This window comes from Sorex fumeus, unplaced genomic scaffold (assembly GCF_029834395.1).
Source record: "Sorex fumeus unplaced genomic scaffold, SorFum_2.1 ptg000061l, whole genome shotgun sequence".
NCBI classification, from domain to species: Eukaryota; Metazoa; Chordata; class Mammalia; order Eulipotyphla; family Soricidae; genus Sorex; species Sorex fumeus.
Window position 1 is genome coordinate 52,338,166 of NW_026606118.1, and position 64,387 is coordinate 52,402,552.

Consider the following 64,387-nt stretch of genomic DNA (forward strand, 5'->3'; position numbering starts at 1 on the left):
GACTTACACATTTTTGTGCTTGGGTTTCAATTATACAATGATCAAACACCCATCCCTCCACCAGTGCCCATTTCCCACCACCACGGATCCCAGTATCCCTCCCACCCTCCATCCCCCCCATCCCACCCTGTCTCTGTGGCAGGGCATTCCCCTCTGTTCTTTCTCTCTCCTTTTGGGTGTTGTGGTTTGCAAAAGAAACATTGAGTGGCAATCATGTTTGGTCTATAGTCTACTTTCAGCAGGGAGCATCCTGGTTTTAAGTAGAGATGATTCAAAAGTCTCCTTAGAGAAAAGAATTTAAGGTAATATAGATAATATTCCTGTAACAAGGGAATATCAGATCCCGAAGTAAGAATTGTATAATTTCTAATGCAAGGTCCGTGTCTTATTAACACAGGCATTATCAAAACTTATTTATTTTTCTGATCTTCAACTTGGCATTCTATAATTCTAGGGATCTAGATATCTGTTTCCTCCAGTCCTATTGTTCTCGTTGACAAAGGATTCAAGCGACCCAAATACAGATACATGCTAATTTCTATTTCTTTTGTAGAGAAAAAATAATACTTCCTTTTATCTTCCACCTTCCAACTCCAGAAACTTAATTGAATTCAGTAAAACAATTCTTATATTAACCATTTTCAATATCTAGAGTTTTGTTTTGATGGTTACATGAAAAAGTGTTATTGACATCACTAAAAAACATAGCCTTTTTCTTTATATCTGGTTCATCAGTGTAAGCTTATAGCAACTATCACAAAAGCTGTATTTTTAAGAGCATTTGGCATACAGAAACTTAGTTTTAAAGGATACTCCTTAAATATTCTACACACTATGTATAAATACAATGAGAAATACGGCAAAAAAGTGAGCATAAATAAAATGAAAATACAGTTGGTAAATAAATCATAAAGAAACCGATACATTAAGACGACAGCAGAGATATAAAGAATACATAGGCAAAGTTTCCAAAGAAGAAAGCCAAGGCACTCTCCTCTCTGGAAAGAAAGATGGCGGCCACATGGGAGCCTTGTGGACAGCAGGTATGAGCCGGGGGTCAGGGGTGACAAAAACCTCATGGGAAAGGGGGTGTTCCGGCCCGTCCTTCACGCCCTACCGAGGTCACCAGTTGCCCCCCACGAGCGGCTCTCCGGCATAGCCACGACTCCAGAGCACAGAAACCAATCTCTTAATTAACTGACTTTTAGTAGAAATACTTTCAGGGTTAATAAGTAAAATAGCAGAAATCCAAAACCACACGGCCGCTATCGCTATCGCGGCCGCGCGGCAACATTTAATTCTTGAACCCAGCTGTGGAAAGCAAATCATCTCACAACACTTTTTCAGCATGTCTGATTTGGGGGGGTTAAAATCTAAATAATAATGGTGCATCTTTTATCGAAGGGCTGGAGCGATAGCACAGCAGTAGGGCGTTTGCCTTGCACACAACCAACATGGCCGACCCGAGTTTGATTCCTCCGCCCCTCTCGGAGAGCCCGGCAAGCTACCGAGAGTATCTCACCCACACGGCAGAGCCTGGCAAGCCGCCCGTGATATATTCGATATGCCAAACACAGTAACAACAAAAAATCTCCAATGGAGACGTTACTGGGCCCGCTTGAGCAAATCGATGAACAATGGGAGGGCCTTTACCTTACCTTTACCTTTTATCGAAACAACGAACCTAGTCAAAATAGATAGAGTGTTAACTAGAACTCATCTGCCTCACAGGAATTGGGAGGGGTGGGAGGTGGGGTTCTATTGAGGTTCGTGGTAAAAAATAAGTATTGGTAAAGGGAAATGTGTTTGATATTTGCATGACTGAGACCTAAACCTGAAAGCTCTGTAACTTTTCCCACAGTGATTCAATGAATAAATAAATTATAAAAAAAAATAAAATAAAAAAGAAAGCTAAGGCAATGGAACTGAACAAATAATACAAAACAATCATCTGTCTTTAAAAAAAAAGACAACTTGGAATTTGGGATTTTTGTTGTGGTGGGTGGTTTTGGTCTTGGAGTCCTGTACAATTACTACAGAGCAATGTTCTTTTTGTATAGACACAGGAAGACAGTTAATGCTATGCTTGTGTAACTTATTTGTTAATTGACTCCGAGTAATATTCACTCCTGGGCATTTGTTTTCTAGAAACCTCAGTTCTAAGCCTCAGTTGCCCTAAATTCCTACCACCCCAAAAGCAGGATCCCGACAAGAAACTAGCTGGACACAAGGCCAGCAGTGAACTACCCTGGCATTGAAATGAGCCCGACCAAGAGCCATAATACTTAACTATAAATTAAGAGCACGGTCATGGGCAAATTTTGTCATGACCCAAATAGTAACAACTGAGTGCAGACCCTTCCAGGGTTAGGAAAGACTAATCTGGCCCGAGCACTGTAGTCTGAGATCTATAGTGAGATGTCCCCAGGAGAGCCACCCAAAAAGCTTAATGTATCTCTTACTATGCCCATACAAAAAGACGATATTAAGAAGTAGAATTAAGATGAATGTTTAAATGGCTATTGGACTAAGGAAAGGAGAAACATACCCCTGGGTGGTATATTACCTCTGAGCAGATCCCCTGGCTGTAGGAGATTGGAAGGAAGGGCTTTTATATGTTGATTGTGCTATGAGATCTGGGTGTAGCTGCTATCTGAAATGCTTGGAGGTTGGGTGAGACCAAGGCTACGAGATGAAGTGCGGAGAGATTCCCATGGGGAACAGGAGGAGACAGGAATGAGGGGCAGTGTGAGACTGGAACGGGTGCTTAGTGAGACTAGAACAACACGTGGGGAGAACAGAATAAACAGCAACCGATCACCAACCAGCCTGGCAGCCCTGTTCCCTCCTTCATGTGTCTGTTGGCGGTGGCAGCAGACCCAGGTGAGGGAAATGGCTCATGGCCACTGAATGCACGTGGCAAGGGAGAAACACGCTGCCGTGATCACTTATTTATTTTGTGATTACACAGAGTCCCATTCAAGTCTACTTCCAGCATGGTCGTTGGAGGTCATTCTGTGTGGTACTCTGGAGATTATGCAGTGCCTTGATGAAACCTGGATTATCCATATGTACACTCCACCCCTGTAACCTGCTCTAGAGATTGTACAGGGGTTAAGGCATTTTCCTTGCATTTGACCAACTCAGGTTGATCCTGGCATCACATATGATCCTCCAAGCACTGCTAGAAGTGATCCCTGAGATCTGTGAGTATAGAGCACTGCTGGGTGTGCTACAAAAGTGAGCGAATAGAGAGAGAGCTGGTAGGATGTTTGTCTTACATATAACTGGCTTAGTTTCCATCCTCTGTACCCCATATAGTCCCCGTGCTTTGCCAGGAATGACCCCTGAGTGCAGAGCCTGGATTAAGCTTTGAGCACCTCCAGATATGACTCAAAAAATCACGGTCATGGTCCTCCCATTGTTCATCAATTTGCTTGAGCAGGCTCAGTAATGTCTCCATTGTGAGACTTGTTGTTTCTGTGTTTGGCATATTGAATACATCAAGGGTAGCTTGCCAGGCTGTGCTGTGTGGGCGAGATACTCTCGGTGGCTTGCCGGGCTCTCCAAGAGGGGCCGGGGAGGGGAGAAAGGACGCTTGTGATATTGAGGTTGTTGGTGAAGTTGTTTCCTTTAGAGCAAAGTCCAGCCGGCCCCTTCCCTCACACCATACAGAAAGGGGAGCTTCAGGCTGTGCATGACACAGCCAATGAACTCATGGGTGTATGACACAGGAAAATATGTGCATGGCGAAGGAAGGATTTCTGAAAATACAAAGCAGAAATCATAAAGCCAATAATAAAGGTGCACTTGACAAATTAGAGACTTCCTCCGAAGATGCCAGAGACAAAGGTAACTTTCATCTGCCGTATCTGTAACTAAGAGGAATTAATAATTGACATGCAGTTCCTGCAAACCAGCAAAAAAAGGGGGAAAAAAAAGAAAAAGGACAGGACACTAATTAGAAAAAATGGGAAAGAATATGAATCGGCCATTCCGAGAGGAGATATCTGAGTGGCTAATAAGAATATAAGGAGACACGGCTTCATTAGTCACCCGGAGGAAAAAAAGAAAAAAAAGAAAAAAGATTGCAATGAAAGCGGAAAGATAAGAGAAGGAACCTCATTACCACCTTGGGGAAGATTAATGGGTGATGCGGGGGGCTGGGGCTTCTGAAGCAGGTCCCCGAGGTCTGGGCCCCCCAGGACCCCTGGTCCTCTGCAGGAGGTGTATCTGACACAGGGAGAGACGGTCACGGAGGGCTGGGAGTGGGCATTGGGTGTGGGGACGGTGAGGGCAGGGGCAATGAGCGAGGTTCAAGCAGCAACAGGGACTGGATCCAGGGCAAACATCATGATGGGGGGTAGGGGAGTGGGCTGGAGACGGACCCCCTTTCTCTAAACAGAAAGGCAGGTTTATGGTAGCGAGTGGCCAAGAACTCCCAGCCTTACCCTGGCAGCACACAGCCCATTTGGGACCCCGGTGACACTGCAAAAGGGCTGAACTCAAAAAATAAAAATAAAAAATGTTTATCTTTTGCTTTGTGCCACTAAAGACGAACAACATTTAAAACCCTTTATTTATTTATTTTTGCTTCTTTGTTTTGGGTCCACACTTGGGACGTAAGCCTCTTGCACAGTTGCACATAGAACATCATTCATCTTTAACCAACATAAATGTTTCAAAAATAGAGAAAAATTGTAAATCATGCCTCAAGCAAAACAGACCCTAAAAGACTCACAACAGTTTTTCGATGAAAGACAGCAATTCGATTTGCTCGAGCGGGCCCAGTAACGTCTCCATCATGAGACTTATTGTTACTGTGTTTGGCATATCGATACGTCTCGGGTAGCTTGCCAGGCTCTGCCGAGCGGGCGAGATACTCTCGGTAGCTTGCCGGGCTCTCCGATAAGGGCGGAGGAATTGAACTCGGGGCGGAGGAATCGAACTCGGGTTGTCCATGTTGGCAGCTTATAAGGCAAATGCCTTACCGCTGGAAGATAGCAATTATCTGAATAATACTAGTAATATGTGAAGCCTTCAGGGTCAGGTGAATGAGACCAGTTGTAGTTACTGGTTTTGGCATATCGAATACACAGCGGATAGCTTGCCAGGCTCTTCCGTGCGGGCAGAATACTCTCGGTAGCTTGCCAGTCTTTCCGAGAGGGATAGAGGCTTTTGGGGTGACCGCTAATCACCCTTGTAGGTGTTACCATATTTGAACCTTATCAAATATGGTACAACACTTCCAGAAGATGGGTATTTAGTGTCTTATGATGTGTCGCGCGGCCGCAAGCGGCCGCGCGGGTCCAGACAGCATTCTGGAGTGTGGCGACGGCTGGGTAGTGGAAGTAGTGTCGAGAATGGAAGTCTGCCAGTGGGGTATTTATCTGGGTAGGGTGGGTCTCCTGTGCACAATTCGATCCCTGGGTGGTTGATGGAAGCAGACAGGGCAGGGTAGGGTGGGGCTCCTGATTAGAATCCCTTTGTCACCTGTGGTGGTGGGAGCAAGCAGAGAAGCTCTGTCCCTGGGTCCGCCGAGCCTGGAGTCCAAGGTCTCAGAGAGTTCCGCTTATCTTGTTCTGTGGGTCTTCAGTCGTGCGTGGGTCTCGGCCGGAGCTGCCACGCGGGTCCGGAAAGCGTCCTGGAGTGTGGCGATGGCTGGGTAGTGGAAGTAGTGCGAGCAAGCCGGGTTCCGCAAAGGATTCAGCACCATTGATCATATCCACACGATAACCAAGCTCATTGAGGTTTCTCGAGAGTTCAAGATGCCGCTCTGTTTAACATTCATTGATTTAAAGAAGGCCTTTGATTCTGTTGAGACGGAAGCGGTCATTGAAGCCCTAGCCAATCAGGGCATTCAAGCCCAATACATCAGGATCCTCCGTGAGCTGTATTGCGGATTCACTACCAGGATCTCACCATTCTACAAAGAAGTGATCATTGATGTCAAGAGAGGGGTGCGGCAGGGTGATACCATTTCACCGAAACTCTTCAGTGCCACCCTCGAGAACATCATGCGACGACTGGAATGGGAAGGAATGGGAGTGAAGATAGATGGTCGGCAACTACACCACCTCCACTTTGCTGATGACATTGTTTTAATAACACCAAACATCAGCCAAGCGGCACAAATGCTGGCCGACTTTGACCGTGAGTGTGGAAAGGTAGGACTACAACTGAATCTTACGAAGACAATGTTTATGAGAAACAGCCTTGTTCCTGACGCCCCATTCGCTCTCAATGGAACGACCATCTCCGAATGCAACAGCTATGTGTACCTAGGTCGAGAGGTCAACATGACAAATGACCTGGCACCCGAGCTGCGCAGGAGGAAGAGAGCGGCTTGGAACGCCTTCAAGAACATCGAAGAAATAGCTAAGTGGATGAAGAAGCTCCAGCTCCGGGCACATCTCTTTGATTCCACTGTTCTTCCTGCATTAATATATGCCTCAGAGACCTGGGCCCTAGGCAAACAAGATGAGAACGCTATTCAGGTCTCCCAAAGAAGAATAGAAAGAGCTATGCTAGGAATATCACGTTTCACTCAAATGAGAGAACGAATCCGGAGTTCTGACATCAAGGATCAGGGATGCTGTCTCATATGCCAAGGTGTCGAAAATCAGATGGGCTGGTCACGTAATGAGATTTAAAGACGACCGTTGGACTAGAGCTGTTACTGATTGGATTCCACGGGATGTCAAGAGACCGCGTGGCTGCCCACCTACCAGATGGTCAGACTTCTTCCTGAAGATCATGATCGGTTTGAGGCCCTTCATGTTCCCGGAGCGAACAGATGCCATTGGGCTACACTAGCACGCGACAGGGACAAATGGAGACGTTACTGGCGCCCGCTCGAGCAAATCGACGACTAACGGGAAGTTAAGTGATTAAGTGATTAAGACTAGTAATATGGACTAATTAACTCAAAGACAAATCATAGTGAATAGAGAGATAGAAGAGCTCAAAAGTAACCTTTGCTTTGAGGGCAGTTGCGAATACACTCAGATTTGAATTTTCATTTTTGTGAACAATCAGGTCACCCCTGGTGCCTGTGTAATCCCATCAACGGCCAAGACCCAGAGACTATAAAACCCAGCTCCTGGAAGAGAACAGCACGGAGTCTCTTGCCCCCGCGCCTGGCTGTCCTTGCCAGGGCCCCTTGGAGGTGGGTGCATTGGGTTTCCCTCCCCACCCCAAGAAGAGCTTCGGCAGGCAAAGACTTCCTGAACCAGCCACAACCATGCTGAGACCACTCTCCACTCGCATGAAGGTACCGGCAGAGAAACAAAGGCATGCGGGTCCCAGGGCTGAGATCTCCAAGTCTGCTCAGATCGGTGCTGAGCATCCTCCACCCAGATCCTCCATCTTCCAGTAGGCAGGGGTCACACCCACCAACTGGCCCCCTGGTGTCGTGTAATTCCATCAATGGCCAATACTCAGAGACTATAAAACCCAGCTCCTGGAAGCAAATGCAGCCACGCGACACCTTATTATCTCATTCTTACTTTGGACAACCTGGCAGGCTACCAAGTATAACCTGCCCACACGGCAGAGTCTGGCAAACACCCCATGGCATACCCAATATGCCAAAACCCAGTAACAAATATGGGTCTCATTCTCCTAACCCTGAAAGAGCTTTGAATGTGGCACTTTTTAAAATCTCAGGGCTAGGGCGAAGGAGACATTGCTGGTGCATGCTCAAGGCAATCGACAAACAACAGGATGATTGTGATCGTGATCAGGTCAGAGGGATCAGAAATCAAGACCAAGGATCCTCTATGCCCTGGAGCACATTGACAAACCTCAGTGGTAGCACCCTCACTTTTCTACTGCCACCCCACTCTCCAGCCCTGGTGACTGGCTCCCATACAAGAGGGAAGGCTTAATTGACATCTATTTTCACATATATTTGCATCTGGAACATAAGATGACTTTAGAGTCTTGGACCAACTTAGAGTATTCTTCCTCCCTGGGCTGGAGTGATAGCAGAGCAGGCAGAGCATTTGCCTTGCATGTGGCCAATCCCGATTCAATTCCTCCATCCCTCTCAGAGAGCCTTGCAAGCTACTCACAGTATCACCCCACCCCGCCGGGCAGATCCTGGCAAGCTACTTGTGCTGTATTCAATATGCCAAAAAACAGTAACAACAAGTCTCATAAGGAGACATTACTGGTGCCCGCTCGAGCAAATCGATGAATAACTGGAGGACAGTGCTACAGTACTACCCTTATCCTCATTGCCTCCACAAACTTCTAGCTAAATGGACTAATAAATCACATTTTTTCAAGGCAAAGCGAGGAAGGGGAGACCATGATGATGTTAACAGAAATTTCTGGAGAATGTTACACTATTCTTGGTGGATTTCAAACTCAATACATGACAAATATTCCAAAAGAAGGATGGAGGAAGCACGTCCACCAGAGAAAGTAACAGACCAAGCACAGAAATGCAGTGTCTTTAAAGACTGGAATCAGAAAAAGACTGAAATAACTGTAGTATTTGTTGGCAAAGGCTCTCCTCTACCTATCTGCTAAAGTTTAGACCCTCTTCTAGATTTTAGTAAGGCTCCTTTGATTTCTATTTGACTAGACCTCAATTATTTTTGAGATCTAATTTTTATTTATTTACTTATTTATTTATTTTGAATACCCATCCTTCCACCAGTGACCATTTCCCACCACCACAGATCCCAGTATCCCCCCACACACACCTCCATCCCCCCCATCCCACCCTGCCTCTGTGGCAGGGCATTCCGCTCTGTTCTTTCTTTCCTTTTGGGTGATGTGGTTTGCAAAAGAGTTAAGCCTGATTTTCAGGGAGAAACGTTGGATGATTTACTTTCCATTGATCACTTTGTATATAAGGAGATGTTGCGTGGCCGCGTAAGTGGCCGTGTGGTTTGGAGTAAATGTCCTGGTTCCCGCATGCCCGAGCTATGCTTGTAGAGGCTCATGGTCACCGGGGTTCCATCTGGAGAAGGCACGATGCAGCACCTACCCCATATGGGACTTCCCGGTGATATTGACGCTGTTTGGACCTGGAGCCTTCTCCGATAGTAGACCTCAATTTTATCCCATTTTAGTTTGACTTCAGTCTTCATTAGCCCAGTTAGAGGAAGAATTCTGCTAATTCAGTTAAATGAATAATCTCTGCTCCTTTGGTAGCTAAAATATGTCATCTCCCAAACACAAGGGGAAGGGTACAAAGGGGAAGGTAGTACAAAGGGGAAGGTACGTGGCCTGCTATTGTCCCCCAAGCTTAGCCAAAAGTGATCCATAAGCATAGAGTTAGGAGCAGGGTCTGAGCAGAGCTGAGTGCAACCAAAAAAGTGTTTATACATGAAAAGTTTAAAAAAGTGTCTGGAGAAGGAAAAATATAAAAAGTATCAGTGACTGTGAAAAACAGAGAAATAAACTGCAGGTATAAGTACAATGTTCTAGGATCCTTTTCCATTTCATAAGCATGATAATCAGGTGATGACACTTCTATGTGACATGCACCTCCCTTTAATCTTAGAACTTGGCACAAAACCTATCTGACATGAAAAAAAAAATACAATGATGAAAATCAGTGTCATCATAGCCATTTGATTTAGATCCTCTACATACCTGGAATATGTGTGTATGAATTGGAATGGTCAATAAATCAATGTCAAAATTAATTTCAGCATGATTACATTATTTTAAGCAAATTAATAAAACAGTTATCTTTGCTTCTTTTTTAATTTAGTTTGCAACTCCATTTTATTTCCTTTGTTTTTTTTTTTAATCTGTTCTTAAGTCTGGTATCAGCAGTTAAAACTTATTATTGCTTTGATAATCAAAAGCTTCTAGTCTTCATTAAAATACTGTAAAAGGGAGCATAAAATACATACTGTTGCTTCTTATAAAATTCTTATTCTCAATAATGACAATAGTCATAGGGAGGAAAGAGGAATGATAGTGACAGCATGTTATTTTTCCACTTAGTAATTGCTTGCTTCAAAGAGCTTTTCGATAAAAGGATTTCTCAAATTATAGTTTGCTCAAGAATTATAAAGTTAATTCTTATTGTTGTCTTTCATTTATTTTAATTGATCAAAACTTGTTTTACCAAAACCTTTCACGCATCAACACACTCCATGGAAAAGAAGAGGATACAGAATTAGATAAAGGAAGGTAACATATACTGAGAAAACATGAATCAGAAAGCCATACTATATGTATTTCAAATACTTTTTTACGTGACTAATCATATGATACACTTAAAATGTATGGGCTTGTGGTGGGAAATGGGCACTGGTGGAGGGATGGGTATTTGATCATTGTATAATTGAAACCCAAGCACAAAAATTTGTAAGTCTACAACTGTACCTCATGGTGTCTCACTAATAAAAATTAAAAATTAAAAAAATAAAATGAAAAGAAATTCAAAAAATGTATGGGCTATTTTATATACATAAAATGTGAATTAAAATGTATACAAAGTTACAAATTAGCAGTTCCATTTAAAAGGGACTTTTATAAACCAGAGAAAGTGCAGCAATTAAGGCAGTTGCCTTACTTGTTTTTGATCCCAGATTGGAACCAGCACTGCATACGGTCCCCTATGCCCTGTCTGGAGTGATTTCTAGGACTGCTAAGTGCATCCCCAAACCAAAAGTGAATAAAGTTTTTAAATGAAGCATTAAATTACAATAAATTTAATTTCATCAACCTCAATAAAGATAAGAAAATTGAACCTGATACTCACACTTCCAGTTAGTAATGGAATAAGGATTAAAATCCTAGTCTGTCTGACTACGTAAGATCACATAAGAATTATGATATGATTTTGTTTTAAATTTGCTCCTTCATGTTTGACGACATATTGAATACTCTTGGTAGCTTGCCAGGCTCTCTGAGAGGGGCGAAGGAATCGAACCTGGCTTGGCTGGGCTGGCTGCGGCATATTGTTTAGGTGTACCATAGTTTCTTTATCCTGTTGTCTATATTTGGACACTTGGGTTGTTTCCAGATCCTTGCTATTGTGAATAGTGCTGCAATGAACATTCTTTTCTGTTTTCTTGATTTGAGTTCCCAAGTGGATATTGAACCAATAGAAGTGGGTTTGACACCTAGTGGAAAAATATTTATCTCTCAAATCTTCAATTCTGCAATCAGAGGATCCAAAGACACAGAAATTTTGTTTGCTTACCTTTCTCTCTTTAACAATAATAATTTCCTACCCAGGTATGTGGGCCCCATGAACAAGACCTCCAAACCCATTCAGATAGAGATTAGGCCTCCTCCCCCCAGCTCCCCAGTTTTCGAGGAGCTTGGAAGTTACACCCACAAACTGCCCTGGCACCATGTAATCTCATCTAGGGCCAAGATCCAGAGTCTATAAACGAAAGCTCCTGGAAGAGTGTAATGCAGAATGTCCTGACCCAGCACCAGGCTGTCTTCATCGGGTCACCTTGGAGGGGGGGGTTGGGTTGAGTTTCCCTCCCCACCCCAAGCAGAACCCCAGTAGCTGAGAATCTCCAGAACCCAACCGCTGCCATGCTCAAGGCCACCCTCCACACACTCAGACGAGCCTCACCCAATGGGAATGAGCAGAAAAACACAAGCATGTGGGCCCTGTGACTGAGACCTCCAAGCCCGCTTGGATTGGGACAGGGCCTGTTCCCCCAAGCTCCTCAGTTTCCCAGTAGCTTGGCAGTCACACCCACGAACTGCCCCTGTCGCTATGTAATCTCATCAAGATCCAGAGACTACAAACTAAAGCTCCCAAAAGACAGTGAAACATAATTTCCTGGAGCGTGTGGCTGCAAATGCATGACCTCTTATACTCTAGCCCACTTTCGTACCAAAAGTAGCACACATTTGTTTGGTTTTAACATACTTGGATGTATTCCCTTATATACAGGCTTAAATGGCTCCAAAATGAAATACAACAACCTTCACACACTTCCCTCTTATTGTGGTGGGAATGGGGTTTGAATATTACCTGCAATTAACTATTGTTAGCTACTCTATGGAAATAAAATATATAAAAATTACAAAAAAAAGAAAACAATAATTTCCAGATATGTGCCCTGGAGACCAGAGATTAGGGAGGAGAAAGTTTTGGTCCACAAATGGTAACTTTGATTTATTTGTTTGTTTATTTATTTTTCAGAGGGAGCACATACAATGATGATCAGGACTTATTTCCAGCTCTTTGCTCAAAGATCACTCCTAGTGGGACTCCAGGGAATTGAACCCAGGTCAGACACATGAAAGGCAAATTCCCTACCTGCTTTACAAATGACTATTTAAAAGGTTAAAGATGCTATGGACTATATAGACAATTGTCATTCTACCATTAAAGATGAATATATATATATAAATATATATATATATATCACTGTCACTGTTACTGTCACTGTCCTCCCATTGTTCATCAGTTTGCTCTAGTGGGCCCAGTATTGTCTCCATTGTGACACTAGTTACTGTATTTGCATATTGAATACGTCACAGGTAGCTTTCCTGGCTTTGTTGTGCGAGAGATACTCTTGGTACCTTGCCGGGCTCTCTGAGAGTGGTGGAGGAATCAAGCCTGGGTCAACTGGGTCGGCCACATGCAAGGCAAAACTAATTAAATTCTAGAGGATAAGCAATTGTTGGGAGCTGAATTTTTGTCTCTTCTAACTTTTTATGTTGAAGCCCTAACACCAGAATGGCATATATTTGGAGATGTAGTATATCTGAAAACAGAAATGTTACAGAAGTTAAAAAAAAAGTCACTAGAGTTGACCTAATCTATTATGACTCATTTCTGGGACAAAAAATACAGAGAGAAGGACATGTAAAGATACTAGAAGATAATGACCTTCTACAAAACTAGGGGAGAGATCTTTAGAAGATGTCACCCTGCTGACATCTCAATCTTTGACTTCTATCCTCTGTAATTCTAAGAAAATAAATCTCTGTTGTTTAAACTGCCCTGACTATGGTACCTCATATAGTAACTCTAGGAAATCAGTACAGTATTTCTGCGCCAACAAGATACTGTCAAAAATACATTTAAAAATCACTTCACATACACATATATACAGATTAAAGCTAAGGAATTTTTCAGAAAAACTTTTTTATATAACTTTTATTTTATTTCTTTAAATTTTTAAAGTTTATTTCATTTTTATAAAGCTGTTCACAATAATTTGTTACATATAATCTTCCAACACCAATTCCGCCATCATTACACCAACCTACCACCATATTTTGAATGTTTCCACCCCAATACCCAAACCCTGCCCCCCAAACAGGACCTTAATAATTTTTATATTAGTTATTATGAATAATACACTAAAAATGATCCAAAAGAGTTTTCTTAGAGGAAGGTGTGTATTTGACCCTGCAGCCTATAAGCCCATGTAAGAGATATTATTAATAAGCTGTTAAAGTTGACCCTTGTGTGCTTTATATATGTATATATATGCATATCGGCTGGAGCGATAGCACAGAGGGTAGGGCGTTTGCCTTGCAAGCGGCCAACTTGGCCAACCCGAGTTCGATTCTTCTGCCCCTCTCAGAGAGTCCAGCAAGCTACTGAGAGTATCTCGCCCGCACGGCAAAGCCTAGCAAGCTACCCATGACATATTCAATATGACAAACATAGTAACAACAAGTCTCACGATGGAGACATTTCTGGGCCCGCTCAAGCAAATCGATGAACAATGGGAGGACTATGATATATGCATATAGAAATATATAGCACTGTAGCACTGTCCTCCCATTTTTCATTGATTTGCTCCAGAGGACACCAGTAACATCTCACAACAAATTGTGAAAATTATTACTGTTTTTAGCACATCGAATATGCTGCTGGAATCTTGCCAGGCTTTGGTGTGCAGACGAGATACTCTGGGTAGTTTGCTGGGCTCTCCGAGAGGGGTGGAGGAATCTAACCTAGGTCTGCTGAGTGCAAGACAAACACCCTACCCTCTGTGCTAAAATATCATATTGTTACCTTGAGATTGGTTGCCTTCTCCTTTATACCCCATCAAATGTGGTGTGCTACTCTTGGTACATCAGTGGTGCAGAGTATGGGATATCTAGTATGGATGCTCTGTGAATTCTTAAAATTTTATTTTATTTTATTCTTTTTTTATTAAATCACCATGGGGGATGGAGCAATAGCACAGCGAGTAGGAAGTTTGCCTTGCATGTGGCCGACCCAGTCGACCCGAGTTCAATTCCTCTGCCCCTCTCAGAGAGCCCTGCAAGCTACTGAGAGTACCTCTCCCATACAGCAAAGCCTGGCAAGCTACTTGTGGCGTATTCGACATGCCAAACACAGTAACAAGTCTCACAATGTTACTGGGCCCGCCCGAGTAAATAGATGAACAACGGGAGGACCGTAACAGTGACAGTTAAAGTGAAATCACTAAGAGATACAATAACAAAGCTTTCTTGTCTGAGTTTTACTCATAAAATGATTGGGCACCTATACCTCCACCAGTGTATATTTTTCACTACTATTGTTCCCAGTATCCACACCCTCATCCCACCCCTTCTTCTGCCTCTATAGCAGATAATTTCTCTCTTACTCTCTCTCTACTTTTTGGCATTACGGTTTACAATAAAGATACTGAGAGGCCATCATGTTTGATCCTTTATCTGCCTTCAGCACACATCTCCCATCCAAAGCAATCCCTCCAACAATCATTGGCTTGGTGATTCCCTTCTCTATTCCAGCTACCTTTTCCCTCGGGTCATGAAACAGACTTCCAACCATGGAGTAATATTCCTGGCCCTTGTCTCTACTGTCATCAGGTATTAGTCTCATACTATGTCATTTTAATAAATGAGTGCAGTTATTCTACGTCTGTCCCTCTTTCTGATCATTTCACTTAGAATGATACTCTCGATGTTGGTCCATATGTATGCACTAATAAGCAAATTTCAATATTTAATCTTTCCTAACAGCTGCATAGTATTCCATTGTGTTTATGTACCAAAGTTTCTTTAAACAGTTGTCTGTTCTCGGTCACTCATATTGTTTCCAGATTATGGCTATTGTGAACAATTCTGCAATGAACATACAGGTGCAGATGTCATTTCTACTGTGCTTTAATTGCACCCTTGGGATATATTCCCAGAAGTGGTATTGCTGGGTCATATGGAAGATCAATTTCTAGCTTTGAAGCAATGTCCATATAGTTTTCCAGAAAGACTGGACCATTTGGCATCCCCCCAACATTGAAAGAGAGTCCCTTTCTCCCCACATCTGTGCCAGCACTGAGTGCCCTTGTTCTTTTTGGTGTGTGCCAGTCTCTATGGTGTGAGATGATATCTCATTCTTGTTTTGATTTGCATCTCCATGATTATTAGTGATGTAGGGCATTTTTTCATGTGCCTTTTGGCCATTTGTATTTCTTTTTTTTTTTAGGAAGTTTCAGTTTGGTTCATTTCTTCTCCCCATTTTTGGATGGAGTTGAAGGTTTTTATCTTGTACAATTCTACTAATGTCTTGTATATCCTGGATATTAACCCCTTACCTGATGGATATTGGGTAAATAATTTTTCCCATCCCATGGGCTCTCTCTGTACTTTGGTCACTGTTTCTATTGAGGTACAGGAGCTTCTTTGTTTAATGCAGTCCCATTTGTTTATGTTTGTTTACATTGCTTGGTCAGTGGTGTTTTATCCTTAAGGATGGCTTTAGTTTCAATGTCATGGAAGGTTCTGCCTACTTTTTCCTGCATGTACCTTATGGATTGGGGTCTGATATTGAGGTCTTTATTCAATTTTGTACCTGGTGTTAGAAAGAGATCTGAGTTCATTTTTCCCCCCACAGGAAGCTGTCCAGTTTTCCAAGCACCACTTATTGAAGAGGCTTTCCTTGTTCTGCTTCACATTTCCTGCTACTTTATCAAAGATTATGTGATTGTATATTTGAGCATCTGTGACAGAATATTCAACTATGTTCCATTGGTCTACAGGTCAATTTCTATTCCAATACCATGTTGTTCAATCACTACTTCTTTGTAGTACAGTTTGATGTTGGGGAATGTGATGTCACTGATTGTCTTTTTCCCAAGGATTGGTTTGTGGGCATTTATTGTTCCACATGAATTTCAGGAGTGTTTTGTCTATTTCTTTGAAGAATGTCATGGGTATCCTTATAGGGACCACATTAAATTTGTATAGTACTTTGGGGAGTATTACCATTATGACAATGTTAATCCTCCCTGATCTGCAGGGGAATGTGTCTTCATTTCTTAGTATCCTCTTTTTATTTCTTGAAGTCATGTTTTGTAATTTTCTTTGTAAAAGATCCCTCACCTCTTTAGTTAAACTGATACTGAGGTATTTGATTTTATGCGGCACTATTGTGAACAGAATTTTTTTTCAGTATCTCTTTATTCTCTTTCACTATTTGTATATAGGAAAGCCATGTACTTTTGGCTGTTGATTTTGTAAACTGCCACTTTACTATACAAGCCTATTGTTTCTAGGAGCTTTCTTGTAGAGTCTTTAGGATTTTCTAAGTATCATATCATGTCATTTGCAAATAGTGATAACTTGACCTCTTCCTTTCCTATCTGGATGCCATTGCTATCTTTTTATTGCCTAAATGCTATGGCAAGAACTTCCACAACAATATTGACTAGGAGTAATGAGAGTGGGCAACCTTGTCTTGTCTACAGATCTTAGAGGGAAAGCTTTTGGTTTCTTCCCATTGAGAATAATTCTTGCTGTGAGCTTGTGGTAGAAGGCTTTACTATAATGAGGGAAGTTCCTTCAATTCTCATTTTGCTGATAGTTTTCATTGTAAATGTCTGCTGGATCTTGTCAAATGCTTTTTCTGCATCTATTGCTATGATCATATGGTTTTACCTTTTCTTTTATTGATATAATAGATTATGTTGATTGATTTGTGAATGTTAAAATATCTTTGCATCCCCAGGATAAATTCTACTTGATATTGCGTAATTTGTGTAGCAATTTGGTTTTAATAGAAGTATGTTGTGCAGAGATATGTTAACTAGCAAGAGATGGTAAAACACCCGATTTTAGCAATAGAATAAAACAGTTAACACCTCCAGGTTTAAGAAAACAGCAAGATAATGTTATTTGTGACTGAATCCCAGTGAGAACAGTGAGCATGGTTGTTCTGCCCAGATTTATCAGTGGGAAGTCTGGCCGTATGTGGAGAAGTACAGGCAAGATAATACAGAATGCTGGAGAGGCAACACAGAGAAATACACAAAATGCTCTAAGTTTCCAATCCTGTTTTTGTAACCATGGGCTGTTGCCAAAACAACCAAAAGCCAGAGCATAAGGGAATACCAAGTCAGAGAGTAAGAGCAAAGCAGATAACAGTTTTGAAAGAGAACTACAGAACAAAGAGTATTGCATCTAAGTCATCCTAAAATAATCATGGAAGGGTAGAAGAGTGAGATCAAATGAGTGGAGCTCATCCCTTGCATGTGAAAGGGCCTGAGTTCTATCCCTGGCACCTCATGCCCCTGAGCACCCCTGGGTGTAGTCCTGGAAAGCCTTCCGGGCTAGTTGATATGACTCTGATGGTCCCTGAGCCCTGCCAGGGTGGCCTCTGCTAAGCCTCAGTCCTGGTAGAACTGAACAGCATCACTTCATCCACTCAAGCCTCAAACCATTCAGTCAGGTTGACTAAGTAGAGCAGGAAGTGGCCTTCTTGAGCTTTTTTGGGTTGCCTGCCATCCCCAACACAAAAGGAAATATAAAATGAATAAAATATTCATGAAGATTTACTGTGAACCAGCCATTGTTTCTAGCCCAGTGGATCGACCAGAAAATCAAATAGACACACGCAGACATTTCCAAGAGCTTGTTTTTCTGAAGGGGAGTGGAGGGAAGTAAAAGCGAACTTATATAAAATGTTTATCAAGTGCAAGGCACTATTTTTTGTTTCTTTCTTTGTTTGGGGGACTCACCGGCAATGCACAGGTCTTATTCCTGATTCTGTACTCAGGAATCACTCCTGTCAGCCTTGGGAGATCATATAGGATGGCCTGAATTGAACTTGGGTCGGGCACATGCAAAGCAAGAACTCTACCCACAACACTGTTGCTCTGGTCCTATGAGATATTGTTTTAAATACTGTCTGTATCATGCATAACTGCATAACATACAAATGTAAACCACTCTTTAATGACAGAACATTATAGATTAAACACCATTTTTCTTCTTTCTTTTTTTTCCCTGCTATTACTAGCAATACAAAATACTGTTTTCCAGCTCATAAAGTAAATCTGGAAAAGATAGATAAATATTTTTTTTAGTTATAATTTTTTTTAATTTTTAGTGAAACACCATGAGGTACAGTTGTAGATTTACAATTTTTTGTGCTTGGGTTTCGATTATACAATGATCAAATACCCATCCCTCCACCAGTGCCCATTTTCCACCATCATGGATAATATCTCTCCCACCCCCATCCCTCCCATCCCACCCTGCCTCTGTGGCAGGGCAATCCCCTGTGTTCTCTCTCTCCTTTTGGGTGTTGTGGTCTGAAAAAGAGGCTTTGAGTGGCAAACATGTTCAGTCCATAGTCTACTTTCCACATGCATCTCCCCTCCTGGGAGGATCCTCCAAACACCCTTTATTTGGTGCTCCCTTCTCAATCTGAGCTGCCCTTTCCCCTAGAATGCCCGGCTGGCCTCTACGGTATGGAGTAATCCTCCTGGTGTTGATCTCAGCTATTCTTGGGTATTAATCTCATATTTTGTTTCTTTATATTCCCCAGATAAATGCGATCTTTCTATGTCTAGATAGATAAACATTTTTTACTTTTATAAGTATATATTGTTTTGTTTTGGGGCTTACAACCAATGGTGCTGAGGGCTTACTCCTGTCTCTGGTCTTAGAGATCACTTCTGGCAGTGGTCAGGGGGACTATAAGCGATATGCCAGGGATAGAACCCGGGTTGGCCATGAGCAAAGTAAGCACCTTACCCTTTGTACTATAGCTCTGGGACCAATTTTTGAACAATATGCTCAGCCAAGTAATCTCCACAGAATTGCATCAATTCTTATATCCAACTAATGAAAAATTCCAGCTTCTCCAGTCCTTTGCAAAAATCTATTATCTTATTTTCCACTCCGTATTTCAGGCAGGCAATGGCGCACTATCATTTTCATATACTTTCTCCTAATTACCTGTGAGATTAAGCATATTCTTTGATATTTATTAGTAATTATTAGCAATTTCTGCTTGTGAGTTGGTTGTCACAGAATTTGTTCATTTTTATTAGATAGTTTGCTTTTTAAAATTGTTGCTATTTTTCAAGTATGCTAAATTTAGTCATCTTTTATATGCTGTCATTTTTCTTTTCATAGGTTTTCTATCTTCTAAAGGCAAATAATTAACAGCCTTTTTTAATTTATTTTTTTTATTGAATCACTGTAAGTTACAGTTACAAAGCTTTCTTGTTTGAGTTTCAATCACACAGTGATCGGACATTCATGCCTCCACAAGTGCACATTTTCCACCACCAATGTCCCCAGTATCCCTGGCCCCCTGACCTCATCCTTTCCCTCTCCCTGCCTCTATGACAGACAATTTCCTTCTTATTCTCAATATGCAATACCAGTCCTTTTACCTTACAACACCCAGCATTTTACATAACATGCTTAGCATGCATTGGGTCACATTTCTCAATCATTTTTTAAGGCTTTTGGATTTACATCATATTTAGGGTCCTTTTGCTATTCCAGAGAAATAAAGGTCTTCTCTTTTTTCACCTCTAGCAATTATGTGAATACCAAAAAAGAGATATTTATATGGAACTTATATGGAACTTCTTTTTTATATGATAAGTTGTAGAGGTATTACGTTAAATTCCCCTGTATAAGAAGTCAACTATTCACAATCACAATCACAAATCACAAATCATCCTGTTAATCGTCGATTGCCTCGAGCAGGCCCCAGTAACGTCTCCTTCATCCTAGCCCTGAGATTATATTCAAGGCCCTTTAGGAGAATGAGACCCATCATTGTTACTGGTATTTGGCATATTGGGTACGCCACGGGGAGTTTGCCAGACTCTGCCGTGTGGGCAGGCTACATTCGGTAGCCTGCCAGCTTGTCAAAGTAGGAATGAGATGTCATAATAATATGTCGCGCGGCCGCATTCGGGAGCTGGTTTTTATAGTCTCTGAGTCTTGGCCGCTGACGGGATTACACAGCGCCAGGGGGCCATTTGGTGGGTGTGACCCCCGTCTACTGGAATTTGGAGGATCTGGGTGGAGGATGCTCGACTCCAATCCGAGTAGGCTTGGAGATCTCGGCCCCGGAACCCACGTGGCTTTGTCCCTCTGCCGGTACCTTCAAGTGTGCGGAGAGTGGTCTCAGCATGGTGGTGGCTGGTCCTGGAGGTCTTCGGCTGCCGGGGCCCTGGTCGGGGGAGGGGGGGGGAAGGAAAGCTCAACCCACTCCCCTCCAACAGGCCCCAGCGAGGAATAGCCAGGCGCTGGGGCAGGAGACTGCAATGTTCTCCTCCGGGAGCTGGTTTTTATAGTCTCTGAGTCTTGGCCGCTGATGGGATTACACAGCGCCAGGGGGCCAGTTGGTGGGTGTGACCCCCGCCTACTGGAAGAAGTCAACTATTCACACTACTTACTAATTATCAAGTATTTCCTCCCCAATTATTAATATATTATTAATAACTAATAATATATTAGTTATCAATATAAACTTCTTAGTAAGGTTATATTAGTCTTTCAATACAGCTAAGGGTTTAGTTTGATGATTAAAATTCTCTTTATGTGTGACAAATTTTATTACATAAAAACATTGGGTTATTTTTAGATTATTTTCCTGATAGTTGGATTGATGGTATAGTGACTTTGTAGTAGGTGAAAAAGCAGCGTTTTTTATTTGAAAAGTTTAACATAAATTATCAAAATTTATTTAAGGACCCAATAGTATGTCTTACTCAAACTCGGAATCAAAGTAGACATTTAAAGAATGCTTCTTTAAGTATATATATATGTATATATATGTATATGTATATATGTGTATATATACATATGTACTTGATTTATTTAATAATTGATTATTTTTAAGTAATTTTTTATTTCTGTAAAACATAATTTCATTTATATTTTCTATTAAATTTGTGTAGTTATGTACTTACTTTTTTTGTTTTTACCCAGCATATTTTTTAATTTTTTTATTATATTTTTTATTATATTATATTAAAAATATTATATTATATATTATATTATAAATAATATTATATTATAAATAATAATATAAATTATAAGTAATATTATAATATAAATTATAATACATATTATATTATATTATATATATTTATATATTATAGATATAATTTATATTATATATAATGTAAATTATAAATAATATATATTATAATAATATATAATATATAATATATAATTTATATTATATAATATAAAGTATAAATAATATTATATTATAAATAATAAATATTATATTATATATATTTTATTATATCTTTTTGCTTAATATAAACTTACTAGTATATTATGCTTTTTCCTTGTAAATCAGACTGTTATAATTTTAATATATGATTTATACTTTAAACTTACTTTTATGGTAAGTTTAAACTACATCTTTCAACTTACTTTTTGACTTTTAAAATTTTTCTCTTTAAGAAACCTTAATTTACCATTGTTTAAAGCATCTCTCTATGTTCATCATGGAATTGCTTTCTAAGATCTCAAATTAAAGGCTTAAAATATTTATATCTATTTTCTAAGTAAATTCAGTTAAGGCTATAATTATTTTCTTCCTTCATCTCTCTCCATTTATCTGTTTTCTTTCCTCTCCATCTCTTATTTTTATTTTATTTTGAGGACCACAACTTGCAATGCTCTAGAACTACTCTCGTCTTAGTGCTCAGGGATCACTCCCAGTGGTTCCAGGAGATCATGTGATACCAGGTATTGAATGCTGCACATGTGTGCCAGCTTTCTAAGCCATATTCTCACCAACAATTGTTTCTTCTAGAACCACGTAGAGAAAACAGAGAGTGATGAAATTTAATGTCATTCAAATACTTTGCATCTTTACTTATAACAGAAGACATTAAAATGAAAGTTTGGGCTGGTATTCAAGAACACAGGCAGCTACATTTATAGTGAGGTAACAAACCTCACAGGCAAAATTTTAGAGTTTCTTCACCAACTCTAAGTTATTACAGAGTGGAATTTGGAGAAAAAAGTTAGAGACTTTCTCCAGTTGTTCTCTACAATGAGACTCAATCCCTTTCTCTCTCTCAAGAAAGAAGTTCACAATAATGGAGAATATAAAAATGAAAGTTGAGGGTCTGTGTTGAATTCGCATTGTAAAAAGTATATAAGTTGATTTTCCATATAATACATTAATATCAAGAAGCTGAACATGATATTATAATACACCAACCACCAGAAAGCTTTACCTCAAGAGCTTAGGATCTGGGTCTTTGTAAATTTTAGTAAGCTATCAGTAGATGATTGTTTAGATCACAGCTGAGGAAATGCTTTTTTAAATTAGTGTTAAAAATAGTTTTCAACAAGAGAAACATAATGCATTTAAAAAAAATCACATATTGAAAATGCCATTTAGAGACAGGAGAGATAGTACAGTGGTTAAATCATTTCCTTTGCATGTAATAAGCAGTAGGTTGATCTCCTTTACTGTATATGATCCTCCAAGCACCACCAAGAGTGTTCCTTGAGTGTAAACCCAGAAGCAAGCCCTGAGCAATGCTGGTTGGGACTCCCAAACAAAAAACAAAACACAATGCCATTCAATGTAAACCAATGAAGAGTGAATTCTCTTAGAGAAATTAGGTTGTATTATGGATTTTGCTACAGTCACTGCCACTGTCACTGTCCTCCCTTTGTTCATTGATTTGCTCGAGCGGGCCCAGTAATGTCTCCATTTTGAAACTTGTTGTTACTGTGTTTGGTATATCGAATACTTCATGGGTAGCTTGCCAGGCTTTGCTGTGTGGATGAGATACTCTAGGTAGCATGCCGGGCTCTCTGAGAGGAGGCTGGAGCAGTAGGGCATTTGCCTTGAGTGCAGCTGGCCCGGCCAAGCCGGGTTCAATTCCTCTGCCTCTCTTGGAGAGCCCAGCATGTTATCAAGAGTATCTCGCCCTCATGGGCCTACTGGGCCTGCTCGAGCAAATCATTGAACAAGGGGAGGACAGTGCTACAGTGCTACATACATATAATATATTCACATAATATGAATGATATATTCATATAATATAAATAATATATATCATTATTTTTGGGTGGGGAAGAGGCACACACAGCAGTGCTCAGGTATAATTCCTGACTCTGCTCAGTGAATTGCAACCCCTGATGATTGCTGGGGTAACACATGTGCTGCTGGAGATTCAAACCAAGATTAGCAGAAACCAAGGCAAGCTTCTTACCTCTTGCACTATCTCTTGAAAGATATGTACTAAAGATATGTATTACAATCATCTACTGATAGCTTACTAAAATTTACATCATATATGGCCTTGAAATATATTTCTGAGGAATGAACTCTTCCATAAAATGTTTTTTTAAATAGTTAACAGCAAATCTGAGCAACCTCAGAACTTCAGCAGAAGAAATAATCTTGGGGAACAACAGGCCCGTATTCTGCCTTGGAGAAGACTGGATCTCAGAGATAACATAGGCATTAGCAGCGGATGTACATGATAGCTCAGGGATTACATGTCCAGCACCTTGTTTCATTTCATCATTATTTTTCCTTTGTTGTGAATATGTGAATTGTAAGGAGGGACAAAGCTAAAATGATTTGTGAATCATATTATGTGAATATGTTATATCTATGTAGCACTTTAGCACTGTCCTCCCCTTGTTCAACGATTTGCTCGAGCAGGCCCAGTAACTTCTCCATAGTGAGATTTGTTGTTACTGTGTTTGGCATATTGAATACGTCACAGATAGCGTGCCAGGCTTAGCCAAGCTACCGAGATACTCTTGGTAGCTTGCTGGGTTCTCCAAGAGAGGCGGAGGAATCGAACCTGGCTTGGCCGGGCCAACTGTGCTCAAGGCAAATGACCCACCGCTCAATGATTTACTGTGAAATTGTCGATAAATGATGAACATGTTTACTATTCATTTTTCACATCTCAATACTAATGGTTTTCCTTTTCAGCTCACTTGACTTTCAGATAAATCCATGTCATAGCTCTTCTGTGGAATTAGTGGCTTAGAACTAAGGCAAAGAGTAAGTAAAGTAAAAGTAAAAGGCCCTCCCATTGATCATTGATTTGCTCGAGCGGGCCCAGTAACGTCTCCATTGGAGACTTTGTTGTTACTGTGTTTGGCATATCGAATACGTCACGGGGAGCTTGCCAGGCCCTGCTGTGTGGGCGAGATACTCTCGGTAGCTTGCCGGGCTCTCCGAGAAGGGCGGAGGAATCGAACTCAGGTCGGCCACGTTGGCTGCGTGCAAGGCAAACGCCGTACCGCTGTGCTATAACTCCAGCAAGAGGAAAAAAAGCAAAGTTGGGTCACCTCTATGAATCAGAAAGCAGAGTCATGATACCAAATTCCAGAAGAGTTCAGAGACATTTCTTAGGTGTCCAGAAGGCCTGTTTCTGTTGGAATCCCCTTAGAAAATGTGCTTTCTACTATTGATGGCTAGAAACAGACATCCCTTTAAGGGACAAATGACAGCAGATAAGAACCACCAATCTAAAATCCTGCGGTTTGGAAAAATCTCTCCATGTGCCACAATCAAAGATTCTGTGGCTTGGAAAGACCTCTCCAAGTACTCATTAAGAATCTGGCTCAAGTCATCATCGGCTATGCCAACTTCATTACTGCCAGGAAGGAAGCTTCTTACACGAAGATAAATAAGCTTCTCTGTCATACTAATTCCAGACAAAAATAGCTGTAATGCTATTTAATATGAGTCAGATTTCTATGAGTTAAAAAAACTTGTTTCATTTGAAGAAATCGATATCTAGACATTTAAGTCATCAAACAGAACATAAGACGCAATATGGCTTTAATTGAGCATATCCAATGGTTCTATTTTATGGTGTGACGTTTCATTTTACTTCCCTAGGTTTAGTTTTATCTTTCAGTTGACAACAATCCTTCTTCCTGTTATTTGAATTTTTTTTTACCTACAGTACCTCAAATAGAATCAGGATACTCTAGATTTCACAAAACCCAGAAAAAATTTGTATGGAAAGGATCACTTGATTTGAGCAAGCACCAGATGGTAAATATGTGTCATTTGACCAAGGGAAATATCAAAATCATGGAATTCTAGTTAACTTCCTGCTATCCACATACCCTGTGTTTATTTCACCTTTTCCCCTTTGAAGCTAAAGTTTCTCCCTGTGTTTGTAACTTCATAACTTGTGGGATTGATTTTTTTCTGTAACTATTTTACAGGGCTGGAGCGATAGCACAGCAGGTAGGGCATTTGCCTTGTACATGCTGACCCAGGTTCTATTTCCTCCATCCCTCTCAGAGAGCCCTGCAAGCTACCAAGAGCATCCTGCCTGCAGGGCAGAGCCTGGCAAGCTCCTCATGGAGTATTTGATATGCAAAAAACAGTAACAACAAAGTCTCACAATGGAGATGCTACTGGTGCCCACTGGAGCAAATTGATAAACAATGGGAGGACAGTAGTACAGTGCTATTTTACAGAAGGGCACCATAACTTAATGATTGTCTTTAGTACTTATCCCCATCCTCCATGCTTTTCCTAATATCTAAATAAGTCAGTGGTATTGGTGTGGTTCTGACTTGGCAGCCTTATATGTGGTACTTAATGAAATAAAGATCCAAAGTCATCAGAATGAGGGGACTAATTCATACAAATGAGTTGGAGAAAAATGAGAGGAAGGTGGGTCAGAGTACTTGGGGAGGAAGATAAAGACACTGGTGATAGGTATGGCGCTAGAATTATGTCCACAGGAAACTATTATTAATAGTATTGTAAATCAAAAATAAATAAATGGAACAAAAGTTTTTGAAAGAGTGAATCAAGACCATGTTTTCTGAGGCCATAAGTTTTGACTGTCTGGTGTGCCTGGAAAATTTTAAAATTTAATTTTAAAATTAATTTAAATTTTAAAATTTAAAAGCTTCTAATCAAGAAATAAAACAACTAGTACAACTCCATATCTTCTCACCATTGCCTTCTCCTGAAATGCATAGAAAGAATACATGTAGCTTCTTTCTGCTTTGAGACTTAACCAAACTCACCCTATTTCACACATAGATGAAGAAAATAAATTATTTTTTTAAATGCACATCATTACTTAAAATTAGGGAAATCCAAATCAAGACAACAATGACATACCATCTCACACCTGTGAGAATGGCACATATCAAACCTACTGAGAACAATTTGTGTTGGTGGGGATGTGCTTTACTTGATTGAATACAAACATTTTCTATTTACCATATCCTGCATTATTGCCAGATACCTAGTGCTCCTTTTATTTAGGGGATTATAGAAGGAATTGTATTTGACTTTGCACAAACTATAGCAAGAACATTTTTTCATCAGAGAGAAGGTTTTTTTCATGTTTGGAATCCAATTAAACACTTTTAAAAAATTTTATTAGTAAAACACCATGAGGTACAGTTGTAGACTTACAAATTTTTGTGCTTGGGTTTCAGTTACACAATGATCAAGTACCCATCCCTCCACCAGTGCCCATTTTCCACCACCACGGGTCCCAGCATCCCTCCCACCCCCCATCTCCCCCCATCCATCCCACCCTGCCTCTGTGGCAGGGCATTCCCTTTTGTTTTCTCTATCCTTTTGGGTGCTGTGGTTTGCAAAAGAGGCATTGGGTGGCAATCATTTTGGTCTATAGTCTACTTTCAGCATGCTTCTCCCATCCTGGGAGGATCCTCCCAACACCCTTCTGGTGCTTCCTTCTCTGTCTGAGCTGCCCTTTCCCCTAGCATATGCGGCTGGCCTCCAAGCCATGGAGCAAACCTCCTGGTACTAATCTCAACCACTCTTGGGTGTTAGTCTCCTATTTTGTTACTTTATGTTCCCCAGATGAATGCAATCTTTCTATGTCTATCCCTCTCTTTCTGACTCGTTTCACTTAAAATGATACTTAGGGATGTGGAGTCTTGTGGGTATGAATGTTGGGACATTGGTGGAAAGAAGATGAATCTCTGGGTGTGGTATTAGACCCTGAATACACAAAACTCTACTGTTAACAGTATTACAAATACCGTGGTGTCTCAAGACCAGGGCAGGACTGGTGTTGTAGTACAGCCAGTAGGGCACTTGCATTGCATGCTGTCAACCCTAGTTCAGTCGCTGGCATCACATATCGTCTCTCAGGCCCAGCCATAAGATTCTGAGCACAGAGCTAGGAGTAGGCCCTGAGCACCACTGGGTGTGCTTCAGACCAATAAGTAAATAAAATAAAACTTGGAAGGTGACAGTCTGATACCTCAAATCAATAAGTCATGGTCACGGTCACGATCCTCCCCGTTGTTCATCGATTTGCTCGAGTGGGCCCAGTAACGTCTCCATCATGAGACCTGTTTTCACTGTTTTTGGCATATTGAGTACATCATGGGTAGCTTGCCAGGCTCTGCCGTGCGGGAGAGATACTCTCGGTATCTTGCCGGGCTCTCTGAGAGGGGCGGAGGAATCGAACTTGGGTCAGCCATGTTGGTCGCTTGTAAAGCAAACGCCCTACCGCTGTGCTATCATTCAATAAGTAGATATAATTATTTAGGTCATTAAGTAAAACACATAACCATTCACATTAAAATAAATAGCTTGAATTTCATTTAAAAGAGCAATTCAAATTAAACATGCCTTCCATATTTATGATTTATTATTTTTTTCTCCAGCCAACCTAGACTGTGCTGCGTCCCTCTGCCATGCTTATGATTTATTCCTATTACTATTCCTAACCACCTTCCTGGTTAGATAAAATTCTCTTAGAGAGAATCCATGTCCTGGTTGCCTTTGTGTATTCTAACATACTTGACCAAAGTAAATAGCTATTGAAAAATCGAATTCAATCATTTTAAGAACTCAACGTGAACTTTGACCCAGAGACTATAAAACCCAGCTCTCAGAAGAGAACAGCACAGAGTCTCCTGCCCCCATGCCTGGCTGTCCTTGCCGAGACCCCTTGGTGGCCCGACCATGGCTCTGGCAGCCGAAGACCTCCAGAATCAGCCACCACCATGCTGAGACCACTCTCCACATGCATGAAGGTACCGGCAGAGGGACAAAGGCATGCGTGTCCCGGGGCTGAGATCTCCAAGCCTACTTGGATCGGGACTGAACATCCTCCACCCAGATCCTCCATCTTCCAGCAGGCAGGGGTCACACCCACCAACTGGCCCCCTGGCGCCGTGTAATCCCATCAACGGCCAAGACCCAGAGACTATAAAATCCAGCTCCTGGAAGCAAATGCGGCCACGTGACACCTTATTATCTCATTCTTACTTTGGACAACCTGGCAGGCTAGCGAATGTAACCTGCCACCATGACAGAGTCTGGCAAACTCTCCATGGCATACCCAATATGCCAAAACCCAGTAACAAGGATGGGTCTCATTCTCCTAACCCTGAAAGAGCCTTGAATATGGCACTTTTTAAAAAATCTCAGGGCTAGGACGAAGGAGATGTTACTGGGGCCTGCTCGAGGCAATCGACGAACAACAGGATGGTTGTGATCGTGATTGTGAATATGAACTTTATAGAAGTGAGTGAAATTCCATTTTGAAATACTTCTTCCTTCCTTTTTACTAATGATTTATTAATTACAAAGAAGTGTGAATGATATTTGGAGGTGTCTAGATTTGAGTTTGAATTTTAAGTCTATTATTTATTTATGATTAATCTTCTTGAGTATCAATTGCCTAGATTTTCAAATATGATGACACTTCTTTCATGTATTTTTTTTTTTGAAGAATGTCTTGGAGTCACAGTCAGCTGTGTTCCACACTTACTCCTGGCTCTGTGTTCAGGGATCAGTTCTAGCATTGCTTAGGGTGTGGTGTCAGTGACTAGACTGGGATTAGCAGTGTTCAAGGCTCCCGTACTGTCTCTTGGCCACTCATTCATATTTGGAAGCAGGGGACAGCCTTTGGGCCACATCCAGCTGTCCTCAGGGATTATTCCTGGCTCTGTATTCATGGGTCACTTCCCGTAGACTCTGGGGAACATATGGAGTGCTGGGTATCAAACCTAGGTCAGCAGCATGCAAGGAAATCATTGTACCTTCTATACTAATGCTATCTCTCAGCCCGTCTTTCATGATTATTATGGATTAAATGATATTAAATGATAAAAATTAATTGCTTCAACCTAAAACCCCTATTCAGTGGGTAGCATATTGTACTCATGAAAAGTTTTGGAATCAGCTCTTATAACAGATTTAATTAAAGAATCATACAGCCCACATAACCTTCCTAATTATATATCTGTTGATTTTCAAATTTACACAGGCATGGAATATTTTGTGTAAGCAAAGTCTTTCTAGATGGTCAAAACTAAACTTAAGTTTCCTAGAAAGTTCTGGTAAAGTCAAGGTAAGATAGTCGAGTCCTGTTTATTTATTCCCTTTCCAAATTAATAATTAATAAAGAACAATAAAGAAATTCACCGATCTTCTAGGGTTCTTCAAATTTATTTTTTAATACAATGAAAGGTCCAGACACATCATTTAACAGATGGAAAGCTGAGTCAGAAACGTTATATTATACCTCCCAGGTCACACAGCTCATTAATTTCAAAACTGTGGCAAAACCCATGTTCTGATTTCCAGTGTGGTGATGTCCTCATTCTCCATGTGTTCAATATGAAAGGATAATTGGTTTCATATAGGACTTTCAGTCCCCAAATGTCCAGACAACAACAAAACAATACCTAATTTTCATTGGGGATTAATTGCATATCAAGTACTATGCTATATATATCCATCTCTACTCATCCCATTGGATTGTTTTCCTTTTCTTTTAATGAAATCACCATGAGATACACAGTTACAAAGATATTCATTTTTAAATTTTATTCACACAATGTTCCAACACCCATCCCTCCACCAATGTACATTTCCCACCACAAATATCACCAGTTACCCAGTTACTCTCTCAACACACCCCAACAAGAACTTTTCTTCTTCTTCTTGTCTCTCCTTCCCTCCCTCAGTCTCTGTCTCTCTCTGTCTCTGTCTCTCTCTGTCTCTGTCTCTGTCTCTCTCTTCCCTTTTGGGCATTAGGGTTTGCAATACAAATACTGAGAGGTTATCATCTTTGTTCCTGTACCTACTTTCAGCAGGAAGTTCTTATCCAGATTGATCATTTCCAATCATCTTTATCTTAGTGGTCCCTTCTCTATCCCAATTGTGTTCTTTGCCAGCACTTGAAATTGTAGAGTCTCTATCTTGTCTAACTGTTACAACAACTTTGTGATTTAAGCATTGTTATTATTCTTATTTTAAAATGGGAAAAATTAAGTCAGATAATTGGTTTAAAATTACCCAGCTACCCTTGAGTCTCAACATTCAAATGCATGTTGAACTAACACTGCATTAGGATATCAAGAAATAAGACACATTAGCAGTCTTTGAAAAATGAAAAGCTTAACATACTCCATTCAGAGACAAATTTTTCACTTCATACATTCTAAAAGAACATGTTATTGTTTGTTTTATAAGTCATTTTCTTAATTACAAGTCACTAATAACCATTACTTTTTAAACTGTCCTTGCATTTCTAAAGCTCATTTGAATTTTATGACTTTTTCCCAAAAGGAAGCCTACTTTAGTCAACACTATTATAAGAAAATAGTATTTGACTTATAGTAGTATGCTAATACTGAACTGAAATTAAGTAACAAAGATACAATTAGATGTGATGAATTAATATAAATTTTTGTTTTAAAATATATTTTGTTTGGGGGGACATACCTGGCCGTGCTCAGGGGTTATTCCTGGCAATAAGTAGGTGAACAAAAAGTGGTGCCAGGGACTTGAACCAGCATCAGTAGTGTACAAGGCATGCACCTTAACTCCTTTACTATCTTTCTAGCCTCTGTAAGACATTTTAGTAGGATATACATTTTTTGACATTTTGGTTGTACTATTGTATCAATTTTTGTTCATATAACTCCAAAAGTATAAATAGAATTTAATGAATGTTATTATAATTATGGGCTGGAGCGATAGCACAGCGAGTAGGGCATTTGCCTTGCATGTGGCCTACCCGGCTGACCCGAGTTTGATTCCTCTGCCTCTCTCAGAGAGCCCAGCAAGCTACTGAGAGTATCTTGCCTGCACGGCAAAGCCTGGCAAGCTACCCATGATGTATTTGATATGCCAAATACAGTAACAACAAGTCTCACATTGGAAACGTTACTGGGTCCACTCGAGCAAATCGATAAACAATAAAAGGACAGTGCTACAGAGTAATTATAATTATAATCATATGTTATAAATCAGTCTGTTATAAATAAATATTTAATAAATTATAACTGTAAATAAAATATTTAATAAATTAATATATTATATTGAACATTTATAAATTATTTGTGTGTTGTTATTAAACATTTATAAATTATCTTAGTGTATTTATTAATTCTTGCCTCTTATTATGCTATATTTGCATAATTTTATATTTGTCTTATTTCATACTTATAATTTTATTCCTTGTGTTAAAATATCAGGATATCAAAAGTGACCCATTTCTATATTGCTCCAAATATAATTTCCTCAGAGTCATTACTCAACATCCTCCCACGTTTGCCCTCTTCTTCAAGAGAAATTAACCTCAGTCATTTCCTAACCACTATGTCACATTATAAATACTTGATTTTGCCCATATTTTTTCAATATTAAATCTTCCTATGCATTTTTCCACTGAACTGCTTCTTCATCAAAAACAATTGAAATACTTATCCACCCTCAAATTATAAATTTCTTCCTCTTTTATGCTTATATTAAATTTTAATTTATAGCATGATTATGAAATTTTAACTAATAATTGACTGCATGTGCATCTTTATCAATTTGTCTTTGTACCTATAAGTTAAATAAAGAAAATATCTGATTCTAAAGAGAAAGGAATATATCCTATTCATATTTTTTCCTATTCAATTTTTATCTCTATTACTTACACTATGGGCTGGAGGTATAGCACAGCAGTAGGGTTTGCCTTGTGCGCAGTTGGCCTGATCAAGCCAGGTTCGATTCCTCAGCCCCTCTCGGAGAGCCCGGCAAGCTACTGAGAGTATCCCATCTTCACGGCAAAGCCTGGCAAGCTACCCGTGGCATATTTGATATGCCAAACACAGTACCAACAAGTCTCACAATGGAGACATTACTGGGCCCACTCGAGCAAATCAATGAACAACGAGAGGACAGTGCTACAGTGCTATTTTACATTATACCAACCTTCCTATTCTAAATATATCTAAATAATGTTGCCTTTTCTAAGTATGTCAAGTGTGAAGTTTGGTATGGACATTTCATTTTCATTTTTGAAGTGTTATGGTTAAGTTTCAAATCATAGAGTAAATCCAAACAGTAGCTTTTATCAGAGAATGGGCATGTTGACAACTGGTCTAGGTACTTAATTTAAATAAAAGTAATCACAATGGAAGCAATAGAGCAGTGGATAGACACTTTCCTTACACATGACTGACCCGAGTTTAATCTCAGCATTCCATATGGTCCCCTGAAGCACTACCAGGAGTTCTGCACCCTGAGCACAGCTGGTTGTAGCTCTCTCCCCAGAATAATAATCACTATCAGGTAAGTTCACCTATTCCACCAGGAGAATAGATATGTCATGTTATATAGGCAAATATTCTTACATAGTATTAAAAAAAAAGACATTCTGCGTATAAATAGTTTTTCTGTCACTTATATTGTCTTTCTTTCAAGCTGATTAATTTGAGTTATAATTGGCATACATTTAAATTTATATGTATGAATATGGAATTTATAAAATTGTCTTCTTTACCCTATAAAAACTATGCAACAAGATAGTGAACATATATATATGTATATATAAAACCCCATGAATTTCCCTCCTGCATCTTTCTAATGCCATTTTTTCCTTATAATCTAATTATATCTTTATATAGTTTTGAATAAATTGCATCATACAGAGCTAGAAATAGAGCATAGAGGTTAAAGCACTTATCTTGAATGTGCCATCCGCAGTTCGATACTTAACACCACAAATGGTCTCTTGATACCACCAACAGAGATTCTAAGCACAAAGCCAGAAGTATGCCCTGAGCATGCCCTGAGCATAACCAGGTGTGGCCTCCAGACATGAATAGAGAAATAAATAAATGCATAAATAAGTAAAATTATTCAAGGTTCACTCATGAAGGATGAGGAATTGGTTTATTTTACTATGTATTTTAGAAATACTAGTAGGGTTATGGATAATGCTAATAATCCCTGAAGTTACTATTTTCTTTAACCCGCTATGAGTTTAAGAACATGATATCACATTTATCTTTTACCTTAAGATATTACCATCATCCACTCAGTTATCATATTATCCTAACTTTTCTTCACTTTCTTAGGCTAGCAGTCACAAGTCTTCCTTTTTGTTTCCTTCAGACATATAAATATCTAGATTCTATTATATCTCATGGGGGCAGAGGAAGATATTAAGAAGTTTGCCAAAAAATTTAGAGAGAAAAGTCATCTTATGATTTTATCAAATCCATCAATCATCTGATATTCTGTCAATGTTGTTCTTACTTTACTGCATTATGTAGTACTCAGTGGACCCTTTGCAGACTTTCTTGTCATCCAAGTGATCTTAATATTTCTTCATTTCTCTGCAATATCACCTTGTACTCCATATCTTTCTTTTGTCTATCAACCCCAAAGAAAAATCTTCCCCAAGTCTTCCAAATATGTTATTTCAACAGACATTTCTCATTAATACTAATAATGATTCATTATCTTGATTTTTTTCTTGATTTTTACATAAATTAGTTCATTGGCTACATCATTAAACTGGTACTTACTCCTGGAACTTGCCTGTATTTGCCTTTGTTTCTACAGGAAAGAAAGAACATGTTTCCAATAAAATATATTCAAAATGCTGTACCCCATTCACTTCATTATTGACAACCATTATTTCCCAAGTCATATTTTTAATCCCCCCACCATCTTTCCAGGACCATCTGTCTTGAATTCATTAAAGCTTTCTATGTGATCCCATAATGCTTCCTTTGTACTACACTGGACATTTATTCCATTAACTTTGTGGTAGGGTTATTTATGAAAAGATATCTTCCTGTGAATTCTCAAATGGCAGCTTTGAATCTTTGGAAGTGCCTTGCACCCAAGGGAAAAAATTATTTTATTGGTGGATTTTGGCATTCTTTTTTCTCTAAACGGTTCCATTGTAATCTTTGAACAACCCCTCTTCAGAGACCAGTAATCTCTTTTTTCTAATTTTTAAAATTGCATTATTATTATTATTGAGTCATCATGAGATACATAGTTACAAAGCTGCTCATTATTGGATTTCGGTCATCAATGATCCAACAACCATTCCTTCACCAGTGTAAATTTTCCACCACCAATGACACAATTTTCCCTCCCTCCCGCCACCCTCTCTCCCTCTCCCCCAGCCTGTCTCCATGGCACTGTGTCAGGCACTTCCCCCTCCCCGAATCACCTATCTCTATCTCTTTCCTTTGGGGCATTATGGTTTGCAATACAGATATTGAAAAGTTATCATTTTTGTTCCTTTAACCTACTTTCAGTTCTTATCCAAAATGATGATTTCCAATTATCTTTGTCATAATCAGACCAGTAGATCTCTTCACTGTTGATTTCCTTTTAAATAACAAGTTGAATAATATGTGGAAATTTTAAAAGAGGGACATTAAGTAATAGGAATAAGAGATGTTCACTCTATTTAAGATTAAAAATTGGTGGAGAAGTTGTTAGACTTGACAGAGATTTTAGTCACTTTCTCTTCCATCCATAGCTTCAATTCGAGTGATTAAAAATAATACTCTCGAACCAGCCATCACCATGCTGAGACCACTCTCCACACGCATGAAGGTACCGGCAGAGGAACAAAGGCATGCGGATCCCGGGGCTGAGATCTCCAACCCTGCTCAGATTGGGACTGAGCATCCTCCACCCAGATCCTCCATATTCCAGTAGGCAGGGGTCACACCCACCAACTGGCCCCCTGGCACTGTGTAATCCCATAAACAGCCAAGACCCAGAGACTATAAAACCCAGCTCCTGAAAGCACGCGGCTGCATTTGTGGCAGTGTGACATCTTATTATCTCATTCTTACTTTGGACAACCTGGCAATCTAGCGAATGTAACCTGCCCCCATGACAGAGTCTGGCAAACTCCCCATGGCATACCCAATATGCCAAATACCAATAAAAATGATGGGTCTCATTCTCCTAACCCTGAAAGAGCCTTTAATATGGCACTTTTAAAAAAATCTCAGGGCTAGGATGGAGATGTTACTGGGGCCTGCTCGAGGCAATCTATGAACAAGAGGATGGTCGTGATGGTGAAAAATAACATTGTGAACCTGCGATATAGACAGCAAGCAGCAGGTAGCCAATCTCCATTGGATCCCTGGTACCCCATCATTCCATCATTCAAAAGTGATCCCTGAGTGCAATGCCAGAAGTAAGCCCTAAGCAGCAATGGTTATTAAATAAATAAATAAATAAATAAAAAGACAGTTTGTCTGTTCAAAAATAACAGTAGAAGATTGTTTCTTCTAGTGCATGACTTTACGATAATATCACTCACTTTTATTTGTATACCTTATTATTAACCCATCTTTTCATATTCCTCTAGGCCTTAGGATTTCTTTAAAAATTAAAAATTTCCTTCCAAGGATAATAAATCACTTCATCACTTGATATCCCATTACTCATCAATTTGCTCAAGTGGGTGCCAGTAACGTCTCTATTTATTCTTGTCACGTGCTAGCCGTAGCCCAAAGGCGTCTGCTCACTACAGAAACACGAAAAGCCTAAAACTGATCATTCAGGGTCTTGACGAAGAACTCTGACCATCTCGTAGGTGTGCAGCCACGCGATCTTTTTTTTTTTTTTTTATTAGTGAAGCACCATGAGGTACAGTTGTAGATTTACAAATCTTTGTGCTTGGGTTTCGGTCATACAATGATCAAATACCCATCCCTCCACCAGTGCCCATTTCCCCCCACGCCCCCTCCCACCCTGCCTCTGTGGCAGGGCATTCCCCTTTGTTCTCTCTCTACTTTTGGGTGTTGTGGTCTGCAAAAGAGGCATTGAGTGGCAATCATGTTCAGTCCATAGTCTACTTTCAATATGCATTTCCCCTCCTGGGAGGATCCCCCAAACACCCTTTTTTTGGTGCTCCCTTCTCTATCTGAACTGCCCTTTCCCCTAGAATAGCCGGCTGGCCTCTAAGCTATGGAGTAACCCTCCTGGTGTTGATCTCAGCTATTCTTAGGTATTGATATCATATTTTGTTGCTTTATATCCCCCAGATGAATGCAATCTTTCTATGTCTATCCCTCTCTTTCTGACTCATTTCGCTTAGCATGATACTTTCCATATTGTACCACTTGTATGTAAATTTCATGACTTCATCTTTTCTAACAGCTACATAGTACTCCATTGTGTAGATGTACCAAAGTTTCTTTAACCAGTCATCTGTTCTTGGGCACTCAGGTTTCTTCCAGTTTCTGGCTATTGTAAAGAGTGCTGCAATGAACAAACAAGTGCAGATGTCACTTCAACTACACATTTTTGCCTCTCTGGGATATATTCCCAGGAGTGGTATAGCTGGGTCAAATGGGAGCTCAATTTCTAATTTTTTGAGAAACGTCCATACTGTTTTCCAAAAGGGCTGAACTAGTCGGCATTCCCACCAACAGTGAAGGAGTGTCCCTTTCTCGCCACATCCGCGCCAGCATCGGTTGCTTTTGTTCTTTTGAATGTGGGCCAGTCTCTGAGGTGTGAGATGGTATCTCATTGTGGTTTTGATCTGCATCTCCCTGATGATTAATGATGTAGAGCATTTTCTCATGTGCTTTTTTGCCATTCGGAATTCTTCTTTGAGAAAGTTTCTGTTCATTTCATTGCCCCATTTTTGGATGGGGTTGGATGTTTTCTTCCTGTGGAGTTCCACCAGTACTTTGTATATACTTGATATCAACCCCTTGTCAGATGTGTATTCGGTGAATATCCTTTCCCATTCTGTAGACTGTCTTTGTATTTTGGTCACTGTTTCTTTGGAGGTGCAGAAGCTTCTTAATTTAAGATAGTCCTATTTATCTATCTCTGTTTTTACTTGCTCGGCCAGTGGCGTGGCATCTTTGAAAGTACCATTAGCCTCAATGTCATGGAGGGTTTTGCCAACTTTGTCTTCGATGTACCTTATGGTGTCTGGTCTGATGTTGAGGTCTTTAATCCATTTTGATCTTATTTTTTACATGGTGTTAGGCAGAGTTCTGAGCCCATTTTTTTGCATGTAGCCATCATCAGAGAAGCGGAGGTGGTGTAGTTGACAACCGTCTATCTTCACTCTCATTCCTTCCCATTCCAGTCATCGTTTGACATTCTCAAGAGTGGCACTGAAAAGTTTTGGTGAAATAGTATCACCCTGCCAAACCCCTCTCTTGACATGGATGATCACTTTGTAGAATGGTGAGATGCTGGTAGTGAATCCGCAATACAGCTCACGGAAGATCCTGATGTATTGAGTTTGAATACTCTGTTTGGCTAGGGCTTCAATGACCACTTCCATCTCGACAGAATCAAAGGCCTTCTTTAAATCAATGAACGTTAGACAGAGCATCATCTTGAATTCCCGAGAAACCTCAATGAGCTTGGTTATCATGTGGATATGATAGATTATGCTGAATCCTTTTCAGAACCTGGCTTACTCACATGGTTGTCCTTCATCTAGTGTTCTGCCAATCCTATCCAGGATGACTCGAGTGAACAGCTTGTAGACGACAGACAACAAGCAGACAGGGCGATAGTTGCCAATGTTGTGGATGTCTTCCTTTTTGTACAGTAGTTTTTCATTGGGATAGAACCTTGCATTCAGACAGGTAGTGTGTGAAGAGCTGAGCCAGTGTATTGATGAGTACTGACGTGTTCTTCAGGTGTTCAGGTCTGACCTTGTCTGGGCCAGGTGCTGTTCGCTTCTTTACCTAAGAAATGGCATGTCGGATGTCAGAAGGGAGAACATTGGGAACAACATATCCATCCTGTGGAATTTGGTATGTGGGTAGGTGGATGTGGCTATCAAAGAGATCCAACTAGAAGTCATGGATAATCTTCTCCATTGCCCTTCTGGAAGATGTGATAGATCCATCAGGATGTCGGAGGGCAGCTATCTTGGTCTTGTAGTTGGCGAAGGACAGGTGGACATTGCGAATGCTTTTCCTGGCTTCTGTGTATCCACCAGCACTGCTGCTCTTCTCTCTTTGAGGTCTTCTTTTATCGCTTCTTTGCACTGCTTTGCAAGCTTGGACATTCGCTTGTGGTTGTCTGAGGCTTGCGCCAAGCCACATTGGCAAATGAGCTCAAGAGCTTTTGAAGATAGGCATCTCTCTCTAGGAAGGAAGGAAGGAAGGAAGGAAGGAAGGAAGGAAGGAAGGAAGGGATAATTTTTTTTTTGCTGTATGAATTTATTTATTTATTTTAAATTTTGTTGAATCACCATTGAGATAGTTACAAGCTTTCACGTTTGGGTTACACTCACACAATGATCAAACACCCATCCCTCCACCAGTGCATATTTCCCACCACCAATATCCCCTGTATACCCCCCTTTCATACCCTCCCCTGCCTCCGTGGAAGACAACATTCTCCATACTCTATCTCTACTTTGGGGCTTTATGGTTTTCAATACAGTCACTGAGAGGTCATCATATTTGGTCTTTTATCTACTTCTGCACACATCTCCCAACCTGACCGGTTCCTCAAGTCATCATTTCCTTTTTTTTTCCTTAAATTTTTATTAGTGAAACACCATGAGGTACAGTTGTAGGCTTACAAATTTTTGTGTTTGGGTTTCAGTTATACAATGATCAAATACCCATCCCTCCACAAGTGCCCATTCTCCACCACCACCAGTCCCAGCATCCCTCCCACTCCCCTTCCCCCATCCCACCCTACCTCTGTCGCACGGCATTCCCTTTTGTTACCTCTTTCCTTTTGAGTGCTGTGGTTTGCAAAAGAGACATTTAGTGGCAATCTTGTTTGGTCTATAGTCTATTCTCATTTCGCGTTTCCCATCCTGAGAGGAACCTCCCAACACCCTTTATTTGGTGCTCCCTTCTCTATCTGAGCTACCTTTTCCCCTAACATGGGCAACTGTCCTCAAAGTCATGGAGTAATCCTCCTGGTACTTATCTCAGCTATTCTTGGGTGTTAGTCTCCTATTTTGTTACTTTATGTTCCCCAGATGAATGCAATCTTTCTATGTCTATCCCTCACTTTCTGACTCATTTCGCTTAGCATGATACTTTCCATGTAGTACCACTTGTATGTAAATTTCATGACTTCAGCCTTTATTACAGCTACATAGTATTCTATTGTGTAAATGTAGCAAAGCTTCTTCAACCAGTCATCTGTTCTTGGGCACTCAGGTTTTTTCCAGACTCTAGCTATTGTAAACAGTGCCGCAATGAACAGACAACTGCAAGCCATCATTTTCTTAGTGATCCTTTCTCTATTCCAGCTACCTTTTCCAGACCTGAAGGCAGCGCCCATCTCATCTTAATTCCAGGTCAGAACAGCTGCCGGCTCGCGACCCTGGGACCTCCACCTTTCCCTGCAGGACCCCAGGTGTCCCCCTAGATGCCTGAAGAGAAGCAGTTTTGAGCGTCTGCCCTGCCCTCTTCACTCCTGACCTGACGGCGGCGCCCATCTCATCTTAATTCCAGGTCAGAACAGCTGCCAGCTCGCGACCCTGGGACCTCCATCTTTCCCTGCAGGACCCCAGGTGTCCCCCAAGATGCCTGAAGAGAAGCAGTTTTGAGCGTCTGCCCTGCCCTCTTCACTCCTGACCTGACGGCGGCGCCCATCTCATCCCAAACCCAGGGTTCTGTAGAGGCGTGGCCTCCTCAAAGTGGGCGTGGCCTCAAAAGTGGGCGTGGCTTAATTTCTGGCGGGCCAACGCTTACGCGGCCGCAGGTTGTTATCCCACACTAAGGAACCTAGTCCCCAAGGAATCTAGTAACCCAACCTACTCAGCAATATGAAGAAACAAAGAAAATCTCCAACACAAGGGGAGAACAACGAAAACAATCTAGAACATTCTGTCAATACAGCTCACCTAAGGGACCTCTCTGACATAGAATTCAGGTACGAAGTCATCAAGATGTTCAATCAACTCAATGAAACAGTCAGACAGACAGCCAGTAACACCACAGAAAAAATCGACAAATTACGAGAAGAAATGAGAGCAGAAATGTCACGATTAAAAGATTCCATAGATGAAATGAGAAATTCAGTTTCTTCTCTTAAAAATAGAATGACCACAGCTGAAGAGAGAATCAGTGACCTGGAAGATCAGCTGCAACAAGCCAACACGCAACAACAAACAGTGGCAAGGGACCTCAAAATGGCTCTACAGAGAATCAGAGTCCTAGCAGATGATTCCAAGAGGAACAATATTAGAATCATGGGACTACCTGAACCTAAGGGAAACAATCCCAATGAAAAAAACACCGTCAAACAAATCATTGCTGAAAACTTCCCAGAGCTGCACAATGCAGCCATTCAGGTTCAAGGAGCCCGAAGGGTGCCAGCTAAAAGAGACCCCAACAAAAACACTCCAAGACATATCATACTTAGAATGATCGATACTGCCGATAGAGACACAATACTGCAAGCAGCAAGAGCAAAGAAGGAAATCACATACAAAGGAGCATCCCTTAGATTCACAGCAGACCTATCAGAGGAAACCCTACAAGCCCGAAGGCAGTGGCGAGATATAGTCAAAAAACTCACGGAAATGAATGCTTCCCCAAGAATACTCTACCCGGCTAAACTCTCCCTCAAAATCGAAGGAATAGTACACTATTTTATAGATAAACAGAAGCTCAGGAACTACATAGACTCAAAACCAAACCTAAAGCAAGGCCTAAAGGGGCTACTATAAGAAAAGACAAACCCTACAACCACAACACACCCGCACAGAAACATGACACAAAACCCCATAACCATTCTCTCTCTCAATGTCAACGGTCTAAATTCACCAGTTAAGAGACACAGAGTGGCAAAATGGATACAGAGACAGAACCCAACATTCTGCTGCCTACAAGAAACTCACCTCAACAGCCAGAGCAAACACAGACTCAAAGTCAAAGGATGGAAAACAATCCTGCAAGCACACAACTCCCTCAAAAAAGCTGGGGTGACCATACTAGTATCCGACAACATTAATTTCACCTTGAAAAAGATTAGAAGGGACAGTGAAGGCTATTTTCTCTTCATCAAGGGATACGTACAACAGGAAGAAATCACACTCTTAAACGTATACGCACCTAATGAGGGAACAGCTAAATATTTAAAACAACTGCTAACAGATTTTAAGGAGGACATCACTACCAACACAATAGTACTTGGAGACTTCAACATCGCCTTATCACCTCTGGATAGATCAACACGAACAAAACCCAGCAAGGAATTATTGGCTTTGAAATAAGTAATAGAAGAGAAAGGGCTTATGGACTTATACAGGGCTTTACACCCCAAAAAGAAGGAATACACATTCTTCTCCAGCGCGCACAGAACATTTTCCAAAATAGACCATGTGCTAGGACACAAAACATACGTCAACAGAATCAAGAAGATAGAAATAGTATCAGCCAGCTACCTTTTCCCCTTTGCTCACAATTTTTTTAATTAGACTTTGAGTCACAATTCCATGTCCCCAACTCTAAATAGGAATAATTTAATAATTTAATGATAATTTATTTATTATCCTTCCTTAAGGATAATAAATAAAAATTTAAATTAAATTTTTACAAAAATTTTAAAATGTATTCACCCATCTTTAATTTCTTCTCTCTCTTTCCTTCCTTCCTTTCATTTTCCTTCCTTTTTTCCTTCCTTCCCTCCTTCCTTCCTTCCTTCCTTCCTCCCTTCCTTCCTTTCTTCCTTCCTTCCTTCCTCATCCTTTTTTATTTTAAAGAACTGCAAAGACAGCTCACTTCTTCAGTTCCAATGATTTCTTTTTTTTTTTTCAACTGGGAAATGAATGGATTTGATGTGGCTTATCTTTGCAGTTCCTTTTATCTTCAAGTCTCCATGAAACTGTGACTCTCTAAAATGTGCCTTGCAGGAATTCCGCAAGAGTTAATGTTTCTGAAATAATTTAAGGCTCAAGGATGAAAGATTTTATGCTAGTGCCAAAAAACGATTTTATTAAATGGAGCATGAAGGGAAATATTGTGCCTGGAGACAACTGTTGTCGGCCTCCCCAGCACTGCTTGTGTCCCATATTATCCCAGAAAGGGGAACAAGAAATTTACTAATGGTGTCAGTGATCACGTTGAGTGAAGAGCACAAGGAAGACAAAATTTAAAGCATGATATAGCAACGTGTCCATATAAACACTAATGCTTATTATTGTTCTGATTTGCTTGTTTTGGTTTGAGAGTCACATCTGGTGGTGCTCAGGAGTTCTCCCTGGCTCTGTGCTCAGGAGAAAACCCTGGTGGTGCTGCTAAGGGGACCAAATGTGGTTCAGGTGCTGAACCAGGCATGCTTGAGTGGCACATGAAAGGTAAGCTGTACCTTCTCTCCCCAACTCCACTCATGTAAAGATCTTGCATGGATGACCTGTTAAGGCTCCTTCATGTGCCAGGAAACAAGAAATAGTGGTCACTCTGAATCTTGCCAAGCATGTCCCAAGTGACTTCCCCATTGTGCTTAATTTTTTTTTCTTGACTTCTTCTCTCATGCCAACCAAAGAAACCCATTGCGTGACTTCACTTCCATAACATAAAAGACTAGAGCGAGTACCAAATCACTGAGCTAGAATTTAAGACAACTTAAACTTCTTAGTTGAATTGTTCTAAGTACTTTCTATTAAGTTTATATCAAATAAATTAAACCTCAGAACAATCAGTGAACATTGAATTCATAAATGATGCATACTTAACATAAGACTGAATAGTAGGCTATCCTGTCATATGTAATCAAGTCTTTCACTAAAGCTTATTTTCTTCTAAATTAATTCTAGATGTAATGGACTGAAGTAATGGACCCATGTACTGTAATTCCTGAGATGTAATGGACCCATCAGTTTCATGTTGACAAGAGATATCAGTTTTTGTTTGTTTTTTGGCCCACAACTGGCAGTTCTCAAGAATTGCTCTTTGCTCTGAACACAGGGATCACTCATGACAGTGCTCAGGAGGCAATGTGGGATGTTGAAGATGGAATCTGAGTCAGCCACATGAAAGGAAATTACCTTTCCTGCCGTACTAGTAATCTGGCCCTAGAGACTGCAATAATTTAATTCAAAAGGCTTAGTAAGTGAGGATCAAAGAGAGAGAGTACAGGGTTAAGGTGCATCCCTGGTCCCAACCTGGGTACCACATAACTCCCAGAGCACCACTAGATATGACCCTGCGGCCCTTGAGTACCACCAGAATAAACAAAATAATTCTTACCATAGCCTAGGGCCCAAGTAGGTAAATGAATGTACATGATAGTATCTGTATTGCAAACCATAATGCCCAAGAGGAGAGAGAGAGAGACAGAGACAGACAGGGAGAAACAGAGACAGAGACACAGTGGCAGACACAGAGACACACAAAACAACAATGAGATATCACCTTACACCACAGAGATTGGCTCTCATCAAAAAGTGTAAGAACAACCAGTGCTGGTGCGGATGCAGGGAGAAAGGGACTCACCTATATTGTTAATGGGAACGCCAATTTGTTCAGTTTTTTTGTGAAAACAACACGGACATTCCTCAAAAAACTAGAAGTTAAGCTTCCATTTGAACCAGAAATATCACTTCGGGGAATATTTCCTGGGGGCCCAAAAACACACAGCAGAAATATCATCTGCACTTCAATGTTCGTTGCAGCACTATTCACAATAGCCAGAATTTGAAAACAACCTGAGTGCCCCAAATCCGAAGACTGTATAAAGAAACTATCGTACACCTACACAAGGAATCCTATGCAGCTGTTAGAAAGGATGAAGTCATGAAATTTTCTTATGAATGGATTGACATGGAGAGTATCATTTTGAGTAAAATGTGTCAGAAGGAGGACAGGTATAGAATGACTATATTCATCTGCACAACATTGTGTGTGTGTGTGTGTGTGTGTGTGTGTGTGTGTGTGTAGTATTATTCTAATATCCAAGGTGAGGGTAAACAGGAGCCAGGACATCAGGTCAATTATTTGAAGCTTGCCACAAGAGTGTGTGTAGGGTGAAGGGAACAAGTAAAGGGATGGACCTGATAACCTTTCATTATCTGTGTTGCAAACCCAAAATGAAAAAGAAAGAAGAAAAGAAGAAAGAAGGAAGAAGGAAGAAGGAGGAAGGAGGAAGGAGGAAGGAGGAGGAGGAAGAAGAAGAAGAAGAAGAAGAAGAAGAAGAAGAAGAAGAAGAAGAAGAAGAAGAAGAAGAAGAAGAAAAAGAAGAAGAAGAAGAAGAAGAAGAAGAAGAAGAAGAAGAAGAAGAAGAAGAAGAAGAAGAAGAAGAAGAAGAAGAAGAAGAAGAAGAAGAAGAAGAAGAAGAAGAAGAAGAAGATGATGAAGAGAATTTTGGGGTGGTGGAAGAAAAACTGGGACTATTGGGAAAAGTACACTGGTGAAGGAACAGGTGTTGAAACATTGTATGACTGAAATCCAATCATGAACAACTTGTAATGTGTGTTTAACTGTGATTCAATTAAAAAAAATAAAATAATAAAAAATAAAAAAATACAGGCTGAGCTGAACACGCTGATGTTACTTTACTTCTGTAAAAATCGAAGCAATCAAGCAATCAAGTCAAAACTAAAATGGCTCAGTTGATGAATACTGCACACAACTTTTTTACAGCTATTTGAGTACTTATGAATCCCCTCAAACTATCAATGCTCGTTCTGAATTACACTACATTGTCTACACTATCAAATTGCTCAGTCTTCTACTCAGAGAGATGGCAACAAACAAGCATTCTGCAGCTGTTGGCAGCCTGATTTTCTTATGGGATAATTCTTTTTTGCTCTAATAAAGCCTTCCTTCCTTCCTTCCTTCCTTCCTTCCTTCCTTCCTTCCTTCCTTCCTTCTTTCTTCTTTTATTAATGTTGACAAATCACAGGTATTTGAATCAAGTAGATCTCAGTTTTAATTCTGTTACAGATCATTAGTAAGAGAATGATTTCTATGACCTTACTGCAAAAAGTCACCGGAAATCCATCCTGGAAGAAGCTACTGAGAGGATTAGAAACATAAATGAAGTCGTTAATAAAGTGCCCAGCAAACCAGCTAATTTCTATGATGAAGCTATGTTTTCATAAGCTTTCCTGAGAATGTTTTTTCCCTCCAGTTAAAGATCCAATGATCATGTAAAAAAATACTTGTTAATTTTTCAATACTGACACAAAAGACAGTATGTGGGTAGTGACTATTTGAAGTACGTGTATTTCTGAGTGCAAATTGTTTGTACTGAAATTTGGAATTTTAACTTAGTTTAAACAATTACTTGTTTAATATTTAAATAGACAATAATGTTTTTAGAATTGGTTTAATCCTGAATATTTCTAAAGTAAATCAAAGGTTAATATACAAGGAAGTATTTAAGTGAACTAAAAAGTGGACTGACATAGCTCTAAAAAACAAAAAAAAATGATTAAACAGTCAAAGATACATCAAAATGTCTCTTCCATGAGTTCTTTATCAAAGAACAGAAATGGGTAATATTAAAGAAAGAATAACTTGAAACAAAGTGAAGGTAAAAAATTGTGTGATTAATACATAAATGAACAACTGAGAAATTATAATTAACACAGGAAGCACAAATGGAAAGCACATGAGTCATAAATTGCCATTTATGAAACTGGGAATAAGATTTTCTAATGCGGCTGATAAATGTCTTGAATTCTATTATGATAGAAAGGGTTTTTCTCATTCTGCCAAAGGAGGTGTCTACTCTATTTAAAAAGCTGATGAAAAGAATTCAAAGAGCAAATGAGATCACTTCAACAATGGGAATTAGGATAGTGTCAAAACAACATATGCTCATTCTTCTAAGAACAAACTCCAAGTATATGTTATAGGAATATGATTATTAGTCGTCCTTACAGTGACTATATAATTAAATACATCCATATTTCATAGCCTGTCATTAAAGTCTGTTGAAACATTAAGTTCTATGAGGATGTAGTTGCTAACTGTGGTTTTTCTTTATCTTACATAGACAGAATGTGGAACCCTTTTCCCTTCTTCCTTTCATTGTTGTTGCAGTGCTACGGGTGTCACAAAAATGGGGTGCCTGGCCTCACAATAGAAGTGCTGGAGCTGACACACAGTGAGTTGGTATTGTGCTGGGGAACGAACTTGTGTTCTCATGTCTGTAAGGCAGTAGATGTATTGTATCTTTTCAGGCCCTGCTTGGTGTATAGCTGTTCCACAATTTAATTCATGTCTATAACTTCCCAGAGTTTGATATTATGGAAAGTAATGTAAAAATAATATTTTGAGAATCTTTAAAACAATTTTTCTTACAGACTATGTACATATTCTATCAGTATTGTTATAAGTAATAACTATGCACATATTATATCATTATCTTTACTTATAACAATAATGATAGAATATGTACATAGAATAGTTGGGCAATTTTTACCTAATATTTTGCCTTGCTACCACTAATTTAACATCATTATAGCATCAGTAAAAATTAGAAAATTTTCAATCAGCTAATCAGTGGCTGAATAAATAGCAGTACTCCTACATAAAAAAAATTAGAAAATAACTGAATGAGAGCTGTCCACATTTCCTTGAACCATATTTGGGGCAAAAATGTTAAGGGAGGGAAAATGGCAAATGCTCTGTGAAATATATACATCTCACTGAAGCAAATCTAAGGAACATTATAGTAGTGATAGCACAGCTGGTAGAGCTTGCATGCGGCTGATCCGGGTTCAATTCCTCCGCCCCTTTCGGAGAGCCCGGCAATCTACTGAGAGTATCTTGCCCACACTTAGAGCATGGCAAGCTCCATGTGACGTATTCGACATATTCAAACACAGTAACAAGTATCAGAATGTTACTGGGCCTGCTCAAGCAAATTGATGAACAAGGAGAAGACAGTGACAGTGACAATAACAGTAATATCCACTAATACCCTTACAAAAAAAAAAATGTTGCGCTTCACTGATATATAACAGCTTTCAAAAATAAGTCAGTTTCCACAACTCACTTACACTTTTACACTATCACACAGACCTACAGACCTAAGAGTGATACTTCAAATATTTCTTTTTTTTAAATATATATATATATATATATATATATAGTGGTCATCTTTAACACAATGTTTTACAAAGAGGCCAAAGAGTCATGTGTTCATTATGAAGAAAGTATAAAATATGCATTTAAAACGAAGAAAGGAAGTATAAAATATACGTCACTGACCCATTTTAAAACTTGAAATTTAACAAAATATCTTTTTTTTTTCAGGATTGGATAGAAAGTAGAAGAGTTAATAGAAAGCATATAATATGCATGTGGTACCTCTGATTTGATTTCTGGCACCAATTCATCACCCAAGCAGCCCCAGGAGTTGCCTTGCCCTCCCCACAAAATATATATACATGTATACATATTTTTTCTTAAACATGATGTTTTCTGAGCACTAAAAGAATCAAATGAATCAGTACTGACAAGAAAAAACAGGCCTTCAAAAGGAGGTTCACCAAAATATTATCAATGGTGACTTCTTAAAAATACAGAGTATTATTTTGTATTTTATCAGGTTAACTGAACACTGAATGCTTTCCTATAAAATTTCTTGCAATAAATAAAAAGAAATCTTTGACTTTGAATTTAATCTTGATAATGTTGTTAAAGAGGACCGCTGGACTAGAGCTGTTACCAACTGGATTCCACGGGATGTCAAAAGACCGCGTGGCCGCCCACCTACCAGATGGTCAGACTTCTACATCAAGATCATGAACAATCGGTTTGAGGCTCTTCATGTTCCCAGAGTGAACAGATGCCATTGGGCTACACTAGCACGTGACAGGGACAAATGGAGACGTTACTGGAGCCCGCTCGAGCAAATCGACAACTAACGGGAAGTTAAGTGATTAAGTGAATGTTGTAACCATATGTTCATTCAAAAAATATTTGAATTTTGAAATAAATATAAGAAGCTAAAATCAACTTATTGAGGCCAAATGGTTATTATGTATTATCGAATAGCACTATAATGTAACCAATAAGTAGTTTCCACATCATTATGTTCTGTTTATTATGCACTTTATCTGAGAATTTACTTAACAGTTCGCCATATAATGCTTTTACTGAGAATAGAGATTCATAAACACCCTAATTAATCCCTGATAATGCTCACACACTAATAATTGATATCAAGAGGAAATGTTAGGTTAGTTACAAGCTAATTCTTTTTTGATAGCTATGACTTTTATTTGTCTTATCACCCATCTCTTTAGAAACAGACTTTGAAATATTCTAGATTTGAATCCAGGTTATGCCACCTAGTGGTTATGAGAACTTCAAAAGCTTTTTTCTTGGAGTGATAATTCATCTAGAACTCTGGTAACTACAATTTCCTTACTAGAATTTTTGTGAGAATTTAAGAAGACAGTGTATACCAAGATTCTAGCTCTTTTTTCCTTTTTCTTTTCTTTCTGATTTGTTTGTTTGGGGCCACACCTAGTGGTACTCAGGGCTTACTCCTGGCTCTGGGCTAAGGGATTACACTGGCAGACTTAGGGGGGCCAAATTAGGTGTGTGTGGGAGGGGTGGTCAGAGATTGAACCTTTTTGGTTGAACCATGTGCAAGGCAAGAGCCTTACCAGCTGTTCTATGACTCTTGCCTTACGGGCTGTTCTATCACTCATGGCCCAAAGTTCCTAGCTTTGATAAAGGTGTAATACTTATTCATAAGTATGACTGACTTCATGGCTGAGTTTGTCATTTCATCATTTAAAAGTATCAGGGAATTGGTTTTATTATATGTTAAAGGAGCTGAAAACAATTTGAGACAGCAGATATTGGGAATTGTAAAGTTACTGAAGAGGAGAGGCACACTGCAGGAAGATCCCAAGGAACTGCCTCCAAATCCGATTCAGCAATTCTTCTACACCATGGTTAGTCCTGTCCTGAAATAATGCTGCATCACATCATCATCGACATAGATACAGGCAGGCCTAAAGCAGAGTGGGTGTCTGCGTAGGTTGGTAGGTGATGAGAGTGAGCCTAATAGCAGTCTCGATGCCTTCTATTTCAGTAGACAGCTCGATCTCTGCTTAAATTCCACTTTATATCAACAGCTCTTTTCATTTATGATGTAACCTGGAAGATAAAGAAAGGATAGAGTCAAAGCAGAAATAAAGACCAAAGTAGCAAATATGCTGGGACAGATTTTGTGATTTGAGCAAGTAAAGATAAAGCAGTTATCATAAAATGTCATGGTGGGAATGTTTCATATTTTTGCTGTATGTACATTGTTTTTCTCCATAAGTATTTCCACTTTCTTATCAGATGCTTTAGATCTCCCTCAAAGTAAGAAAAACTAGTTGGGGGGAGTCCAAATGTCACTTTGTGTTACGTTACTATAGTTTCCCCCAACTCGTGGTAAACACAAAAATTCTTAACTCATGCATATGCAGACTTGCTCTGAGAAGTCAGTGTTCTTCATCCTTCCTCTTCATAATCTCCATTATTCCCAATGAATTACTACTGAAGTATATTATAGAAAGCAGAAGCAAAGAATATTAGTGGCTCAACAATTGTTTTAAAAGACACTCCTTCAAGATGAAGTCGTAAAATTTGCTTATAAGTGGATAGTCATGGAGAGTATTATGCTAAGTGAAATGAGTCAGAAAGAGAGGGACAGACATAGAAGGACTGCACTCATCTGTGGAGTATCAAACAACATAACATGAGGCTGACACCAAAGGATAGTAGATTCACGGGACAGGAAGATTGCTCCATAGCTGGAAGCCTGCTTCATGAGCAAAGGGGAGAAGGCAGCTGGAATAGAGAAGGGATCACTAAGAAAATGATGGCTTGAGGAATCGGTCAGGATGGGAGATGTGTGCTGAAAGTAGATAAAGGACCAAACATGATGAACTCTCAGGGTCTGTATTGCATACCATAATGCCCAAAGTAGAGAGAGAGTATGGGGGAAACTGTCTGCCAGACAGGGAGGGGGAGGTGTGGGATGTGGGGGGATACTTGGGACATTGGTGGTGAAGAATATGCACAATTTGAGGGATGGGTGTTTGATCATTGTATGACTGAAACTCAAACGTGAAAGCTTTGTAACTGTATCTCACAGCAATTCAATTTTTTTTTAAAAAAGGTGTACTCTAAATTTCAATGATATTTTTGTAATAAATTCTTTGAAAACCTAAAAAGGACACTCCTTAAAAAGGAAATAAATAAAGGTTATTCTTCTAATACAAGGAGTTGTAAACTATAATCCAAAACCCAGATCCTTATTTCTGCTTTTGTAAGGATTGTAAGCTAAATATTTTTAATTGACAAACCAAACTATACATAGTAATCTGTGGCATGCAAAATCATCACTTGTATGACTTGTATTACTTGTCATCTTGTTGCTCATTGAATTGGTCGAGCGGACGCCAGTAACGTCTCCGTTTGTCCCTGTCACGTGCTAGTGTAGCCCAATGGTATCTGCTCGCTCCAGGAACACAAAGAGCATCAAAAAGTTCATTCAGGATCTTGACAAAGAAGACTGACCATCTCGTAGGTGGACGGCCAGGAGTTCTTTTGACATCCAGTGAAATCCAATCAGTAATGTCTCTAGTCCAGCAGTCATCTCCAAATGGCATTTTCGGTGCCTTGGCAAATGTAAAGTTATATGAAACTCAAATGTTTAGTATCCCAAACTTCTTCAGAGACACATTCATTCATTTACACATTGTCAATGGTTACTTTTAGCAGAGTTGAGTAGAAGTGACAGTGACCATCTGTTGTTCTCTCATTGCTTTGTGCTGCAGACTGACTCACTACAAATCATAGTGACAGTTCAAAATTCTATACCATATCTAAAGCCATGCATGTAGCTACAATAGAGTCTTTGTACATTTCTATTGCCATATGTCAAAATAACACAAGAAGAAAATGGCATACTTCGAATATTGCCCTTTCAGGAAACAACAGGGTATAGATAAATTCATTATTTAAAATCGCAAAATATGTCATGGCTGAGTACTGACACTATATGGTTGCTAACTCAGTGTTGGTATGTCTAGAGTGCACTCAACACATCTTCAGCTCAAAGGAAAACAAACATAAGAAAAAGATATTTATTGATGAGATACTTCTATATAGCAGAATTCCTCCATAAATATGTAGCACTGTCATAGCACTGTCCTCCCGTTGTTCATCGATTTGCTCCAGTGGGCACCAGTAACGTCTCCATTCATCCCTGTCACATGCTGGTGTAGCCCAATGGCATCTGCTCACTCCAGAAACATGAAGTGAGACTTGTCGTTACTGTTTTTGACATATCAAATACTCCACGGGGAGCTAGCCAGGTTCTGCAGTGCAGGCGGGATACTCTTGGTAGCTCTTTGAGAAGGAAGGAGAAATCGAACCGGGGTCAGCCGCGTGCAAGGCAAACACACTACCTGCTGTGCTACTGCTCTGGCCCCTTCATACTTACGTGATTCCCTCCATAAATACAAAAATTTAAGATGAGGCTACAACTAAATTTGTCAACAGTTCATCTTATAGTCAAGCAAGAAACTTCCCTATCAATGTTAACCTAGCACTGTAGCACTGTAGCACTGCACTCCTGTTGTTCATCAATTTGCTCGAGTGGGAACCAGTAACGTCTCCATTGTGAGACTTATTACTGTTTTTGGCATATCGAATATGTCACGGTTAGCTTGCCAGGCTTTGTCGTGCGGGCGCCATACTCTCGGTAGCTTGCTGGACTCTCCAAGAGGGGCAGAGGAATTGAACCGGGTTTGGCCCGCGTTGGCTGTATGCAAGGCAAGGGCCCTACCCATTTTGCTAAGCTCTTGGCTTACAAGTGACCAAATGAGGCTGAATCCCAGCACAGTATACACTCCTTTGAGCACCTCCAGCAGTAATTCCTGATTCAGGAGTAAGCCCTGAGAACCACGGGTATGCACCACCTCTGCCGCTGTCCCCCAAAGAAAAAGAAACAGAAAGAAAACATGTAGCCATCAATAGTTAGATGAAAAAATAAGGGGAAATTATCTTGAGTGTCAGTTCCTGGTTCTTTATGAGTCCAAATGTGTTACCAGTACTAATCAGTTGTTGCTTTTTAGACAAGTCAATGATTACTTTGAAGTGAGTGTACAGAAATATCTTGTATGACTAACCCACGTAGACAAAATACAGGTGAGAACATTTTCAAAGAAGTTGGGAAAACACTAATTCAAGACAACGTGAAGTGTTTTAAGAAGAGTTATGGTTATAAAAATCTGTGTGGAGCAGAAAAGGGCTTGTTCACTTTCTTTGTGAATTTCATACAAATTTACAAAGCGTGCGAAAATGCAAAGTACTCGATAGCTTAGGTTATTTGTTGCTTTGTTTATCAGTAAACAGTACACAGAAATTATTTTAATCTATCTTGTGTTATTAAACCAATAGAACCAATCGTGAACTTTCTTCACTCTTCATTCACTATGAATTTAGCCATGTTCAGTTGGGAGATCTTAATCTAGGCCTAGAATATTTTTTTTCTAAATAAGAAAAACTACTGTGAGCCATGGAGCAACTTTGAAAGCAGTTTTTGCTGTGGATATTATAATGTTTTTTAGTAAACATTAAGGTAAAAGTGTTTCAATGTGAAATGTATATTTCAGGATAGTCATTTCTACCAATTGATATCATCTGAATCACAAGTAATACCAAACATTTTATAAGTCCTGCACTTAAAAGTTGAAAACCATTAGTTAGATCTCCACTCTTATGCAAGTTAGTAGTGCACTAAATTTTAATTTAAAACTATAGTTTCAACACATTTTTTTCAACCTTGATAAAAGTACAAAGAAAATTTTCATATTTTAAAATCTACTTAACTTGGCACTGAGGGCTTCTATCTAACCTTAGAAGTAATTACTCTTTAAAGCAATGACTTCTTAAAAGACAAGCTTCAAGGGGTCTGGAGCAATAGCAAAGTGGGTAGGACATTTGCCTGGCACGTGACCAACCCGGGTTCGATTCCCAGCATCCCATATGGTCCCCCAAGCACTGCCAGCGGTAATTCCTGAGTGAAGAGCCAGGAGCAACCCCAGTGCATTGCCAGGTATGACCCAAAAAGCAAAAAAAAAAAGCTTAAATATGGTAATTTAATATAATCTATAAATTTCTCCTAAGAAATGAAAATTTTCAATTAGAACCAAATGCTTATAGACTGTTATTAGTAAGTGCTAATACTAGGTGTGGGAGAATGTATTTCATGAATGAATTGTATAAAATCTCATTTCAGACCAGCATTAACAGATAGGAATTTTAATAAATTGTAATGATAGAAAATATTAAATATGAAGCCTCAATATGTATGTATTCTATTCTGTCTAACAAATTAGCACAACTTAGTAGTTAAAAAAATAGCTATAGGCGGTCTCACAGTTTGTAAGTCAGAAGTCCAGGTTACACAGAGCTTAAGTGAAAGTCTCCAAAGACCAAAATCAAGGTGGAAGCAAAACCATGTTCTGTTCTAGAAGTTCTGGGAATGATTCCACTTCTAAAACAATTTAGGTTGCGGCACAAACTCAGTTTCTTCTGGCTGCACTATTGAGACCTGCATTTCCTTGCAGACAACAGGGTCAAGTATTGTTAGATACTTTCCACTTTCTTTCGCTTTCCGTGAGCCCCTCCTCTAATATCTGTCCAAGTTCCTCTCATGCTTCTGAGCTTTCCAACTTCTCACACTGCATCCCTCAAACTTCAACCAGGTAGTAGTTTTCCTGCTCTTAATATTTCATTTGATTAATTAGGTCTGCCTAGATAATCCTGGATAATCCCCCACAATAGCACACCAGGCAGGGTCTTGCACTCGGCCTACCCGGTTCGATTCCTCTGTCCCTCTCAGAGAGTCCAGCTAGCTACCAAGAATATCCTGCCCACACAGTAGGTCCTGGCAGGCTCCCCATGGTGTATTCGATATGCCAAAAACAGTAACAATAAGTCTCACAATGGAGACGTTACTGGTACCCACTCCAGAAGATCTATGAACAATGGGAGGACAGTGCTATAACCTCCTATCCATAAGCAACTTCTCTTTTGGTATATATTATTTTGTAAAGAATTCAGGGATTAGGACATCATGTGGAAATTTGTAGGCTCAATTCTCTACCTACCATATTCCATTAAAGAAAATGTTAATTCTATTCTTACTAGTAGGTAGACTAATTATAATATGTTAATTCTATTCTGATTATTAGATAGGCTGTGGTAAGAAAAAGTGTACTCAATTTTTTGTTATTACTATACTATTGTTATCACCACTGTTATATTTAGAATTTTTATTACAATTTTTTATGAAAAATCATATTTATTTTTTTCATATAAGTATCTTTCAAATATCATTAATTTTGTCTCTTTTGTCAATGAGTCTAAGATATTTACTATCAGATTTATTATAGCTAAAGTTTAGTGATCTCTGTTACAGTGGAAAAATTAATGGGGCCATTTTCTGAAAGAATTTAACAATGTTTTTCAAAAGTGAAGCAAAAAAAAAACCCAAAAAACCTTTTCGGTAATTATGTTACAAGATATTTTTCTATAAAACTAAGTAGATATGTACTCAAATATAGAAACAATTTTTGTTTATTCAGCTTCATTTATAAAGCAGAATTTTTCAGGTTATCCAAGTAAGTATCAATAGGGGAATCACTAAATAAGCTTGCATAAATCAATTTCACACTAAAATTACATAATACTATTATATAAATAGCTATTTTCATCACTACTGCACGCATTTTAATGCCTTTAATAAAGAATTTTATAATATTTAAGGAGATAACTATAAGTTTGATTTTAGAAAACTAATTATTTTACTTAAGTTTGTGGGAATATTAAAGAAGCAATATAGAAAAACTTGGAAGAAAGTGATTAATCCCCAAACAGAACTCTATAAATTAAGAGCTATGCCCAGCACTAACTATATATTAGGGATATATATATATATATATATATATATATATATACTGAGAAAATGTTCAAAAGGTTTGGGGACTGGCTTTTAGGAGTAGGATTTGACAGTGAGAAAATGTTAGGCAGGGATTCTTGCTTTTATTATAAGGTTTATGACTTGACTTTCATCAAAGTATAAAGTATATATAATCATATATTCTGTGTGATTTATTTTTTGGAAGAAATGTATGGTGTTGGCTGTTCTTTCATTAGGAAGTCACTTAACTCTGCCAAAAAGAAATTACTGAGGAACTGAGTGTAGAACTAATTAATAAGCTTACTCCTATTGATCAAGTAGACCAGAACTAAAGCAAATGAAGTCTCATAGGACCTGAAAACAGTATTTTTCTTTTTCTTTTTGATTTTCATGTTCTATTTCTCCCTCTGCATTCATTTTCTTTAGAAAAGACTCCTGAATTCTGTGGGTTATAGAAAGCGCTTCCATACTACCAACAGAAGGAAATCTTTGAGCAACTGTCTTTATTTCTAGGTCAAATGTTACATAGTCAGTGTTATATTTTCACTGGATGTATGAATAGGTTAGGAAGAAAAAGACAATAAACATATTTATTAATACAGAAATACTCAAAATATGCTAAGAATAAAGAAAATTCTTTCACTCAGCTATGTGAATATCAGAATGACCAGTTGCTTTGGAATAGACACTCCTCATTCCCAATTCCAGTAATTTCTAAGTCTTTCAACTTCAGTTCCTGTAACTTCATTAGTGAGTAAGTAGTCTTTACATTACAGGATGCCTTAGTAAGTAATTAAATGACTATGACATAATTCAAAATATTTATCATACAGTAAAAAATTTCTCTGCCCATTATTATAAACTTCTCCTCCCATACTTTATTTCTAGATATACTAAGGTACAGCTATTAAATATATGCAAATTAACTTAATCTAATCATCTGTGTTTTACTTTCAAGTAATTATGTGCTTCCTTTCATATTAGATGACTATTTTGAAGGCAAGTAGCACATCTAAACATTTTTGTTCAACTCAATAAAATCCTCCTTCTGTTAGTATATTTGAATATTTATGTTTATTTTATTTAATCTACACAATAGCTTTGAGGTCTGAATTTTTATTATCCACTGTGTAGATGAGAAAGCCAAAGCTTACCATTGTGAAGTAAATAAATTGACCAAATTAAAACCACTAGGAAGAGAAAGCAGAATATTTGGAGGAAATTGGGTATGTGTCCAGGGCGAGATAACTCTTTTTTCGCTTTTTGGGTCAGATCCAAGTGATGCTCAGGGGTTACTCCTGCCTCATGCAGTCAAGAATTACTCCTAGTGGTGCTCCAGGGATTATACGGGATGCTGGAAATAGAACCTGGGCCAGCCGCGTGCAAGGCAAATGCCCTACCCACTGTGCTATTGCTCCAGCCCCCAGGCCCAGATAACTTTTATGGTGCATTGCCCTTAACCTTAAAACAGACCATAAATGTTATTGTTGCAATTACAATAATCATAGCAAGTCCATGCAGGAGGCACAATATAGGTTTGGCACATGCATCCAGTTTTAATCGACCACTGAACTGTATATGCAGTTAAACTTTAAGTAATTTCTCAGCATCCTCCATCCTTACTATCCTTGACAAGTGTACTCTTGTCATTGGTTCAAATAGTTCCTACAGGTGCATCCAATCTTCAATTTAGTGACCTCCATTTCCTCCTCTACATTATAGAAAGTTGTTTCCTAAAATCCAGTCTGTTCTTATGACACTTCAGTTAACTGCACACTGTTATAAGAAACCCCTTTTCATTCTCCCAGTAAGTAAACTCTAAATAAAAGAAACCTATCCAACTTTTTTAGGAGGTTTTAGTTATTCCAGTCTACTGTCAGTGTGTTGAACTCAACTGCTTTCTAAGCTTCTTTCTATTTTTGTACATGGGCATGCCTTCAGTTTCTTTTGGGGGGAAAATGGAGAGAAATTGTTATCAGAAACAGAGTAATCAAAACAAGAAGGGTAAGCCCAAGACCCAGAAAATCTGATAACTTCACGATGGTTGAGGTTTTTGAGATCTCAGTTTGTAAGTAAAGCCAAAGAGATGCCCGGAAACAGCATAAAAAAGCACAATGAGCACTGACACAGTATTTTGTTCCCATGTCATTAGCCACAAAGATTGAACCTCCAAAATGATTGTAGTTTGTTGTGACATTGATGTTTCTCTTATGTTCATTAGTTTCTTTTGAATTTGTCTTACATAGGGAAGAACAATCTGGAATGAGCTAAGTGTTTTTTTATAATATTATGTTGTTTAATGCCAGACATCTTGCTATATATTGAAGGTGCAAGTCCAAATGGTAATAGGCATTGCCCTAACCACTTCAGTCTATGTATGAGAGAGATAGATGACTTCAGTGAGGTAGAATAAAGACTATACTCATTTTGCTTTGGCTGCTCAGAGGCAAAGGCAGAATAATTTGGCAAGGGAAGAAGATTCATAACAATTTCTGTAAATGTCTGTTTTGTCTATGTCAATAAGATAATTGAACTCCGAGTCTTTAATCTACATTTTTTGGGGGACACGTAGTTTACGTGTGACATGAAGACATTCATATAATGCTTTTTTTATTTTTCCACAGAAATGTTAACTTTCTCTGTTTACACTGCCTTTCCTGCAGAAAAATTGCTAAAAATTCCCCAAAGATCATAGTGGAATTCCTCAACTTGTTTGACAGGCTCAAGACCAAATTTGCGAATGTCAAAAACATGATTAAATTGTCTGAGTTTGTTGTCTGATTGCATTTCACTTACAGTTTTTTCTGAAGAAGTGTATTTCCCCTAACAAGAAGTCTCACAATGGAGACGTTACTGGGCCCGCTCGAGCAAATCGATGAACAACAGGAGGACAGTGAGAGAGTGAGAGTGAGAGAAAACTCTATTTGAATATGTCATAAGCAGGTTCTGCTGAACCAGGATTCAAATTCTTCCATTGATTTCCTCTCAAATAAAAGCAAAGCATCATAAGGTCGTAGAACTGCCATCATATAAGGAGAACACCTGGACTTTTCATGAGTTCAGTTTGACTGTACACCCACCCCAAACCTTTAGACAATAGGCAGTATTGGACATGCAGAGTAGGGAGCTACTTAATTCAGAAATCACAGTTGCAACTCATATACCACCTGTGAAAGACATCATAGTAGGTGCACTCTATCTTGGCTACATCCAACACAAGCTTGGCTAAAGAAAATTTCAAAGCAGGACCCAGATCAATAGTATACCAGGTTAAGCATGCAGCCACGAGGGGTTTTGATCCCCAAAACCACACACAGGTCTCCTGAGCCACTCCAGGAGTGAACACTAAACACAGAGCCAGGAGTAAGCCCCTACCCCTTAATAAAAAGTAGAAAGAAAGAATAAAATTAGTGATAACAAAAATGTACAAAACTCTGGTCTGCATTATTATCACCATGCATTCTCCTTCTAAATCATGTTCAAGTTATATATTCCCCTTGATTAGATCACACCCTCTCTGCCAACATCCCCTGAAAATCCTCTTCTCCCTCCTTATACTTCTCTCCCCTCACTCTACTGTTCAAAGGCCACTATAACCAGAATTAGAGTGCAGGATTTTTTCCATTGCTGTTTATAATTTTCATATCTGATGATGCAAAAATAAATGTGAAGCTCTGTGAAGGATAGTCTCTCTGCTGCTGCTCCATTAGAGTGTCTCTTTCATGATGAATCTTTTCTTCATTTCCACTCCACAAAATACCTTATAAAATTCTTATTTTTATCGTAAACCTAATGGAAAAGAGCTTTGACAAGGAAGAAGATGCATCATCGTGGTCAGGCCTGAAATTAATGAGCCCTGTAATTAAAGAGCATTTGTCTTTTCAAAGCAGGTTTCTCTTTGGATGCATAGACATCACCAAAATCCTAGTGTATAAGTCAATGATCCTATTTAATATAAGTATAGTTTTTAGAAAATATGTAACTTCATAAAAACCATTATGAACAAAATATATTATTGAGTTGACCTAAAAGAAGGAAATATACTTTTAGGATAATTGAAAGAAGGCTTTGCTGGAAACATTTTAGCAAATAATTTTCTATGAAATGAAAGGGAGAAATAGAAGGAATGAGGGGAAAAAGTATAGTAAGCTCTTTATTTTTTGAAACATATTGACCTTCACTATATTTGAATTTAAGAAGAAAACATATAATTCAACTAAAAATATTTTTAAAGTATGAACTACTTTTGTCCAAGTTAGAAAACAATCTTAAGTGATTAAAAGACAAGTGTGTACCTGTGCATTTATCCAGTAAGTCTCTGCACTATACTGCATTTTGGCTGGAAGTACTTAATCTGTATTCCAGCTATTTCCTGTTCCTCTAATATTCCGAGAACTTTTTTACTCGATATTTTAATAAACCAAAACCAAACTGTATTCCTCTTCTGTGGAGGCCACCCCCAACCTTCAGAGACTGCATGTGATATTGCAAAATGTCAAAAAATCAAATAAATAAATTATAACCAGAAATGGATCCTACTATTTTAGTTAGAGTCAGAAATTAAATTTAAGATAAAGCAGTCCAAGCATATGCAACTCAATTTCCAAAAGATTATGAAAAGACAGCTGGAAAAAAGTTAACAACCACTTGGTTCAACTCTATGGCTGGTGTAAATCCAAAACATTTGACATGGAACAATTTGATAAGATTATTAAGCACAAAATGATTTGTTAAGAAGACAAAGAACTTGCTTTAGATTTAGAAAACAGTAAAATGTTATTTTTCCAAACTCTTTCAGTACTTGAATCTGGTTCCACCAGAGAAAAACACTTGACCTGGCACTGTCTGCTCTGCACAAGGAGGTTCTTTATCCCGGAAAGTGTCCAGCTGCACCAAGTTCATCTCCACCCACTCCTTGATCAAGAGCACACTCATGTGTACAGTGGAGCCTTGTGTGCTGAGTTTCTGAAGCAACAAGCTAATTGATGAAAATTCAATAGCTTGACAGTTCCATGTCCACTCACCTCCCTAGCTCCTCACGGCAGCTACCAAACCAGCACCATATCTAGTTTCATTGACACAGCAAATAAATTTATGGAGGCTGGGGCTACCACAGTAGGATTGGTTGGCTCTGAAGCAGAATTGAGACTGTGTTATTGGTTTATGCCACACGCCCTTCTCTGAAGCAGCAGCTCTTCTATCCCATTCTGAGCTTTGCCCTCAGAGACTTTGGAGCTCTTTTGCTTGATGGTGGCCTTTCTCATCCTCTTTGCTAGGTAGAAGAGCAGCCTTCAACTCCCATAATTATTTCTACTGTCTTATCTGATCCATATATTCCTGTTTCCAGAACTCCCCCAGGCCGACTGAAGAAAACAGTTGATATAAGATCTGACGGGGAAAAATAGATAAGTAAGTAAATAAATAAATGAAATACTTGGTTTGACGAGAGTTCAGTACTGATATTTGTTTAAAATAATATAAAATTGTTCTTCCTACATTAACATACGCCTCAGAAACCTGGGCCCTACAAAAACAGGATGAGAACGCTATTTGGGTCTCCCAAAGAGGAATCGAAAGAGCAGTGTTTGGAGGATCACGCTTCGCTCAAATAAGAGAAAGAATCCAGAGTTCCGACCTCTGTCGACGATCAAGAATCAGGGATGCTGTCTTGTTTGCCAAAGAGTCGAAAATCAGATGGGCTGGACACATAATGAGATTTGGAGATGACCGCTAGACTAGAGTCGTTACAGACTGGATTCCATGGGACATCAAAAGATCGTGTGGCCGCCCACCTACCAGATGATCAGACTTCTTTGTCCAGACCCTGAACGATCAGTTTGAGGCTGTTTGTGTTCCTAGAACGAGCAGACGCCATAGGGCCACACTAGCACGCAACAGGGATGAGTGGAGACATTACTGGCATCCACTTGAGCAAATCGATGAGTAACGGGATGTCAAGTGATCAAGCGAATATAAAAGTGGACATCTGCACTCTTTGCCCTACTTTTTTTGAATATGTAGTTGAATTTTAGCACGACATTGGTGCTTGTTTTAGAATTTAAGCATAAAGGGAAGCAACAACATGGCAATGAGACTAAAGCTGCGGCCACATCTGATGTACAATCTTAGATACAATGAATTTTAGGTTATCAATCAATAGCACTGCACTGTAGCACTGTCCTCCCATTCATCGATTTGCTCGAGTGGGCACCAGTAACATCTCCATTGTGAGACTTGTTGTTACTGTTTTTGGCATATCGAATACGTCACGGGTAGTTTGCCAGGCTTTGCAGTGTGAGCGGGATATTCTCGGTAGCTTTCTGGGCTATCTGACAGGGGCAGAGGAATCAAACTCAGGTTGGCCACGTGCAAGGCAAATGCCCTACCCCCTGTGCTATCGCTCCAGCCCTTCTAATGAGTACAAACTCTAATTTCTTACCACAATCTATATGGATTCTCAGATCATTCCATATCCAAAGAGTATAGATAACAATGGTGATAAAAGATAGAGGGTTTTCCAGAAAAGTTCTACCTATATATTTTTATCCCATTGAAATAAAGGAAAATTAAAAATATCAGGTACTCTTAAGCTTTCATAGCATACCATTAAAAAGCTCTGGAAGATCACTGGATTAGAGGCCAGAGAGTTAGTATAGTGATTACAACTCTGCTTCCACCTTGGCTCTTCCTAAAAAAATGTTAATTTGAAACAAGGCAAAACAAAACAAAGGGAAAAAGTAAATCCCAAATGAACTCCCACATGACAATTTGCTCAGACAGGAGGCTGGCCCCAGGCCCAGTCTCAGCAGGAGTTCAGATTGGTCTAAGCCAATTGCCATGTTATCATTTGCCTCACCAGTGATTGATTCAGACATGGGCAGGTGAAATAAGATTTAAGAGGAAATCTCTTGGGGGTCTTCTAGGAAAGGGCTTCTTTCATTTTAGAAGAGACCAAGAAGTAGGCCACACCTTTTATTTTAGGATTTTTTTTTTTTCACCTGAGTGTGTAGACCATAAAGAAGTACAGGCCTCAAGTTACAGCTTTGAGGATGGACAAAGCAGAATGAAAAAAAGAAATTGGATTCACAATGACACCATGGGCTTTCCAAATTCACAAGTTCCATATCTGCCATTCTTATAACCTCTATGTTATATAAGATGAGATATAAGCTTCTTGGAACAGAGAGATGCTCCAAAGACTTGAATTCTTGTTTTGTATGCAGGAGCCCCAAGTTCAATCCTCAGCACCATATGGTCCCCTTTGGACCATATGGTCCCCTATGAGATTGATCCCTGATCTCTTAGGTTGAAGTATCACCGAAGCTATGCCAAGTATGGGCCTAAGCAATTTTTTCTTAATTTTTAATAGTGAGATATTATGAGGTACAGCTGTAGACTTACAAATTTTTGTGCTTCGGTTTCAATTATACAGTGATCAAATACCCGTCCCTCCACCAGTGCCCATTTCCCTCTTATTATTTAAACTAGTTGTAACTGTCACCGTCACTGTCCTCCCGTTGTTCATCGATTTGCTCGAGCGGGCCCAATAACATTGTGAGACTTGTTACTGTGTTTGGCATATAGAATACATCACGGGGAGCTTGCCAGGCTTTGCAGTGTGGGTAAGATACTCTCGGTAGCTTGCTGGGCTCTCTGAGAGGGTCAGCTGTCTTTCGGCTGCCACGTGCAAGGCAAACACCCTATCCACTGTGCTATTGCTCGAGCCCAATGGGTAACCTCCAAAATGATGAAGACCAAAATTGACTCTAAATCTGTACTACGAGAAGGTTCCCTGCCTTCTCAGAGACCTGGGTAATCCAAGGCAAACTCTTTAAAGTCACCAGAAAAGGAGCTCAAAGAGCATTTTCTTAGAGCCTAAAAGCATTTGTTTGGGATGCCAGTGACAGAACAAGTTCTATGTGAAATGAGATAAAGGGGTAGGATGTTCACTTTGTACATAAAATAGCGATTTATGGTAAAAGGGGAAATTCTGTAAGAAAGTAAGGGAGCTTGCGAACAGGTCATGAAACTCATGGCCTCCTCCCTAAACACTGGTGACACTGCATTCTCTGCCACTAAGTTGTAATCAGAAGAACATGACACCTTCCAGACTGAGTCTTTAAGCTTCCCAGGTATGAGGAGGATACTTGGGAAGTAATTGGATAGAAATCGACATTGGGGAATGACCTTGAAAGCTGGGAGTCAAAGGTAAATAAATGTTTTGGGGAACCAAACTTTGCACTCTACAGAATTCTGTTAAACAGGAAAACCTAGAATAGATTGATAACCATGAAAATAAAACTTTCATTATTTGATACTCCTATTAAAGAATTTTCAAGATGGGGGGCCATCTTTGGCATCACAGCAGTAATTAATACAGTAGTTTAAGTGAATAATGATATGAGTAAAATAACAGGTAGGTTACTATACAAAGTTTATTTATAAGGAAATTGAGTATCAAAGAGCTAAGTGTCTTGCCCAAAATGCTCAGAAAATAAGTTCTGTAGTTGACCTAGAACTCAGCTGCACTGGGTCCAATTTTATGTTTCCTTTAGTGTCGTTTTTTGTAAGAGGACAAGTAGATAAATTCCAACTTGGTTCCGAGTCTTCGAAATTGATGTTGATCAATATATCATAAAAAACAAATTCTGTATGAAATAAAGAGTACAGAAAGTTACTGATTAGCCTCTAAGTGCACTTCTTTTAGCATTATGTTAAGTTTAATTTTAAATCAGATTTACCAGAATTATCATTGACTAATATCTACTGACATTCTAGTGAAAATTAAATTCCTGTAGGTTGTTATGGAGTATTGCTTAGCAGTTCCCTTCTCTTTTAGAATACAATTTATCTTACTAATGAATCCAAAACAGCATTTAGCATTAGTTTTTACAGTGTCAAAATTAAGGCACAATGTTTTTCCTCTGTTAAAAAAATCTTTTGAATAAAAAGTAATGCGTTTTTAAGCCAGTGTTGGTATGAATGTGAGAGGAAAGGAATCCTTATTTGCTGATAGGAATGCCA

General features: G+C 39.3%; 1 non-coding gene and 1 pseudogene across 1 annotated transcript; both read left to right on the forward strand.

The window, feature by feature from the left end:
• Positions 1-9,445: 9,445 nt before the first annotated feature.
• On the forward strand, positions 9,446-9,545 carry LOC130034871 (small nucleolar RNA U13). The gene has a single exon (XR_008794185.1). It is a non-coding gene; the product is annotated as a small nucleolar RNA U13 (small nucleolar RNA).
• Positions 9,546-49,351: 39,806 nt separating this feature from the next.
• Positions 49,352-60,643, forward strand: LOC130034393 (ATP synthase F(0) complex subunit C2, mitochondrial-like; annotated as a pseudogene).
• The last annotated feature ends 3,744 nt before the right edge of the window (positions 60,644-64,387 follow it).